The following is a 60,565-nucleotide window of genomic DNA, read 5'->3' on the forward strand; positions in this document are numbered from 1 at the left end:
GGGTCACCGAGATTGTGGAGTGGCATGGATGCACAGTGGACGAGGCGACTTGGATGCTCGAATCTGACTTCATAGACTGTTATCCAGATCTGACACCTTGAAGACAAGGTGAACGAAAGTATGGTGGGGTGATATGACTCAGTCAGATTAGATCCACTTGCGGCATTGGATTCATTGTTATTAGTTTAATTTTTGCTTGCGAAAATAAAGCTTTTTGTCAGGAGGCGTTCGAATGCCAATGACCGCATTTGAACGGGCCATGGAAACGTCTACATGTGTTCACAAAAATAAAGAACGTGATTTGCGCATTCAAACGACCACGGGTCTATTCAAATGCCTACATGTGTTCATAACGATAGAGAATGGTATTTGCTCGTTCGAATGTCATCGGGCGTGTTCAAACACACCGTGGTGAGAATTGTTAATTTGTTAGGGTTTTAATTTGGTTGTTTGGGTTACAAGGGTAAGCCTCTATAAATATGTGGAAGAAACCCTAATTGAAGTTTATTTGATAATTGGAATGTCATTGTTGTCTTTATCTCCCTCCTTTTTGCTCCCATTGGCGCCCTCTCCCACTTCCTCTCTTCCATTGCCCAAGTCCTTGGTTAGCTTCCTCTAACTCCTAATCCCTTTCTTCTATAGTAACTTCTTTCTCTTAACTCCAAAAAAGCTCTCCTAGCACTTATCTAGCCATTAAAGGGCTAACAAGCTAGGGTTTATCCGACCTTTAGTCACTATTCAGCCAATATCTCAAGATCTATCTATCCAAATCTTGCGATCTTAGATTCATCGGAAAGCTCTCTTCAAGGGCGACAACATATCTGAAATTTAGCAAAATCCAACGGCTAGATCCTATGGTATTCCCTTCAAGAGCCACATTCTTAAACCGGCCCAAATCCGTAACAGATTAGATCAAGCAGGTCTGTAACATATGATTAATCCGAAATAATTTATATGAAAGTAACATAATCTTTTCATAATTTTGATGACTTTTGGGTGTGATTAGTTAGATTTAAGGATGCACGCACAGTGACCTTCTAAGAGTCCAATGATTTAAATGACAATTATTATATTTTTAAAGAACTTAAGTAACATTTGTATAATATCAAATGATTTCTGACATCTAATTTTTATTGTAAATTTGGAGAGAAAGTCTAAAATGGTCAAATACCACTAAATAAAAATTTGTATATATAAGTAGCAAAAGGTTTTTTTTAGCAAAAATAAGAAACATATGCAAATAGATAAGTTCCAAATCTTGATGTATTAACCAGAGTGGCTATCCTAACATATAGCCATTTTAATACAATATAAGTCGCTAGCCATGCGAGAGATTCTTAATACTCACAGTTAGTGAGACGGCATAATTAGTAGCTTTTATCAAAACTTGGACAAAGATTCATGTGGAGGTGTTCAACTTAACATCTATTTGAGTACAATTTTCTTTTCTTTTTTTTAAAAAAAGAAATTGGTGTACATATCTAGTTTGATGAAGAACATGCATGAAAGTAGCAAGGCTGCTGGGTTGCAGCTTTCCCTCGTTGATCTCACAACAAAGCGTGCAGCTTGAACAGTGCATGAGATCGATCAATCAATTGTTCGATAAGGAGTCATGGCAATGTTGCCCATTGGCATCATTGGTTGCCAAAGCCGAAGGATTAGGTTTGGTGGGGAATGGAGCATGCAAAGCTTCATAAAGCACGAGAACTATTAAGTGGGCAGCTTTAACGACGCTTTAGCATGTGCATATGGCGTCACGTATCCCAGTGTGATCGTGATGGTTATCTGATGAACAAATCATCTAATCTGACAACACTGGAGATCTATCAGCATCAGTGTGCATGTCAGCTCTATTTGGCATCTATTCTTTTAGTTCTTGTTCTTTTTTTAATCAGAAAAGGTTAGTTAAATTATTTCAAAAGGGGCGCAAAGTGTGTTAGATATCAGAGACGATACACAGGAAGCTAAGTAAAGGACTAGAGGTGATTGAGTTAATTCGCTACTCAGATTAATGAGCACACGAATTTACAGTCTGGTTAGCTTTTCTAAAACAGTGTGTAATGGGGGCAAAAGAGAAATAGAAAATAAGGTGGAAAAGATCTCAAAAAAAATGTGTTTCAGATGCCGTGGAATAAACAGTCAGGCTGTAGTTGAGGATGTTTGTAAGGATTTCAGAGTCCACGTCAATTGTAATCTTCAAAATGTTAAACTCTCTAGTTTGAAAGCTTTTGCTTCGGCTTGTAGAGGTCCATTAGCTGAGATAGGAATGACCCCAAGGAAGAGAGAGATGGGCCCATCTCTAGCTCTGGTAAAGAATCAACCCTGGCTTTAGAATTGTGAGGTAGAAAAGGAACCATCCGAATTGATCTTTGGTGAAATAATCAGCGGGAGTCATCTATTGGTCCGGTAATAGGCTCGGGTTTTTTGGTATTCTTCCTGAAAAAAATTAAAACTTATGTAAGTACTTAGGTGTGCTCTTATACCAATTGAAAAACGTAACAAACGTCTTCGAAAATGAGATCTTTCACATGCTATCAATAATAATATGTAAAAAATAAATCGTGAAAAAGACGATTGCAAACATAAAAGTTTCTATGTGGAAAAATCCAAAATCGAATAAAAAACTACGGATCCAAACTCGAATCGCAGCTAATTACTAAAACCTGTAGTTAACAAGGAGCTTACAGATCACCCATTGAACCCCATGACTCAATTTGTACCAAACTTGTTTGTTAGACCCCGTGACACACTACTTCCCGTGATAGGTTTTCAAATCTCAATGACTCTCGAGGTTGATCGTTCCGTCTCAGCTATTCTCAAAACATAGTTCTTCTAGATATGATGTAGATGCGTAAAGTTGAGAACGATTTAGCACTTCTGTCTAAAATTGAGAATTGATCTTCAATGGCTTCCAAAAGATAATCTCAATATCATGAGCGATGGATTTCTTTAAAAGATTATCTCTAATTTAATATTTGACCATCCTACCTTCTAGGGTTAGATTAAACATTTTTATATTTTTAGAGATAGATAAATATCTCTTCAAAGATTCTCCATAGATTTTCTTAGAGAAGATAAATAGAGATATATCCAAATCTAAGTCAAAGCAGTTAAGGCCGTTCGAACGCCCGCAAGGCTCGTTTAAGTGAGCTCAAATGCCTATTATTTTCTTCCTTCTCGGAAAAATGCGTTTAAACACTTGATAGTCCGTTCGAGCAGCTGAGCAGACTGTTGAATGCAGAGTTGTTATTCTTGTGCCTTTGAGTATCTTTTTATACTAGTTTGATCATCATGACACTGTTTGAGTACTTCAACGACGATTCCAAAAAAGTTTCGAGTACTTGACTTTAAATTCAATTTTCCACTTCAAACATCTCATAACTTACCATAACTTATGTATATGATGATATATAAAATCTAAACACGTTACATAAATAAAAATTATATTTTAAAACACAATTTATCAATTACATTAGTACAAATAAAACCTAATACTTTCAATGATGCTGAAAAAACTCAAGACCAAGAGGCAAAGATCTACAAAGGATTTAGTTAGATTACTATTTTTTCTTTGCAAAAGAGAGTCATTTCTATCTTTCCAAGGTTGCACCGAGTAAAAGAGGGAGCTTCATGGTCCTTTCCAAGGTTGCACCGAGTAAAAGAGGGAGCTTCATGGTCCTCCGTAGATCCAATTGTTCTCATCCCATAGATGTCAGAATCTAAATTAAATATCTAAATATTAGTCCATTCCTTTTCACATCTCATAGTCCTTTAACAATTAATAATGAACAAACTCAGCATGCTGTAGGTGCAAGTGAGAAGTTGTGCAACCAGGCATTTGTAGGAAGCTGGTGCTAAACAACCTTTAAAAGAACATTTTGATTTTAGGAATAAGAGACAACCTTTAAAGTATCAACCACCCAACCCATGTATTACTACTACTTAATAGAGATTCACTAAGGCCTTATTTGTTTTGAGTTTAGAAACCCCCCCTCCCCCACCCCTCCTCCTGAACTAGTTCAGAGACTTCTAAATTGGTTCAGTAACTAAAAGTCTTTTTATCTTTTTCATATCTAATTAAGTTTACTCTTAAAAAAAATTAAAACTAAGAAATGAGACTAACCAGTTGAGTTTGGAGCTTAGCCTCAAACCAAACAACGCATAAGGAAATAGGTTAAAGACGTAGCAAAAGAGGCATCAATAGGACTCGATATTCAAGTCCAGGATTCCATATTAGGAAAGTAGGATAAAGTTAGTTGCATATAAAGCTACCTAAAGCAGTGTCAAATCAATCCTGGACCCCACTACAATTCCAAGATTGCTCAGAAATAAACTGCAAAACCTAATTATGCGTTAGAGTAAGACTAGTTTTGGCAAAGGTGGGCATATAGTGTTAAAATCTAGTGATCTATCAAAATTTTAGTAGATCCCCCATTCTCAATAGTCTTAATAAACCCAGCTCTAATAGTAAATGGAGTCAAACAAATGCCTAAAGATAATAGATTTCTTAAGTCTTGCTAGAGGTCGCATTGCATATGTTTATCTAGCATAAGCTTGACTCAACACTTGTCACATCTATTGAGTAAGTCCATGGTGTGAGACCCCATAAGCCCCACCTTAGAATCCCGTAGGTTGTGGATACTAAGACCTCATAACTTAGTAGGTAACTGATAAAGATACGAATTAGTCAGATGAAGGCTAGAGCCCCCTCCAAAGACCAAACATTAGCATAAATATTTGAAAATCAAGTAATCATATCTTTCCAATTATCCACAGCCTTACCAGACTCATCAATAAGGCAAATAATATAGTTGTGTCATCTTGTAGTTAAACTATTAGATTGAAAAACATAGTGTTACAAAAAGTATCTTCTTTGGTCAAACCCTTATAGCTCCAAATAATAACTAACATAGATCAACAAGTTTAGAAAGCAGTCCCTGCCAACATTTTTCTTTGCCCTAGCTCTAGCCCTTTTGTAAGGCTTAGGGCCTTTCTTTTTAGTTTTTTAATACATAACTCATTAAATAACAGACATTGTCGAGAAGGAACCCTAGCTAAAGAAGCCCCCAATTTAGCACCCATAGGCTCGGCCATACTTGTCCTTAGAGAGGTCGACTGGGCCATTGAGAGGAAAGGCAGAGTCAGGCATACCAGCCAAACTCAATGCCGTAAGTACATATTCATTAAGCAATGCATGAGAAAACACAATAGTCGTGTTAGAGATCACAACCTCCATGTCAACAATCACATCATTAGTAGGTATAGGGTGAGGAGGGGAAGGTCTTGTTCTATTATTGCCACCTCCTCAACTAGGGGATCTATAGGGTCAAAGGATCCATTCTGCTCAACCCTAGGAGCTAATGATTAGGAGAAAATAGTCTTTCTAAAAGGAGTGTAAGAGTGTATTTATACCTCGAGGCCATTGAGAGAGTAAACTCTACCATAATGATCTTAGTAGAGGAGAAGGGTTTCCCTTTTACTAGCCTAAGTTATTGAAATGGAGAATACCCGCCTAGACACATTGGAATGGAGCATGACAATCCCATGGAGAATATGGGCATTATGACATGCCATAAAGGCTTGATTAGTGTCATCAATGCACCCATACTTTGAGACAGAGTCAAGAGGCAATAAGTGCTTTACCTGTATCTCCATCATGTTTGCAGGGCTCCAGGGACAAGTAATAGTTTTGGGCTTAGCCACATAGCTAGGATCATGTGATTGCACTGAACTTGAAGAGCCCTCCTCACAAAAAAGGCCCTTAGAGGATGATGGGACTGACCCATCTAGGTCACTTGTTAAAGCAATCATTTCCACTTCTTTATCACATGCCTCTACATGGTTAGCACAATGTGTCTTACTAGGTTTGCTTAACCACTCTTACTAATTGATTCAGCAATTGAAATTGGCTAGCCATCTCTAGGCTCAAGCTCGGCTTGAGCTTGAGCTTGAGCTTGACCAACTTGGGCCTCTTTCTTGGTACTTGGAACCCTGGGACATAGTTTGTCTTAGGTCGTAAGCCAGGAACGAAGTTAGACTTGCAAGTAATAGGCCAACCACCATGGCCAACGCCATTGAAGTCATTACCACGGATCGGGCCACTCATTCTACCTTTGCCATAATGTTAGTTGTCTCACACCACACAAAGAGCCACAAGCCAAACAAGTGCTCAGCCTTGTTTGCGACCTCTACCAATGTTTGTCCTTGCAAGATAGTAAGAACAATACTGTCACTAATTTCAGGCCAATGTTGACTTCCCTTAACCATAGGAAAGATCAACTAGAGCTTTTCTCTTAGGAGGATCAGGGCCAATTCGACAACCTATGGCCAATTCACCCACAAGCAAAGCAGAACTTCAATAAATCCTCACAAATAAACTTAGCATTAACCTTGTTATGCCCAATCCCTACCAGTAAATCCTACTTCAGAGGTTTGGATAGAACAAGATCAATGCACATAAGAGTGTATCGACTCCGAGCTCTAGACACTATGTGTCATCTACCCGTAAGGATTCCCCCAACATTATACTAGTTAAGAAGTCCAACTTTCAATATACTAATGACAAGTTAAAAAGATACACCTCAAATAAGTGCATATTTGATCACTTTAGTGGAAGCCCGAAAGTTTGGCACTTCAGCTATAACCCATATCATGTTATCCTCTAAATCCAACCGAAACAAATAAAAACCTGCTTGCATGTTGAATGTCAAGAACAGCCTTGACAATGATCATATCTTGGCCAAAGTACCACATAACATATCAACAAAAAAGGGCTTACCTAGGAACTTGCCACATAGACCAAACTGCTATTTATCACGACTATTCATCAATAAGTCCTCATCAACTTCAACACTTTACAATGATCATGTCAATGATATGGCTTGGAATGGTCTCCCGTTTTCATGTTTACGCTTCAAGTTCGCAAGGATTACCGGACCACTTGGACCTAAATTCCTAGCATTTCATCAGCCAGATTCGTCCCTTTCAAGACATCCAATATCACACCACGAACATTATCCTAGAGGGAGAAGTGAATGAGTAGGTGTAGAGTTGGCAGTTAGCACTTAAGAAATCAAAACCCTAGTATAGCAAAAACAAAACACTCAATATTTTCTCTTCCCTCTCCGACTTCAAACAGCAAAATCTAACTAGTATCTATACGATAATTGTATTGTGAGTGTAGTGGTAACCAAGTAATGTGGAAATTCTGTAAGTAAATAGCTCTTAAAGGTATGTTATATTATTAATTTATTATCTAATAATTTAGGCTTTTTGGTCAACTAATTATCTAATACAGCATCAAACATAGTTTTGGGTTCTTAAAACCTTTCAAATAGTGTATTGCAATTTTACTTGACTCTTAATGGATACCTTATGTTGGATATTTCTTAATTTCATAATAATAAGTGTAAAACTAAATTACACTTACACCGCTGAAATATAATACAGTGCCACTTACACCTCTCAAAGAAAAGAAAGATGTTACTAAGACCCATGAATTATTTAAATTAATTTTTCAAAATAACCCTTCCCTTAGTTTATTGTTTGTTTTTTCCATGTAGAATAGTTAGTTGAATATTTCAAAACTATTTTGGCTCTTATTTATGCCGAGATTAGCCTTACCGGCCTTCTTTCCCATATATATACTACACTACTCTCTCATTCCTTCCTCCTAACCTCTATCAATCATGTCCCCCTTTTCTTAATTCCCATAATTTTCTCTACAATAGCAACCTCCATTGTGATATATTTATTAATCCTCTCCTTAATGCAGTCTGAAAGGAATCATAGAACAATTCTCTTTAGGATGAAAAAATAAAATAGATGGATGATATCTCACCAATCTAATAGTTTGGCATCTTATCAAAACTCTATTTAGAACCTCTCTAAGACAAGACATCTCTTCTCAAATCTCTTATAATAAATGAATTATTCTAGCTAGGGTTCATTTGGTTCCTTGTATATTAGAAATGTATATGTATTAGAAAATACATGCATCCATTTGTAGATATTATAGATGTTATATTTAGAGATCCAAAATCATTAATTAGCTGGTTGATGCATTTGTCAGTTTAGAGAGAGGTAAGAGATTTAACAACCGTTTTATGAGTTTAGCATACAATTATCATGGGTTAGGTATCTAAATTAGTGTGTTTGTAAGCATGTTTGAAACCATATTTATATGGTGTATTATGAGTGTATGTCAAAATACAATGATGTAGGTAGAGACGTTGTATCAATACAACAAACAAAACAATGCTTATTAAGCTAGATGTTGTATCTAGAGACGACCCGTTTTTAAATACTCCAACTAATAGGCCCTTAGTAGTTTCTAGTTAAGACTAAACATATGATTAAGGATGACGCATTTTGATCTAACACGAGCCCAAAGTTTTAAAAGGATTGGGTTGTTTTAACTAATTTATGAAGTACATTTTATGACCACAAAGAACTCATAAGAATCTATTTAAATGTAAAATTTATCAAATCGATTACTCGTGAAATCTATTTATTAACGAATCATATTTGTATTTATTTAAAATTAATTTGAATTGACTCAACTTGGCCTGAATCTTATTGTATTAATAATTTCCATATAAATGATGTTAGATAATCAATTGATCCAGCATAATAAGTTATTATGTAACTGACTAACAATATTATATATCATAACTTTTGCATATCCCCTTATATGCGACTCCTAAAACTATACGTAAATAGATGATAGATAATAAGATGTGCAGTCCTTACCTTAGGGTTAGGGATGCATCATGTTAATAAATAATTATAAGGAGAAAGAAGTAGGGGTGAACAAAAATTAATTGGATCTAATAACCTAATATGATAGCCTACCTCTTAACTAGGTTTATGTTTAGTTTAATTGCGTTCGTAAAACATCCACCTCCAAAAATTATTTGTTTTTCACGTGAAAAAACTCACATGACTCTTATATGACTTGTCAGTGTATATTCTCACAAAGTATCTAAAATAAATCTAAAATACTATAACAATCCAAGCAAATAATCCAAAATTATAAATATCACTGACCTTAACCAACCTTTAGAAATACATGTCCATATACAAACCTAAAATATAAAAACCCTCGTACGGGCTAAAATTCAACTAGTAAGAAAAATATAACAAGCAACTTTAATAAGAAAAATAATATGGTCCTCCTTAATATCCACACTCTCCATATCTAATTCTGAAATATTTTCACTAAAAAAATAGTGAGCACACGGCCTAGCAAGTGTAATCTAATAATAGTCTATGACCAATGTAATGCATGTCCATACTTATCAACATATCAAGGTAAGTTTGTATAATGAAGTTTACAATTTACTTTCATTTAGTCATAAATCATAGAATTGCATAATAACATCATAACTTAGAACAACTACTCATATCATCATGATAACTCACAATGTGTGATGTCATAACTCACATAGCAAATATAACAACGAAGAAGAATAGTTATCTAGCGGTAATATTGCTCGTACATGCTTGGCAACGCTGCATGTGATCAGTTGTTAATAGTCATCAAACTAAAGATCTCAATCGTAGGTTCATATCCCATCATCATCATCATCATCATCATCATCATCATCATCATCATCATCACTACTTTAGTAAATCATTGCACACAGTAGAATTATTACTTGTAGTCGAATTATTACACATAGCAAATGCATTGCATACTGTGAGAAAGAGCCCATAGCTCAAAGAATGCCCTGATCTACGTCATTGGATACTGCTAAATCTATAATCCTACCTCACACATATTTTTCTATTATCATCTTAGTTTGATCTCCAAACAAGACAGTGTAATTATCTTTCTACTATGATATACTCTCTTATGTTTTCTTTTTCTTTATACTTCATTGGGACGAGTTTTGTTAGGAGTGTACTATTCTCAAACTTTTCATTCCTAACAAATATCTTCTCAATGTACTCAAAAAATTTCTTAACGATAGCAATCGAATCTGAAATTGCGCTCCAAAATGCCTCGAGTATAGACTACTTCATTATCATGAGAAACATGCGATTTGATATCTCCCACTTTTTCTTTTTCTTTTTTTCTTCGGAAGTACTCGAGTTTGTAACAGTGGGAGAGACAATCTTTAATGCAAGGTCTACATCCATTATACCAAGAACTATCATTAAGTTATCTTTCTATGATATAGGTATATTATTTAGATCTGTAGCAATGCTAGTTGAATAGCAAACAAATAATAAACGCACAAAACAACACAATTTAATTGAAAAATCCATAATTTTATAAGTTAAATTTAAATAAAGGCTAAACTAAACCATTTTCATCAAGGTATCAATTTCCATTAATTGATCACCTTAGGATAATAAATTAATTTCTTATGATACTTTGGCACAATAATAGAGTATTGATTATTCAATAACATATCGATCAACATGCCTTCCTTTAAGCCGACATTATTGATATTGTTAAACATAATAATCATCACTACACTTTACTATCACTAAATTGCACATCCAACTTTAATAAGCATTAACCTTCCTTTGGGCCAATTGGTATTTGCACTTATTGAATGCACACCTAATACATTTTGTACAATGAACAAAAATTAACCTTGTCAAAAGAGGTCACTTTGGTGATATTATGACTCAATCAATTTAATTTAAGATACATATATAATCTAAATGTCTTTATAAGAATAATAACTTATAGCTTAATCTTAAAACATATATAAAATTGTATCATAATAACTACAGTTTACACAAATTACTACGTTCACAGTACGTTCGCACCATGTTTGAACACAATATGTAGGCATTTGAACCGCATTCGACTACAGCCTGTAGGCGTCTGCCTAAAGCACGTTCACATATATAGAAGGGTGTTTTTTTACGCTCGAACACAAGATAAATGATTGCGTTCGAACACACTCAGGCTGCATTTGAATGCACCCACGAAACATGCAATATGAGAATGAAATCAACTCTTTAATTTGTGTTTTCAAGACTTTAAATTCAAGACAATTCTATTAAGATTCATCAAGAAACTTTAACCAATAATTCGATAAAAAATTGACAAATAATCCTAATTCTTTTAAGATCAAGAAAGACCTACCCATTAGCATAGGAGGCTCTAATACCACTTCTTGGGGTTAAACACTTACACTCCGAAGAAGAAAAAACAATTCCCCACCTAAACCTAAGGACCAATCTATGTCAAAGTATATTCGAATCTTAAATTACTTGAGTGCGAAACTTTATGCTTGAATCCATGGAAGTTCCTATGGATTAATCCAATCTCTTGAAAAATCACTGACCGCCTTCATGAGCACATGACTTGTCTCTAATGGCAAGAAGCCCTTCTTTTCAAACTACTAGAATAGATCTTCTAATGCTTCGAGATTTTGTCCTTGAGAAATTATCTCTAATTTTCTTCATGAATATCTCCTCTCTCTCTCTCTCTCTTAGATAATATTAAAATAGAGAGGGCAACAAATCTATATATATTTTAATAACCTTTTAGATTCTATTTTTTCACTATCTTGTACCTTAGGAACCTATCCATTTAAATAATAGACTCGTGAGATTCTGAAAGTTGGCTCCCCTTATTTGCAAATCTCATAATCAGTCCATCAATAACTATAATTTTGCCTAAATAGGTCTACACATTTATGAACCACACCCTAATAAATATATAGATCATCAAATAACATTTAATCTAAATTAATCACTTTAGTAAGACAATCATATATGACAGTATATAATTTATAATTATATTATATATTTATACAATGTTGGATACTATGATCCAACTAGATCAATGAATTTGGCATTGCTCTTAACTATAATTCCTATTGGCTACACTAAGTGAATGTTTGTAATTATGCCTATGATTTCTATTTTATTCATGTTGTAATTCACGACATAATTTAGCCTTCGCAATAAATTGGTGAAAATTTTGGATATATCTAATATATAATTGACTTCATTGAGAATTCCTAGTGATGGGTAATGGAACAACAATTTTAGTTTTCTAATAGTGTTGTATTAATTGTATCATTGTGTACACAATCCGCCATTAAATAGATTATACAAATAGTATCATTGTGTACACAATCCGTCATTTTAATAATCAAGTTGTATTTATGCTAGCGTGACGTTGATCCGATCTAATTTGAATCCAACTTGACGAGAACCCCACAATCCGATTGGATTATTAACCCTAGAAATAAAACACTGTGGCATCCGACAAAAAGAATATATAAAATATGAGGTGTTATATAAAAATTTCTCTAGAAAAAAAAAAAGAAAAAGAAAAAGAAAAAAAAGAACACCCTTTGGATCCTACAGTAGGCTCCATGCGTCCATCTTCTTCCAAAGAGCAAAGACTCCATGGAAGGCGTCGACCCTCCCCATCTGCTGTTCCGGGAATGTCATATATATTCCGAGATCTTTGAACAGCACCCCCACTGTGCATCCCCTCCACCGCAAAGTCAAATGGCCCACTTGTTTATTTCAATTAGCGCCTCTCTCAACCTCTACCTCAAAGGGAAGGAAACTGCTGGTGGAATGGATGTATGTGAAAACTCAACCCCTCTCCATCTCTCTCTCTCTCTCTCTCTCTCTTTTATTTTTTAGTCCCACAGTGTGAAAAAGCCAAAGGGTCTTCTATTTGCCCTCTTGGCAAGTTGGGCACCCAGTAGCTATCTATATCTTTCATAATATATGGGTTTCTTTTTTTGCATGCATACTCCTCTAAAACTTATATTCACCTATATACCCTTTAAAATATGTTCTTTTACATAATTACCCTTTTGGTTATTTTTTCATAAATATAATTTTACGTCTTATTAATTTGTCAGAAAAAAAGAAGATAAAAATTTACCCTTTAATTAAGAGAAAGGTAGGAAATTAGAAAAAAAAAATCTGAAATTGTTTATAATATAGGGTCAATTATACTTTGACCTTGGAAACTTTCCCCTGATCTAATTATCTTTACAAACTTTCTCTACAGCTTGACCGTCTCAATTATTTAAAATCATGGCACCCTCCACAGTGTACAAAAGCTAGGAAATGATTATTATGCCCATAGAATATTTATGTGCAATTTGATTAGTAGTGGTGGCAGTATTTGCTATGCTTAGCATTAGGATTTGAGAAAAAGATGGAAGGTTGAAGAAGAAAGAAAGGATTAGGATATAAGGTCTATATCAAGTGCGAAAATGATCTTAATTACGAGTAGTGACGGTGATGGTGATGATAATGAGATTTATATTTAAGATCGCGGTTTGAGAGATGCAGAAAAAGAATTAGAAGAGTTGTTAAAAGGAGAAGATAAGGGAATTAGATAGATTAACGATGATGATTATAATAGCGAAATTTATATCTAGGATTGGGATGTGAGAAAAAGGAGAAGAAAAAGGAAAAACCCAAGAGGTTGAAGTGGATATTTTGGTTAATGATAGGTCATGTGTTAAACATGTGATTAATTTTTGTTGGAAACTTTAATGATAAATCCATAGAATGACCTATTTGAACATTTTGAAAAGTTGAGGGGCTCAATGTGGAGGAAAAGAGATAGGGGTAAAAATAGAAAATCATTTATAGTTGATGGGTCAAAGTGTAATTAAATTTAAATTTAATTATTAATTAACTCTAAAATAGTATACATGCAAAATAAAATAAATCGAAGGTATAAATACAAAAGTCCGGTACAATTAAGCTCCCATGAATGGTGTATAATTATATAGAATTGTGTTTTGAGAGGTATATATATTATTATCTATTTAAAGGATATATATATATATATATATATATATACGAGCAAGCTCTAGCTCTCAGTTTGGGCTTGCTCCTTTTCCTATCCTCTACTGAGAGTTTTTTTCTGTTGTCACCGACGGCTTTCCTCTCCTCCCCTCCCCTGGCTAGGTGGAGGGGAGAGTTTCCCTCGTCTCCCATGAGAGGCTTTTTCTCTCTATTTATTCTTCATTTTTTTTTCTCTTTCTTCTCTTTCTTAAATGTTGATAACTCTCTCTCCTTATCTTTTGCTTCTCTCTCGCTCGTTGTTCCCTTTTCTCTCATCCATATCGTTTCTATCTTAGTCATTGTTATTGCTGCCGATGCAGTTGCTGCTGGCTTTCTGACTCAGTCACTACCCTTTGCTGTCTCCCTTGGCCCCTCCACCACTAACTATATCATCTTCCTCCGTAATATTATTTTTATTTTGACTGTTGTTTTGTTGTTAGGTATGTAGGTTGTTGGCTGGGGCTTATTGTTGATTGCTATTGTTTGTTGTATGTTGTGGTGTTATTTGTTATGGTTGTTGCTATGGGTTTGCATATTTTAGTTTTTTGGCGGGTTATAGTGTTAGGTCCTTGAGAGTTTGACTTTGCAAGCTTCACGGAGCTATGAGACGCTAACTCACTTAGCCCTGCATTTCTTTCGACTTATCTCTTGTTGTCATTATCTGTGGTGTTGCCTATATTAGCCAAGTGGGAGGTTTAATTTTAGGATCGTCACCAATTATCCTTTGCTTTCTTTTTGTATGAGTGTATGTATTGCTATTTTCTTGATACTTTCCGTGAGGGGCATGTTCTATCTTTTTTTCCCATTTTATTTAAATATTATTTGAGACTAAATAAATATTTAGTCTATCAACTTTTTTGGAAAATAGAAACAAAAACTTACTGGATATATACATAAATAAAAGTTTTAGAAGGATACATATGTAAATTGGGACTTCTACAAATCACACCCTATATTTTATATATTTTATAATTCACACTTCGTCTTTAATGATTTTGTAATCTGACTCCTTTTTTTCTATAATTCTGATTTAATACTTTGGATTAACTTAGATGATATTAGAAAATAAATATTATATTATAATATATAAAATAATTTGTAAATACCTAAATTATCTTTATCTTCTTCATCCTATTTTTCTCTCCCAAAAAAGAAGAAGAAAATAAGGAGAAGGAGGTGGGGGAGAGGAGAAGATGAGGAAAGGTGGTGGCGACGACAACTACGATGACAACGACGGTGGCGAAGGCAGGTAGGAAAGACAGTGGAGGGATATCAAAGATATAAAAAAATAGTAGAGGTATTTTAGTAATTTATTTGATATTAGTTAACTAAAATAATGTTACGTGTTAAATGAGAATTATAAACGAAAACGAAGGATCAAATTATAAAATCTTTAAAATGGGATGTGAATCATAAAATAAATAAAATACAAGGTGTGATCGGTAAAAAGAATTTGGATTTTGGATAGAAGCTATCTAAGCATTATCTGTACATCTACTAAATGAGGTACCAACCAATCCACTTAGAAATTGATAATAAACGCGATTTCCGATATTTGCTAGCTTGCGAAGACAAACCTTAGCCACATAAAAATTCGTTCCTCTCCTCCCCACTTTTAATATAATCCAAAGAGGAGGTCAAGGCTCGAGGTCACCTCAAAATAAGTAAAATAAAAAAAAAAATTAAGGTTTTTTTTATTTATTTAATCCTATAAAAGCAACAAAAAAGAAGAGAAAGAAAAGCTCCCGTTGTGGGCCACCACAGACCACATGCTGCGCTAGTGGTCCCAGATCCCGAGGCATCTCTCTCCCCCCACGTGGGGCCGTACACGTGTCCCTCCGCTCCTCGTCTCCTCCCCCCCCCCCTTGGCTCAGAAAGAAATAAAGCAGGAGCAGTGCACGTGCCATGGAAAGTGCTCAGAGGACAGAGAGCAATTGAGTACTGATGTTGTAATAATCCCCACAGGAAACACAAACACGCACACGCTAATCTTTAATCAGATGGTCATGATTAGATCAGATCATGACGCCTTACCCTACACCTTTCAAATGGGTTTTTCTTTTAATAATTTAATTATATATGAATATTTTGTTATTATCAAGTAAAATACATAAATAATATATTTAAATATAACTAAATTACAGAAAAAAAAATCCATTTAAAATTATTTTTTATACGCTCCGACTATTTAATGTAATAAATAATTATCAATTATAAATTTATTTTTAAAACATCATACTCATTAATTTGTATTTAGGACGCTACAAATAACAAAAGACTCATGCAATACTTAGAGTCGGGGCCCACCTGTTAAATACAGGATTTCTTGACACGTGGCGAGCATCCTATCACACGTTTTCAATTGTTTTTTTTCTCGAGGGTGTTAAGATGTAACAGCTGTAACGCAATGTAAAACTAAATTAATTTCTCATAAAACTAGTTCTCCTGTGGGTTGTGAGCTCAAAAATTAATGAATTTAATGGTGGAGTAGGTTAGAGTTGTTGGAAATTAGTTAAAAAATTCTCTTTTGAAGAATAGATTTGACAATTAGAACTAGAAAGGTTAGCTTTGAACTTTCAAATGTTGGGCCTGATCCTTTTTATATTAATGGTCATCACCTTTATAGTAAAATTATAGAGATTTTGATTGATTACCAAGCAAAGTTTAACAATCACTTTGCACTTTTATGACATTGACATTATTTGATGGAGTCTCTTTAACTATTTCAGTATGGACTCCGTCGAAATATACTATTTGTCGATAATATGTATCTGATGATCATGATCACGGTAAATATGAAATGCATATGACCATAATCGTGAAAAGTGTGTCAGATAGGAGCCCCACTCATATTGAATCCCTAATTTCTTCTCACTGCTGCTTATGAACTAAGATGTAGATATACTAGCATTCGATACAAAGAATAATTATATATTAATCTATGTCATGTCAAATATCTTATGACCAAAGATCTTATAAGAGTAGTTGCTTTCATATAGCAATTTGGTGCTAGCCAACCCCGCACCTGTTCAATTCAAAGACCTAGTTGCAGTCACAAAATTGTCCTTTTTATAGACAGCTAACTTGTTTGGGGGAGTTTGAATTTATAAGATGTTCATTAATACGTCGATTGCATGTATCCGACGACCCTAGTCAAACTTAAGAAAAGAGAATATAAAAAAGCTAGAATTGTATAAAATTTGAATGAATTGGCTTCTACTTAGGGCTCAGGGGCACATGAAAGCATACACCAGTTTAGTTTAGGGCATTGAAGAGCTAAATCCCAAGTTCCCAAACTCAATTATTAACTTCTTTCTATTTGTATTTTTTTTAACTTCTAATCACCCCAAGCACTCAACTCACTTTTTCCTTTCCAAAGCTAAAGAAGAAAAAGAAAAGAAAAAGGACCAAAAAAAAAAGAAAAAAAAAATCTCCTAATAGAATATAAAGATGAGGGCATAATAGACCTTTACTTCTTTTCCTCCATCACTCTATCTCCTCTTTTCCTTCGGAAAATAAAAGTTCTGCATCAAAATTAAAGTACTCTACAGCAACAAGAGAGAGAGAGAGAAGAAGACGAAGAAGAAGCCACGAATCGATCCTCCATATCCATCTTCCCATTTCTGGTATCTGTCCGCCGTACTCTATCTCTCTCGCTCTCTCAAACAGTAAGAGAGTAGAGAGAGAAACTGGAGAGAGAGAGAGAGAGGGAGAGGAAGAGTTGAGGTGGGGAGGGAGGAGGAGGGGGGGAGATGGGAGGGGTGACGTCATCAATGGCGGCGAAGATGGCCTTCTTCCCGCCGAATCCCCCGTCGTACGAGCTCGTCACGGAGGAGGCGACGGGCCTCGTGACGCTCAGCCGCTTCCCGCACCGCGAGAACGTCGAGATTCTGCGGCTGCCGACGCGGCGGGGGACGGAGATCGTCGCCATGTACGTCCGAAACCCCATGGCGGCGTCGACCCTGCTTTACTCCCACGGCAACGCCGCCGATCTCGGCCAGATGTACGAGCTCTTCCTCGAGCTCAGCGTCCACCTCCGGGTCAACCTCTTGGGGTACTTGCTTCCTCTCCTTTCCCTCTCTTGTTCTTTTTGGCTGTTCTTTCGGCGTTTTGAGTAGGAATTTGAGAATATCAGAGTAGGAGAATCTTTTAGTTGGTAGAATTTGTTTGTTAAGTTGTCTGGTTCCTTCTATTTGGGCGAATTTGGAGTTTTTGATGAAGTTTGATGTAATTCTTTGTTTCGGCATTTGAATTTTGTTCAAAGTTGTTTCTCGCTGTACCTTGTCGTTTAATCTGTCGAGTTTCTCTGTTTTGGGCGAATTTGGAGCTCTGGGTGAAATTTGAGGTAATTCTTTGCTTTGACATTTGTGCTGAAAAGGGTTGGTTTGGGAGAAGCTTCTGATTGCTCTAGTTCGTTGTTTTAGTTGTTTAATTTTTATTTTTCCTGTCTTAGGGAATTTGGAGTTTTTGGGTGGAATCTCATGTTGGTCTTTATTTGAGCATTTAGGTGTTGTTAAAAAGCGTTTCTTGATCAGACAGTGGACTTACTTGCTGTGGATCTGCAGTCGGATTTCAGTTTTATGGAGTATATATGCACATTTTGCTTTCTTTTTCATATCTCTACGTAAATGTGGATTATAGTATTCTAAGTGGGTAGTTGATGTTCGAATAATATCTCTGTATGTTTTGGATCTATAGCTGAAATGTTCTTAGAGATTGCTTTTGCTGGAATTGGTTGGATAAAAGTGGAGCTTTGGAGCTCATCAATGTAGATTTGTTATCCGTTAAGTCGTAATCTATTTGCTTCCATCTTTATCCCCTGTGTGATTGCTTTCTTGTTCCTGTAAGGAGGAGTTGAATGCCTGCTGCATTTGGCTGTTCACAATTGGTGTCTGCGGCTGTTAAACTGATTTGCAAGTTGGTTCTCTTAATTTCATTTGGTTGATTTCTTCATTATCGCCAGCTCTTGATGGTAATTAGTTATTTCTGTGAAGGTACTCTTAACTGTCAAATTGTTAGCTGTTTGTCAGTTTTGGGTTTTTCTAGATCTTGGTGGATTTAGCAATGATCTTCCAATCATGAAAATACTGATTTAGAAGTACTCAAAAGTTGGCAATCATGAAGAAACTTACCGATGCTTAAGTTGCGTGTAAATTAAGTTGCTCGAGAGTATTTGCATTGTTATGCACATGATGAGCTTTGTGCCAGGGTCATCTTGATTTTTATGGCATCCTGCCTAGCAGGACCGATAAACCTGTAGAGTGACTATGTGGGTGCAAGGTGGGTTATGTCTGGTTAAGATAGGTGCGTACATTTCAAGGTAGATTGTACATATTACATGCATAACTTGCAGACAGTTCACCTTTTAATCTGGTATAGAGACAACCTTTGTTAACTTCCTGCAAAGGCTCTGAGAATCAAACTCTATCATGGAATATATATAAATGCATTTGGTAAGATTGATACTATTGATTTAGTATCTGCATACTTCTCCAGTTGCTTTGCTGCAATCAGGCTATGGATCATGCAATAAGCCAGAAATTTCATTCTATTGATTAAACTTTTTGAGATTTTATTAAACATTTAACTTTTGCACTTTGATTATCTGTTTTCTTTATGCCAACTGGAACTAATGAGCCATTCAGAAATAATGAAAAAAATATCCTTTACAGTTATTTGATTTCAATTTTGTCATCCTCTTCTTGCAGCATTTGGTGCAGTTAGGTTCTAAGAAGGATTTGGAGGATCCAAAACATGTAGACTGTTTCACACTAACTTGCTTTGCATTTTTGTCATTTGAATTCACCAAAAACAATAAGCAGCAATAGGCTAGCTAGAATGCCATGAGTACCTAAGCTCTGGCACGTATGTCTAAGTTTGGTCAATGAACAAATGGTCTCATAAAGCATTGTATTAATAATGAAAAGGCAGTAATAAACAAAATGGTAAGTCAGTAAATTATTTAAATCCAAAAAGTGGAGATTCATATTGAACCAGATATTAGAAAAGCTGATATAAACTATAAAACTGGAAGCATGTAATACATATTTATGATGACACAGAAGTAGATGTACTTTGGTGGTTTCCATGGACATCTTCTGAAGCATCAGCCACTATTTGGTCAGTTGTAATAAATAGAACTAATTAATCATTTCCCCTTTGAGGTTGGAATCAGCATAAAAGGCACCTTCACATGCAAGGTGCATTTAACAGCTGAAAACATAAATCAATTTATCAGAAAATCAATTTCCGCCAATACAGTTGCTTCTGACTGTTCCTCAATTTTGTTCACTATTGTTAGTTTAGAATCCATAATCAAAAAGAGTTAATTGCTCTAAGTTGAATATCCTATGTCATCATTGAGTTGGTTTTGATATGTAATATGAGCTGCCAAATCTTTGTACTGATAAGTAGTTCCCTGTAGATGTGAGGGAGTAGACAATTTACATTATTTGGTTAAGGACAGCATGCTCTTATCAGTTAGGATGTCTATGACTTGCCGTAAGTGTCGTTAATCTTTAGCATTTTCCTTATATAGGGTAAGAAGTGTATTAGTGTATTAGTTGACCTATATGTTGAGGCAAAGCATTCCTCTTTCTCCATAATTTAGCTCACTAAGGATCCATCTTTTCTTCTGATGACAAGCTTACCTCCAGCAGATTTTCATGACATTTAAACAATCTTTTGATTGAATGAAAACTCAAAAATTAATGACATCATGGAAAATCTATACTTAGTATATTACTGCTGCTAAGTGTTGTGACAATGTGAAAGAAATGTTAAATTGATGGAGTCAATATTATGCAAAACATGTCCTTTTGATTGTTACGAATCGGATCTGAATCGATTTGAACATAAGAAAATTATAAAAGTTTAGGTGGTAGTAATCTCATGAGTTAGAATTCTAATGGTTTTAGTTTCACCTAAATCGGAGGTCAGAATGAAAAGATATAAATAAAAGACTGGAGCAAGGTCAATATTCGACGTTGACGCGGTCGTCGGAGGGCGGCAGACGACCAAAGATGGTGGTGGTGGATGGCCGTAAAGTAGGGTGGCTGCTAGAAGAAGATAGTGGCTAGGGTTTAAAAGATCGAAATGCTTCTACATCTACAATTATGATATACTCTTAGAAAGATAATGGCAACCTAATGACTATATGAAAAATAAAGATAAAAAGAATAATTTTGCTAAATTCAAATTTATTCAATGATTTTAATCAACACATGTCTACTCCTATTTATAGGAGTAAAAATCTTAGCGGATTATCCGGTTTATTTAAATTTTAAAATAATAAGATAAAGTTAACTAACTAAATTGACTCAACTCAACTTAACTTGACTTAACCCATATGGTTGGACCGTAACATGTTTTGATTGAATAAAGACTCAGAAATTAATGACATCATGAAAAATCTATAATTAGTATGTTACTTATGCTTTGTGTTTTGACAATTGGAAAGAATGTTAAATTGATGGAGTCAATCTTATGCAAGACATGTCCTTTTGATAAGATGACAAATGATATAACTGACGAGGTTTTGTTCTTCAGGATGAGGATAGGAAATCATATTGTGAGGGTGCAAGAGATAATCTTATACTTTGTTATAAGTAACGAAGTGCAGTTGTTTAGGCATAAAATGTCATAGAAGGACTAAATTCCCTTGGACTCCTTGAGAAGGCCAATTAAGAGAACTACTTAAGCTTGGATGGAAGTTTTGATAAATGAAAACCTGTTTGACAAGATGCATACTTTTTAATTGAATCTAAACTTTGTGGGTAGTATACTTAAGTTTAATCAATGCAAATCAATACGTCTTTCATGAATTAATTTGGATCACAAAGGAGAGCTTGAACTGTGAATAGTCTAAATTGAAGTCACATTATCCATGGCTCCATGCAAACTGTAACTCTGTAAGTGATCTTGTCAGTTTACTAAAGATGATGATGCATGTAAGAATTAGAGTGCAATATGATTGTTTCATGGTGATGCTAATGGAGTGTTTGATCATATATGCATCTTTGTAAGTGCTTGATCGTATAATGCTAATGTAGATCTGGGCAGCTGGTTGATGTTCACAATGTCATATGTTTTATTCTTGAGTGGCAAAGATCTTTGCTTTCAATTTTATTATATTTTCCAAGTTTGATATTTGTTCATTTAACTGAAAAATCTCGCCTTGTTTCCTGTAAGGCACTGTGACATAGAGGATCTTATACAAAAAGCCATTTCTCTACAGTAGCATTTACTTGTGTAAACTTTATAGATGTTTTAACTGCAACATACCAGACTCTAAAGCATCCAAGTTTATATATTTATGAGGCATAATAAAAAATGAGTACTCTTCCTGCAAGAAATATGGTGTGGACTAGATAAATTCTGCAATATGTGTTGCTTACCCTATGTGGAGACACCATAATTTACATATTAAGGGTTAACTTTTGTTGTATGCTTGCAATTTGATGAACTCTTCATCCCCATGCAGGTATGACTATTCTGGATATGGCCAATCATCTGGAAAGGTTTGTTGAAGTTCTATCTGATCTATTTCTGGTGCCACTCTACAGTCATGTACTGGTTGAGTGTTACTTGTATTGTAATAAACTAAATCTTCTCTTTCTACTTTCAGCCAACTGAACAGAACACATATTCTGATATTGAGGCTGCTTACAAGTGCCTCATAGAGAACTATGGTGCTAAGGAAGAAGAGATTATCCTATATGGTCAATCTGTTGGAAGTGGGCCAACTGTGGATCTGGCCACACGCTTGCCTCGCTTACGAGCAGTTGTTTTGCATAGTCCTATATTGTCAGGCTTAAGAGTCATGTATCCTGTGAAACGCACATACTGGTTTGACATCTACAAGGTTAAGACTTCTCTTTAACTTTGAGTCATATGTCTTCTACTTGTTGCTTGTCCCATAGGGTTTTATTAAATTCTTGTTTCTATCCTTTTCCCAGAATATCGACAAAATCCCGCTAGTCAATTGTCCTGTTCTGATAATCCATGTAAGTATCTCCATCCTAGCATTCTATGTTCCTCTTGGTATAATACTAAGAAAAATAATAGAAGAGCAATATTACTTGAATATGTTATTACTATTAATGAGTGATAATTAAGCATTTTTTATAAGTTACTTATTGATGTTAGATTGTATTTGCTTGTTATGATCTCATGCTATAAAGCAAGCTTCTAGTTACTAAATAAAGTAGCATGATTTTGTGCCAATGCTCACATTTTTGGTAAAGCAAAGTTGTTTTATAAGATCAATTTGTTGATAAATATGTATTCTTAATGATTTTCCTCCTCGTTTGACAAAATCTAGTGGCTTTGAAGTCTCAAACCCAATTTCTGTTTATGTTCAATAGTCTCCTCTCAAAATGTATTTGATTAAATCGGAGCTTCTTTGTTAACCTTTGCTGCTTTTAGATTCATGAAATGACCTTCATTTTCATTCCAATGTTCCAGATTGTCTAACTAAAAGTGTTTACATAAGCTGCTGACTTTGCAACTTTATTTGTAGTCTCATTCATTTGCCTTATTGCCTAATATCTTTAAATTCCTAGTTTCCCTCATGAAACCTGAGTGACCTCTTTGTTATAGAATTCACGTTTTCATTTCCAATGACCCAAATGTTATTTTTCTCTCTGAAAAAAAAAGACTGTTATTTTCAGTATTATTACATAATCATTAGCTTGACTCTCTGTTGGAATAATAACACCCCTTGCCTTTCAACTTGAAACATATAGCTTCAATCAGATGAAGCTCATTAAATATTTTGATATTATTCTGTTGCAGTTTCCTAAGAGAAAGATGGGTCTCTATAAGTCACAATTTGGTTGCTATAATCTGAGACACTTGAAAACAATTACCAGTAACCATCTTGATGGTTTTTAGCAGGATCAAGTTGTTAGGAACAATTTGAGTTGTAAATCATGGGATGCATTGAATTTTACAAGATTGTGATTTGCATTTTCAATAGGACAATTTTTGCTAATTTCACTGAGATTAAAAGAATAGAATATTGTAGAACGCAGCGTACATAATTAGTGATCTAAGAAACTATTGCATTTGGGAATAATCTACTAGCATCATTGATTATGTAGCAAGATTTAATCAAATATAAGATCTTAGTTAATGATAATAGAATTTGCAGGATCGATCATATGATAAACTAAAAGAGAGGAGGGGAAATAAGTATGACTAAGAATTGGCAAACATAAAATATCTATGGAACTTTTAATTTATGTTTTATATGATTTTCTCCAATTGATGACCCATACCTTTCATTATCTTCTAAAGACACTTCCATACAAAAATCAAGTAACTTTGAAAATCTGCAAACTGAATTGCAAAACAAGTACTGTACTACTGTTGTGTTATTATCAATTTAGCACTTGACTGTTCAATGGATACATTTCTTGAGATTTGAGAGAATTTGTATACTTATGTAGTTGCAGAGTTGATACTTAGATCAGAGCGTATTATGTTCAGAATGCCTTTTTAATGTCCTACAATTAGTTTACCTATACAAACATGTCACTATTGCTTAGAGAACATTAAATTCATCTCCCATATATTTATAATGCATTTATTATGGTATCAACTTCAAAATTAAGGATTTCCAAATAGGTATATGATAAGACAATGCAATCTTAGATATATATTATATTGGATTTAATTAGTAAATGTTAATGGAAAGTTGGAAACTCAGTGTCTGCACTTAAGGTTGATGCATTATGGTTTCATATAGGCCATCTTCAGATTTCCTTGACACAAAAATGTTTTATGACTTGATACACCACTAATCATCCTTTTCTGTTTTTATCGACAGGGAACCTCAGATGAAGTTGTGAGTTGGTCGCATGGTAAGCAGCTTTGGGAACTTTGCAAGGAGAAATACGAACCACTGTGGCTTAAAGGAGGAAAGCATTGCGACTTGGAACTCTTTCCAGAATATATTAGACATCTTAAGAAGTTCATATCTACAGTCGAAAGATCACCATCCCACAGGAATGCTTGGAGGAAAAGCACAGACCGGTTTGAACCTTCTAGGAGGAGCACTGACTGTTTTGAACCATCGAGGAAGAGCACAGATAGGAGAGACAAATCAAGGCCTAGCATAGAGAAGTTCAGAAGTAATGATTACAGATACAGCAATGTGGAGAAGTTGGACAAACTAAAGTTCTCATTCGACCATATCGAGAAGTCTAGGAGGAGTGTAGATTGCATTGAGAAGTCCAGGAAGAACATGGATCAGCTAGACCGAGGTCGAAAGAGTGTTGACAGGTTGGAAAGACTATGGGCTGGGTAAAACTCTTGACCTTATAAGTAGCTTGGTCATGTTTGGGTAATTGGTTTGTGCATTAATTTATCTTTGCTAATCATGTACTTTGTTTGTGGATGTTACATAAAAGTCTGTTGGCATCGCAAAAGGGGGGAAAGCTAATCGGCAACCAAATGTATTTCTTTGTTACAGTTCAATGGCATCTTTCATGAAAAATCGTTTGCATACTGAATTTTCTTTTATTCTTGAAGTCCAATTCTGTTATCCTTAACAAATCTGCATTTTGTTTCTGGATGATATATTTTAGATTGGTATCTTTCGACTACAGTGATGTTATGTTGTAATAATTTCTAAGACCTAGGGACTTGAATTTTAGATAGCTAACTCAGAACTTCAGAAGTGTGAGATTTGTATTCAATGAGAAATAAGGTCAGTTCGCAATATTGTGATAAGCTTTTCTTATTATCTACCTTGTAGAAAATATTTTTCCTCTCTCTTTCCTTTTCAGCAGCAGCAGGAAGCTTTTTTCTTTTTTTGGTGCTCTATTCTTTTGCTTTATAAGTGGACATTCTTTTGTTGCAAATTAAGAGCTTGATGGATTTATAGGAAGTCTGAAATGATTGATCAGGTGCTATTCCTAATCTAAGTAACTGTAATCTCCATTTGCTGTAAAAGAGTGGCATCTCTGTAGTGCTTAAGAACTAGCTAGAATATCAAAATTGTTGATTATTTTGCCATTAGACATAGAGATATAAATGAAAACATGGCTGAGCTCCACATCCTACAGGTTACAAATTGGACAAAGGGGCTTAAAGATAATTTTCATTTTGTATGGGTCTATACATCGTGGTAGGAAATCTTTCCCATGGCCTAACTTTCATGAGCCCGGTGTGGGCTCTATATTTATTATTTTATTAATATATATATATATATATAATATTTTAAATTACTTAATAAGTCCTATTAATATTATTATTTTTTAATAAAAAATATATGATTTGAAAACTCTCATAGATATCTTTATAATAATTCTAATATTTAATAGTTTTAGAAATGATTTCAAATCATTATTTTTTAATTAAAAACATTAAAATTATATTACATAAAATAAAATTAAAATATTTAAAATAACTTAAATAATTTAATATAAGCTTATTTTAAAGATCACGACGAGAGCATTCTAATAATACTATTTTTATTAAAAATTGATTAGCAAAATTAATTATATATTCAGTTTAATTAATTATATTATTTAATAAAGGATAAAGATGAAATTTAAATTTTCAAATTAAATTTTGTAGGGCAAAATTAGTATTTTTAATAGTTAAATAGTATTGGAGCTGGGCTCCAAAGTTTTAAATGGAGCTCTCCAAATTTGGAGTCCTAATTTAGAGTTTCATCAAGCTCCAAATTTAGAGTTTTAGAGTTCGATCAGATCAGAGATGCTCTAAGAACTTTCTTGGACTTTAGAAGGACAAGCAACTTACCAAATCCTTCTCCACCCACTCAGCTTGCCTTCTTGGGCCTTTGAGAAAGGCATAGAGGCTTTTCTTGTTTAAGCCATCGCTGACACGGACACCAGGCAACCTGAAAAGAGTCTTAGAGATAGCCCCAACCCAATACAAGAGGCAGAGAAGATCTCAACTCCCATTGGAAATGAAGGTGATAACCTCATAGTTAATAGAGATGCAGTCAAAGAAAAGACCAAAGGTAAAAATGATTCAGGGGGGGATATAACTCATCCAAAGGATCGATAGAACCTCAATAAAGCGAAGCTCCAAATGAAGGTCATGGGCTGACATATTTACTACGCACCCCTCTACCATCATGATCATTTAAGAATTTGTACACATTTTTATCTATTCCACCCACCCCCCACCCCAATCCAGATTTATGGATCCCATCTAACAAGGTGAAGAGTCCTAAGATAGGATGAATGTTTCTAGCAGGCAGTATTCTTATTGGCAGAGAAATAAATCAAAATGTCATCAGCATAGAGAGATGATTAAGGGACTCCTCTCGACTGTTAGAAAGAGGATAACTCACAAATAACCTAGATCTAGACACAACATTAAGGAGGCAAGATAGAACTTGAGAACAAAGAAAGAACAATAAGGAGATAATATGTCTCCTTAGCGAATCCTACAACTTGGGGAATAATCCACTCAGATGGTTTGCCATAAATTAAGACGGAGTAACTGGGAGAAGAGATAGATGTAGGTAAAAATCCACTCACACCATTTGCTACGAAAATTCATATAGTTAAGAGTCTAAATGATAGCCTCCTAACTAAGTCAGTCATAGACTTTTTTTTCATATTTAGTTTTAGTATTAGCATAAGGAGCTAACTGAGTGGGCCAACTCTTGGTGACTAGAATATTATCACCAATACTCTTACCAGCCACAAAAGGAGCTTGCTCTGACCTAATTAACCCACTCGAAAAGGTTTCAATATATTAACCAAGATTTTAATTGGGCAAAATCACTAAATTTTTTTAAGATTATCCTTCTTAGAGATCAGAATGACATACATTTGGACTCATTTTAAAGTTAACAAGAATTCTTTTTTTTATCATTCATGAGTCCGAAGGATATAGGCTAAACAAATGGTCAACCCTCTTTAAATACAAAGACACTCGGACTTAATCAAATTTTAGCTAATATAGTAAGCTGTCGTCTAATCTAGGCTTTACAATATGTGTATCACCGAATAATTACTCTTAACTAAATACCATTGAGACCTGTTCCAAATCGTCGCGCTGTTGAGTTGCTCATCTAAGCCAACCGCACCGCGGAGCCATCAATCAAGTAGAACCGTTGAGTCAAACCACCAAACTACTAAACAATTTTCTCTATAATAATTATTTAAAATTGGAGTTTGATTCTTTGATCACAAAGATAACTCAAAAAAGCCAACCAATCCTTAAAAAGAAACCGCAGTCCAATGAGCCCTCTATACTTACAACCTATAAACCGTCAGGCCTAATAGTTTTACCAAAGGGCATACTCCAGATAGCACTCTTAATCTTAATAAAATTCACAAGCTGCACAAGGCACTCTCAGCTCCATTCAAGGTAGGGGGGAGCATAGGCCAATTCATAGCGGACACGCCAGATTCAAGTTTAGCACCCCACAAATCATTATAAAAGCCTAAAAATTCTCCAGCAACCAGAGCAGGATCATCCACAACATTGCCATGCATAGAATGAATAGTAGTAATAGCATTATGCCTTCTCCTTCAAGTAGACACAGATAAAATAAAGAAGAGTTTAAATCACCATTAACGAATCATCTATGCCTAGATTTCTACACCATTTAATATAGATTAAACGACTAACGAAAGCATACTGATCATAAGATGCATTTAGTAAATTAAAGTAAGAATCAAAAGCCATACCCATAGCCTCTGCATTTTCCAAGTGAGTGAAGATGGCTTCTTGCTGCCTTATCCTCTCCATTGATAATATTTTTATCCTTCTCTCTCATAAACCCACCTATTTCCACCCTCTTCTCTCTATTAATTTCTAAATATGTCAACCACCTAAAAATTAAGTGATTACTTTAGAAACAATTCCTAGTTTAATCACTTGGACGATGGCCCAAATTATGTGGGTTTTAGATACTTCAGATGTTAATTACAAAGCATCCGCGAGCTTGTCTTGTAATTCTAGGCTTGCATGATAAAAACGCTGAAACAAGTAATCCTTCTTTGACTAATTGTGATGGATTTTCTGCCTCAATGAACATATCCTTGATGTAAAGAATTCTAAATTTTAGAACTGTTGCATTTGGCTCGGGGTAGAAAATAAATTGAGCAGTAAACTTCATCCATAAATGTCATAGAAGGACAGTGAGCAATTTCCAAACGACTGATTTAAAGGTAGTGAAATTAAGATAAGCAGCATTCTTCAATATTAGGAGGAGAAATTAGTGAAATATTAAATTTTTACATAAATTGCTGAACTGAAAAAACGACTTATCTTTTGAAGTAATTGTCTGGTACAACAATTTTTAACTCACCTAGTTTTATGTTTGTTTTAAAGTGTTACATACATGAAAATGATTGATGGCAGACTTAAAATAGTAAAAAGAAACTCTCCACTGTTCTGCCTAACTAACAAGAAATGCATAAAGAAAAGAAAGGTTAATAGTAACCATATTGTTAAATGTCTCATGAACAAGATGAGATCTTCAAAAAATTGCAATAATAACTCTATTTCTGCACAATTAGCAGATAAGTTGAGCGGGCATTTTCCTAGGCATGATTTATGCTACAACTTATATCATAATATAGAATTGGGAACAGCAACAGAAAAAAAAAAAAAAAAAAAAAGGAAAGCACGGAAGATCAATCTTTGTGAAAAGTTAGCAACAAATAACCAATGGAACATATTATTTTGGTCTTCATAATGCAGCATGCATACCAATTGGTTGGCATTAGGACCTTTTAATATCTCTTCATGCATCAAATCCATCAAGCTAATTGACAATTTCGAGCATAGATCGTTGAACTTCATTGTCACTGCCAACCCTTATCAAAAAAATGCACCACCAGTGGCATCATATTCATCAAAGAAGATCGATGCATGCTTTCTTTGAGTAGGCCATGTACAATGGTAGAACCGGGCATTTAGAATAAATTCTCAGAATATACCAAGGCTAATTTCTGGGATATAATACCCTCCACAAATCTCAGCAAACTTAACAACCTGGAAAAGTTCACGAACCATCCGAGCACCCTCTCCAACGTACTTCTGAATCAGCTCACTTCCGATGATGTGAATAAAGCAAACATCAATTCTACAGCTCTAGCAAGGAGTGCTTTACCTGTTCCAGGAGGACCATAAGAAAGGAGCCATTTAGGAGGATCATTCCCAAGCTTAATATAATTCTCTGGATGAAGCATAGGAAGCTCCAAAACCAAGAGTAAAATGACAATCAGAAACTCAAATATTGGTGCAATTGAAAATCAAATACCCAAGGATGTTTGCCTAAAATAGGTGATTCATTCATCACGACTACCAACCCTGATAACCCAAATGAGAAAAACTAGTAGTGAATTATCATACCTGTCGCATCTTCTCAATTTGCCCATTGTATCACCAACATCATTATATGTTACATCAGGCTTCTCCTCTACCGTCAGCATTGTAACATTCAGGATCAATTTTTGGTAGCACTCTTCCATCCAAGAAAAAAGTTACTTCTAATCTTCCTGCACTCTTGCCAAGAACTGACTGCAGGCATCAAAACTCCCTAATGCAGATGTCTTACAAGATTTAACATCTTATTAAATTTGTACGCATGAAAGTTTAAGCTGGTTTGCTCTGTTCAAGATTTTACTCCAGTTTAGTAAAGTGCAACAGTGCATATGTCCTTACACTTTATGGGTCAATCTTTGGAAAATTAACATTCACAAAGTCAAGAAAATCTGATGTTTTTTTTTTAACATAAACAGCTCAATGCTTAGTCCGAGACAGCCTAAGCTTATAAGCACAAAATGCTTTATCCGGGCAGCATATCCAGATTCAACTAACTGGATAAACTATATGATAAAATACAAATTCTTTCCTAATTGATAGCATGTTACACAGAATACAAGGTACAATTAAGCTTTCTCCAACAAAAATAAACGCATAATTAAGACTTGGATCGACACCATAGAATCCACAACAAAAAGAGGGTCATAGAATAAGAAGATTAACTTTCTGTAGCATAAAATTGAGGTGCTAGTTCAGGCAACCACAGAGGATCTACTCTTGTCAAATTCCTAACATAATTTTGACTTGTTCGAACTAACTCATTGAAGATGATGCAATCCGGCTTCGTCCGGAAAAGCACCGAAGAAGGGTGAATCTGCACGCTCTGACCAGTTGCCATAGCCCTGTCGAACATTTTAGAATGAGAAAAGATGTATCAGCAACCAAGAGAATTTATCAAGCAACAAGTATAAAAATCATGTATCAGCAATTAGGCTAGATATCTGTTGTTAATGCGAAGGCTTTCAAAATGCGACTAGATAAATAGATTAGTACATTAAGGTAAATCATATACTTTAGTCTTTATCCTTTGCAGGCATTAGACATGAACTCAATAGGCTCTTTCAAGAGATTCAGATTGACTTATGCAGTCATCAGATATTACAAATTAGCTCACAGATTTATGATTTATCAGTTGATTAGGCAGAGTTGGGCCAAACAAAGTTCTCAGGTTAAGCAGGTCCAGACATTTGGATTGGGACAAATTTGATAACTTTGAAACCAAAACCTCATTTCTTTGATTAGCATCCTCCTATTTCCTTGAAAATATTTTCGATTACTAGAATGTATATTATAAATGAAAACCTATATGATCCATCTGGTTGCTTCAGTGCTGCATTAAGGAAGAATGAGGCAGTAAGGCATCTGCGGAATTGGAGCATGTCATCCCCACATGATGACAGAATTAAGCCCATCTGCTCTACATGCCCTTGAATTTGGCTGCAATAGTAAATAATGGCAAGTTAGGGGAAGGCATGATACAATATAAAAAAGAATTCTTAATTTTGAATTTAGTTTCATGAACTCCCTATGATGATAATAGAAGAATGATTGTAAACTTTATCTAAACATTTTGGGAGAATAGAAATGAAATAAAAAGTGAAACATGAGTGATAATAAAGTTACTGTATTTTTGAATTAATTGTACTATTTTTGTATTTTTTGAAAGCTATAAAAAAGAAAAAATCAAAGTGCACGAGGTTCCCAGTCTCCCAGCAATGGAGGGTATAGAGAGGGCAAGATATATGTAAGCTTTACCCCATTATTTAGAAACTATTTCTATAGCAAGGAACCATGCCCAGTTGGTTCATGAGGGAAGCCTCACCATCCCACCAAGTGATAACCTCTTTCTGAAATTTATCTACAAATTCTGATAAAAAAGACAAATATATCTATCTTCAGTCATTCCTTGCTCTCCAAGACAAGGAAACAAATCGATAGTGCCTTGAAGAAAAATAGAAACATGATACAACTGTGTAGATTAACTTGAGTATAGACAGGACAAATCGCCTTTTCCGTATATGCTTCTCAAAACATGCAATGGAAGCAAATCCATGTTTGGTAAAACTGATACAGATGCAGGTAGCTTCATAAAGGACAATTTTCATGATTAACTGGTCAACAAGAAGAGTAGGCACTAACCTGTGAACATCTCTTGCATGTCTTAAAGACCGGTAGTTGATGAAATTATCTCTGCACCATTTATTTAGAGCCTTTTCCATTGTCCTTTCTTTAGCGTTTGCATTTTTGCTCTTCTCCAAGCATTCTCCAGAAGCTCGATATACATTCACTAAAGTTATATGGTCCCCTTCCGAGCTTGAAAAACTCTTCATTGCAGCTCTTGCCTAAGCATAAACAATAAATACAGGTACAATAAATAAGAAATTTATCTTACTGATGTTTAATTGAACATTATCTTTTTTGTAAATATGACACATGCTTGATGTAAATAAAAGTAGTAAGAGCTTCTAGGTCTGTGGATTATTTGAAAGTTGCAAACTTGTGTCTATAAAGAAAAACTATTAGGAACCATAACCAAGAAATTTAGTTTACTGAAGTTCAGTTGGATGGTATATCTTTCATTCCTAACAGAAAATTAGGCATGTTCTTAAGGTAAAAGAAAGTGGTGAGAGATTTTATCAGTCATTTTTAAGGCCATAGTAATTTGCAACTTCTTGCAAATAAGTCACAATAAAGCATAAAGTTTGAGAAGATTATACATCAATTAGAACTACCTATTAGAAACTTTGAGCCCAATATGTTGTTGTATTGCTGCAAATCTTCATCTTCCTAACCACACAATTACTAGTACTCCTGTTATGATTCCCAAAACTCAATTTATGAACCAATGGGCACGATCCATATTAGATAGGCTTCTTTTAAAATTTCCATTGCAGAAAAGGAATTGATAGTTTGTATTTCTGTGAAATATTTGAGGCGTATATGATTTACTACCAATTTTTGATATGTATACATATATATAAACTAAGGAATGGCAAGGAAGTACCGCATTGAATAACACATTCTTATTTACTTTTCAACAAATTATTGCAATGAGACAAGGATGTTGAGGCAGATGACTAATTATATGAGAATATATAAGGTATTGATTTCATTCATGGCAAGTTTGAAGAGATTCTAAGAGGTAACTCGTGGTTTGCAACTTCCCATGTCTCATGGAGGCCAACTAAGGACTAGTGGCTGATAGAAAGTATTGCTTCATGGCCCAAAGAAGACTAAAAGTTGCTGCAAAATAAAGCTGGAAAACATGACTTAATTACTCCCAGATTTACAAAAGAGTTGACCTAAAATACAGCTGCATGATGGATAAGGATTTAAGAGATAATGAGCCAGCCTAAGAAAGGTACTTAAGCCAATGCGTTTTGCCTGTATTATGAGATAAAAGAATAGATATAAATACAGAAGTTTACTCAAACCTCCTGTTATCTATCTATCTATGCAGCAATTTCCAATTTATATATCTTCATATTCAAAATTTGTAGTGTGTAAACTGAAAAAAAAAGTGCAAAAATGAATATCAGCAGGTTTCCAATATATACAGTAGGTAACAACATGCACAATATCATCCACTGCAGATCTCTTTTTTAAGAAACAGTGCAAAAACCTAGGAATTAAAATTTTCGGTGCATACCTCTTCCAACTTTTCACGAGGAAAGAAAAAGATAGATTCAACTGAAAGCATCGAAACCACTATCAACATTTCCTTCAAGCACTTGAACTCACTGGCCAAAATTAGTGCCTTGGAATACATTGGGTCCAAGGGCAGCCTGGCCATTTGATGCCCAACTGGATTGGACAGCTTGTAGTCATCAGTTAGAGCTCCTAGCAAGAATAACTGCTCCAGAGATTTAACTATAGACATCCTGTCAATAGGCTTCAAAATCATATATAGAGAAACAAATAAGTTCAAATAATAAAAACAAAGAATAGGATTTCTGACACAAAATTACGTTCACTGGAACATGTCAATGAAAAAAAATTACTCTCGGTTCTTCCTGTAGAATAGATATTTAAAAACAGATCTATCATTATAAGGCCATCTCTCTGATTGCATATTAGTGTTTCAGACTTGTTAGGTTACTGCTCAATAAATATGAAAAAGAAGTATACCTTTGGACTTGGTCCCTTATCAAGTACCAACAGAAAACTGTAAAAGGACATGAAGATACAGTTTTATTTATTGCAGATACCAATCATTTGATTTAGAAAGAAAACCATCTAAAAGATTGCAATTGTTATATGACTAAGGCTCAGAAGCTGAAGCTCGTTGATCTTCAGTGTGCAGGTGTCATTAGGTGTACAGTAAGCCTATTATCATTCAATCTTTTGCTTTTCAATAAACCCATGCTGCCGACAATATATACCTTCAAACAAAAAAAATACCAAAATTCACCTTGAAGGCTTTTCCATGAAATCAAACCCAATGATATCATCAATTCCGAGGGCTTTGAGTTGTAGCACAACGTTTGAAAGGTTGCATCTTTTGATTTCTGGAACAGTCGAATCCATAAGTTTGCCAAACTCAGTTTCTGGATATAGCCGAAAACATTTTCCAGGCCCTTCCCTTCCAGCACGGCCACTGTAGGTAACATGAATAAACTGTCATAAGAGAAACTATATCTTATGTTTAGACATAAATATTGATGTTTAGTTCAAGATTTCGCAAACACATAAAAAGTGATAAAACACAACCATGCAATACATGAAAATGATAGGGATACTAGTAAATAGTTAATTAATGAACATGACACATCAGTTGTTTCACACTACAAGTACTCTAAGCCTGTGTTTGGATTGGATTTAAGTTTTTTCACAAATTAGTTTAAGTGAATAATAAACTATTATAGTAACCAAATATTGTATTAAAGTAAAATGGGTCTAGGAGAAACCTACTTAAAATCATTCTCCTCTCTCCTCATGCATTAACTATTTTACATTTATCAGTAAAATCCAATTACCATTTTGCCCTTAAAAGGCATCACTTCAATCAACTATCATTTCAATCATTCTCTCCCTCTCCTTTGTTCTCTCTCCTCCCCTCATTCATTCATCTACTATAAAGGGTATTTTGGTTATTTAATATAAAATATCTTCTAAATCCACTATTTTTTATGTCACTATATTTTGTGTTAATATCCTAGTTTACAATTAAACACCCAATTTTCTAAAACCCGTTTAAAGGTACCTTATTCAAGGTTAAGAAATAAGAATACCTAACCAAGTTTTGGAGTTAAACCACATCCAAACGCCACCTAAATGTTCTTAAAAAGATAAAAGGTTTACTAATGCAGCAGGATAAGAATTGTTACATTCACTTGCCTCATAAGCATCCACTGTTGGGGCAAACAATTAAGTAGAGATATTGTAATACCTTGTATCCATATTAGAAATGCTGAATTATTTACTGAATCAGGAATCAAGTCGGAGAAAAGGTTTTGTTAGTTAACCCCAAAAAGAAAAAGAAAAAAAGATTATCATGGAAAGAATATTACATACAGCTATTACAAACAAATTTTCCCAAAAAGAAAGAAATATAATTTCAATATACCTTCAAGCACAAGTTAGAGTTGGTATCTAATTGATGATCTCTTTCATACACAATGGTACAAAATATTTTGGATACTAGTAATTACAAGTTATAATCAACAGGTTGATAAAGAACTTGCTCTAGCTTATTGACATAGTTACTTCATGAGATACAATAATAAACAAATATCTATCCTCCGAAACAGACCCTCAGTACAAACTATTAATAACAGTAGTAAAAGAAGTTATAGTTTCACCTATAGGTTATGCCCAGAGAACAAAAGGAGATACTTAGGTATCTCTTCATGAACCTGAAGAGTGAACAAAAACATGCCTGATGTCCTTACCTCCTTTGAATAGCCTGTGCTTTTGAGGTTGGGATGATGATCAATGACTCCATCCCAGTCACTGGGTTGTAAGAACGTGCTTTCACCAGTCCAGGATCTATGACATACTTTATACCAGGTATTGTTACAGAAGTCTCCGCAATATTTGTGGCTAGAATAACCTATTCAATGAACAAATCATGTAATATCATCGCCATAAATTGTAAAACATAAATGAGTGAGAATAACTGATAAGAGATAACTAACAAATAAAAGAAGCACAAGAGTTAAGATAACGCTAGAAAAGATGGTGTGCATTCAGTAAAAGCCTAGCATATGGAAAAATGTCAACATAGACTCGGGACATAACAGTTGGAGATCCAAAAAGAATAAATGTTTATAATTTTCTAAAATTAAGTGCAGTATCCCAGTTTTATTAGACTCATATACCGCCTTAAGTCTAGACAATACAATGCTTTACATTCAAATATTTTTTGTTTTTCATTTTGCACTCTACATTATGAAAATATTGTAGTTTACACCCCTACCTTTTCAATACTTGTAATTCAACCCAGCAAAAACGTGCTGGGTGTCTAAATGGTGGAGACACCAGATCAAAAACGACCTTCCTCCTTAGAGGATGTTCCACCAACAAATACCTAGGTTAATGTACATGATAGAGAACTTTTCAAACATATAGAAAGAAATGTTGAGGATAACAATCCATCTGAAGGTCTGATAGCTTAGCAAAACCTTCTTCCTTGGATGAAGAAGTCAGAAGGCAAAGATATTTGGATTAATTATAAATTGGCCTAGACATACCAAGTAATCAATGTTCTTGCAAATGATGGTCGATCAATATATGCAAGAAAAGTAGAGAAATAAGTCATTATAATTCTATAATTACACAACAGAATAAACAAATGAGACCAGCTCAGTATGCCAGTTTGACTACAACATCTACAAGTTAGAGAAACAAACAAATGTTACAATGTTATTAAAAAAATAATCCAAATCTTTTTGGAAATGATGGTTAGACTTACTTTGCGGAAACCGGAAGGAGCTGGCTTAAAAACGTTCATTTGCTGCTCCGAGGGAAGAGATGAATAAATAGGAACGATTGTTAGTTTGTTACTGCCTTGTGGGAGTTGACGTAGTCGCTCATGAATAAGTCTCTCCATTGATTCAATCTCCTCTTGGCCAGTTAAAAATGCAAGAATATCGCCAGGTCCCTCTTCCATGTGGACCTAAAAAATAAAAGAAAAATTTTGAGACAGAAATTGCGAAGTCAAAGCCAATACTTGTACATATAGCACATCCACTTTGGAGATGACATATCAAAGGTCACTCTATCATTTCTATTCTTAAATGTGATATCGAGTGAACTATAGATTAGTGTAAGCACATTTCCTACTCTTCTTCACTGTTGTGTTTTTAAGTTTTTATTAAGGTGGAGTGGAGGTGTCTCAAGATGGGTGCTTGCTTTCTTATGGACCGACATGGAGAAATCTATCAAAAGTTCACCTGAATCCAGTCATAAGGAGAACCTAATCTTGCAAAAGCTAAACAGTAAACTTCACAAAATAAGTTGGCAACTTAAAGACTTAATCAGATGTAAGCTAAAGATGACAAACAAACAAAAAAGAAACGATGGTTGTATTGTAAAAATCAAATTACCTGAAAGATAGAGATAAGTGTTGCGTCCAGATAATCTGGTTCTGGTTGATATGTATATAGTATCTCCACAGGGTATTGCCGCCCTTGGATGTGTACAGCTTTAGCACCACCAAAATACTCTGAAAATCCTCTAGCATCCAAACTAGCAGACATTATAATCAACTTTAGAGGATTACATTTAGCAACCTGACATGAATTCATAACGGAGCTTTGCAGGTGATCTTGTCTATAAGACACAGTTTTATCATTATTGTCTTTTCCAAGATTACGTTGCTTAATTGTAGAACTTGACCTAGTAATTTGTACATTTCTCAACAAGCCTAATAAGACATCCGTGTGCACTGTTCTTTCATGAGCTTCATCAACAATAATGATGCTGTATCTAGATAGGAGTGGGTCCAACAGTGCTTCCCTGTAGTTTATAAAAAATAATAAAAAATTAAAAATTAAAAAATTAAAAAAAAAAATTCTATTAGTTAACATAGACATCTCAAGTTCTCAAACAAATGAGGAAAAAAAATGACCACCAAATCTTAAGTTAATGAAACAACAAATCGAACTACTTACACACTAATCATAAAGAAAGAGTATGCAAGTCACAATATAATTGATCATTAAAAAGGAATTACCTTAGCAGCAAACCATCTGTCATGTACTTAATCCTTGTCGAGCTGGATGTTACATCTTCAAATCTAATTGAATAACCAACCTTCTGGCCCAATTCAACATTACATTCTTCAGCCACACGCTTTGCAACAGTAACAGCTGCAACTCGCCTAGGCTGAGTGACGCCAATAACTTTTCCATCTTGAGAAAATCCAGCATTGCATAAATATTGTGGCAACTCTGAAAGAAAACTAAGTGAGCATGTACAATTACAGTATAACATCTTAAGTATAAACTACAGGTAACAAATTAGGATACAGAAGTAGATCTCTAGAAAAACTTTATACCTAAACAAGAAAAAGTACAAAGAAAAGATAGTATAAAATAAATCTGAAAACATGAGTTAAGTTAAATATTATCATGAAATAGTACATTTCCTGGTACCATTGCAAAAGAAAAGCGATCTGCAATTTGCCTCTTCTCCAGGATAACTGTTGACAAGTCCATTCAGAGAATAACAAGTATATGGCAATAGTAGCACAATAAACATTGTATCATATATTAGAACAGGAGAGCAGCTAAATTAAAATGACCATATTCACCTTCATACCAACTGAGAAAATAACATTATTAAACAAAGCTATGATGCAGTATATGCCATATATAGTCCCACGTCCCAACTAAAACTTTTAATATCTGATAAGGAAACTGTAAAAACGGTTGATGTTCCATTGATGGAAGCAAATAAAACTGTAAAAGAGCATGGCCAATTATATGTTTACGTCAACATCAAACAGGGAGATTGGTGTGCTTTCATAAGGTGACAACAATAAGGTTCACAAGATTAGAAACAATGAGCAGATTGTGGATCTAATTTTTGCCAAGTAAGAGTAAAACAAACAGATATATGATCAATAAAAAGTTACCGCTTTTGTATGAATAATTACAATATAAATGGATTCTTCAAGGATTTGATAATCAAATGAAATCAACAAGAAAAGTTCATCACAAACTCACGCGTTGTCTTCCCACTTCCTGTTTCTCCGACAATAATCAAGATATCATTTTTCCTCACTTCCTCCACAATCCTCTTCTCAACTGAAAAAAGTACACCAATTACATTGTATGGCACCAAAGAAGCCTCTTTTTCTCAAAAAATATGTCAGCAAAATACAATATTTGAAATTTCATTAAGGTGGGTAAACCTGATGCGATCGGTAACGATTTCCTCTGTTGTATAATGCACTGCCTCCTAAAGATGAAATCCAAACATGAAACCAAATCCATACAAATAACATTGAGATTAAGAGTTAGGTGAAGTTGGTACCGGGCGATAAATTGTGGGATTCGATGATCAGCCAGAGATTGCTTGCCAGCACTGCCCTTCTCCTGGCTTTGAGTGAAAGCCCGATTTGGAATATATGGCATTTCTATCACAAGAATCTAAGAGATTAAGATCTATTCATAGGATCAAAATATAAGCCTAATAGAAGAGAGTAAAGGGCTTAATTGAAGTTAAGAGATGGATTGAGACTAGTGTTTTAGCCTTTTAGGGTATAGACTGAAGTCCTAATATGGCACAGAGTCACTCCGAGGACGAAGAGGTCAAGAGTATGTCTTTTAATTCCATTGTCAACTTTGAAGCATGAATATGGGTACAATAACAATACAAGGATATGCCAATTCCTAAAAAAAAAAGGATACAATGGATACGGGAATTAATGAAATGTATAAAAACATATATTAATATTCTAATACAATCATACATGTATATTTGCAGAAAATGAAAGATACATATATATGTAGAATATAAAAAAAAATAATAACATTGCATATATACATTCAACATGAGCGATTCATAGCACTAAAGTTTATAAAGTAAATCCACTAAGCATCAAAGTTTATATCAACATTTTAACATCAAACTTTCTACTAAGTAACATAGCATTCTCTAGTCTCTACACATTTATTTATAACAGCAATTCAACATACTAACATAACAAACTAATGGGAAAAGGGAAAGCATAAATTATGCCTCAAGGAGGCTAGAAATGCTTCAAATCCACAGAAAAGAATAAAAATGACAATTGTGGAGAATACTGCATTGTTAAGTGCATATTCATAGATATAAGCATCTAGCTAGAAGTAGAAGAAAGCAAGACAGAGGAAAACATAGCAGAAGATAAAATTGGTGCAACATCTCCTACTTATTATGTTGCAGAATTTTAGCCCGTCCTGCCTCCAATCAGAATAATCCTAAATCCAAAACTGATGAACAAAATAAAAGAAAAATGCAACCTCTCATCACTATAATTACCTTCGAAAACCAAACATATACAGAGTCAAATTTAAAGAGGGAGAGGGATGAGAAACTAGGGTTTAGGGTTTAGACAGAGATGAGATAGAAAGGGAAAAGAGAGAAAGAGATGAAGAGGATGAGGGAAAGAACAGAGGGAGGGAGGGAGGAGAAACTAACCTGCACGACAGATGAAGCCCGTCCTACACTAATCCCGTCGGCGTCAAGAGAGCAAAAAGAAGCTGGGACACGCGCAGGAAAGAGGTCTATTATTTGGTTGAAATTTTTCTTGGTTATCTATCGGACCTTTCTCTCAATGCAGTGTATGAAATCGAAAAGCAAAGATTTTATATTCTGGCATAGTACCATTTTTTCTCCAATTTTCGGCAAACAATACCTAGTTTATCCGAAATCATTGGATTAAAAGGATTTCAAATGCAATGTCATTAAAATTTGATTGCTGAGATCTTAATCTAGTAAGTGGAAAAGAGGAGAGATCGAAGAAGAGGGAAGGAGGAGACACCGGAGAAGTAGGCGATGGAAGCCTGAGGCCGGCGAGATGGGCGACAGCAATGGCTTAGAGGCCGGACTGCTGGGGTTTACAACAATGACGACGGCTTTGCATGTCATCAAACCCAAGATCAATGAATGATACCAGAATAGCTAACGAAATGTTTGAGAGCCCTTACCGTGGCACCGAGAGTGAATTGTCTCTGACTTTTTCTCCTCGGCGCATAGATAAGTTTAAGTATTGAGTCCCCTGAGATCATTCAAAGGAGGCGACGACTGCTTTGGTCAATCTTTCTTTAAAATTAGGGATGTTTACAAATGTCACCTTATATTTTACTTATTTTATAATTTACACCCAGTCTTATGAGTATTTTATAACTTAACCCCTCTTTTTCTCCAATAACTTTTATTTAATGGCCCCTGTTAACTTAGACGGTACTAAAAAAATATTCTATTATAATATATAAAATAATTTATAAATATCTAAAGCATCCATATATTTTTCATCCTATTTTTTTTTCTAAAGAAAGAAAAGGAAAAAAAGAGGAGGAGAGGGAGAAGATGAGAAAAAGTGACGCGGACGAAAATGTTCATTGGAAAGATAGTGAAAGCATATAGAAAATAAGAATAAATTGTAAGATAATTTTAGTAATTTGGTCGATATTAGTTAGTTAAAATAATGAGTATTAAATAAGAATTATAAGAACAAACAAAAGGTTTTATAATAAAATCTACAAATATGGCGTAAGAATCACAAAATAGATAAAATATAAGGTGTGATGTGTAAACATCCCTTAAAATTAGTACTAAAATATTATTGAATCCAATAACCAAATCGCTTAAATGGTTCGGACCCAACAAGATCCGATCCGATTACTGCCGTAATAGAGGTTGCTTCCCGTATGCATACGAAGTCTTTGTCCTCTCCTCGTCTTCTTGATCCATCGATCGACCAAGAACACGAAATCGTAGAAGACGAGGAAAACCTAATTGAGATTTCGGGTAATGGTGGCTTGCAATTCCTCCAAGCATGTAAGAATCCCTCCCTTTGGAGCCAACCAACTTGTTCCTTAATCTCTTCGTAGGAGTAAATTTCTTCTTACCTCTTCGGAATCCCAGGACATTAGACGAGATTGAGATTGGAAAGGCGGCGATAAAGCGCGCAATTAGAGATCTCAGGAAGCGGCATTTGCTCGAGGAAGGAGCCCACGCCCCAGCAATTGATGCGCTCACAAGACCTTTCGCTGCCCAGGTAACGATTTGGGAGAGCAAGGTTGCTCCTTGTTTTATTTTTCTAGAGCAAACTAATAGAACTGGTGTTATTTTATGATTGTCATTTTGTGGCTTTGTTTCATGGCCAAGGATAAATTTGTTCTTCAGGAAAGTGAAAGAAAGGAATGTTGAGAAATATGAATAGAATAGAAAGAAGAGAAAAGAAAACTAGGTTTTGAGATAGAGTCTTTGATAAAATTTCCTTTTTGAGTTTAATGATGTGATGAGGAACGATGCTACGTCCCTATTTTCGAATTAAAGCTGCCTTTGTGATTTAGTAAACAATTCTGGGATTTATTCTCCATAGATAATTGATGGGACTGTTAAACACTAAATTAAAGAGGTGCTTTGGCAACTGTAGCTGAATTTTCTTTTGCTCTGGAAGATGCACTTCCCAAGTATGCCAGTATGCTTATTGAGGCACGAACACTATCAGAAACCTGCCCATAATGCTCCTACCCTAATCAACTACTTGGCATTGCTTTTCACTCATCACATGCTGCTTCTTTGAGGTTCAGAAAAGTATTGTCTTTTTTAATTCGTGCAGCTTATAATGACTGAACTTAATTTACTCAATTACATTAGGTCCTGAGTCTTTAACTGTAAGTGAAGGCAGTTGATGTGCGTCTTTAGATGGCATTGATAGACAAGATCCTTGTAGTTAGTTGATTTATACCACCACTCTGTACAAGGAAGCAGGCAAATCCCATTTTATCTTGTTTTCAACTTACCGGCAGGAGTTATGTTGTTTATAAAGGGAATACACAATATTTATTAATTCAGGCAGGCATTGTTTAGGACTTTGCTCTCTCTTTTGTTTGGGAAGTTTTCTCATTTGCTTAAGATTAGGTTATTCCACAACCTACCACAGTTCGATGGACCCATTATATATATGCCTAGCAGCTAGACTCATCCAGTATAGTATTTTTAGTTTTAAAATATGGAATAATCGTAACAGTAACATCATTGCAGGTTGGGGTTTTTCCTTCTCTTTCACTGATTAAGTTCTATGGCTAGTTTGAGAACCTTAATTTTTATGATGATCTATGATAAGTGTTCATATGTTTAAAACTTTTAATATTCTGATCCATCTTTACTATGTTCTTTTCAAGGGGTTAGAGTGGAAAGAAAAGGCTGAAAAGCTCGAATTTGAACTGCAGCAATGTTACAAGGCTCAGTCACGCCTGTCTGAGCAGCTAGTGGTAGAAGTGTCGGAGGGCAGAACCTCAAAAACTCTTCTTCAAGAGAAGGAATTGTCAGTTACAACTTTGCAGAATGAAATCCTGCAAGCAAGGTTTAGTTTAATAACTGGTTTCATATATTTATGGTAGAGAACTTTTTACTGTCATGGGGAATAAATGTTTCGTTAGACTTGACATACAAACCTTTTCAGGGAAGAAATCTCACAACTTGAGGAGAGTTTAGATGAAAAAACAAAAGCTTTAGATCTTCTAATAAATGAACACCACCTACTTAAAACACAACTAGAAGATGTGCTACTGCAACTAAAAGAAGCTAAGGCTGAAAACAAAAGTTTGATTGATCGCTGGATGTTGGAGAAGATGAAGGATGCAGAAAAGCTTAATGAGGTGCTTTGTCCTTCCAAATTCTTTTTTTTTGTATTTGCTGGAAATTAATACTTATGCTGCTAGGATGTCTGGTAAAATTTTCAGACTGCTCAACATATTGAGCACCAAAACTTTATTTGCTTTTGTGGTATAGAAAGAGTGAAGTGTGCATAAAAAGCTAACTTTTAGTTGTTGATATTATTTTTAAATACTTAATTCTTCATGATAATTGTGTTTAGCTGATCATCTTGAACTGAATGGGGATATATACCTGTTAGATATTGTTTTGAGAATAAATTCGGAAATTCATAGCGATCAAATTATGAATATCTAGAAGGTGGGGTGTGAATCATAAATTCATGATCACGTAGAATGTGAAATGTAATTCTCCTAAGTAAGTATTGCACCTTACCTTTTATGTCATTCACCTCTTTTAGCTTATATTTCTTTGAAAAGTTGAGCTAAATATGATGCTTAATCATCTATAACTCAGCAGAAGTAGTTTGAAATTTTGAATAGATAAATATGGTGCTTTATTTCTGTCTGTAGCAGCAGCATATAGTTTTTTTAATCTTTCTCTGATACATATCTTCATTTTTCAGCTCACAATTTGCCTGTATTCCAGTTTGTCTGTTTATTTTCACAAAATATAGACATACTTTGGTGTACTATTTGGCCTGAGGAATTGTTTGCTCTTATGTTATTGCACAGGCTAATGCAATGTACGAAGAAATGGTCCAAAAGCTAAAAGCTAGTGGTATAGGTGGTATACAACATCATGCACAACAAGAAGCTGATGGTGTCATCCGCCGAATTGAAGCAGGATATGTAGAGGTTACGGAAGCAGCAATTCCATCCACATGCAAGCTTACTATCCATGCTCATGAAGGTGGGTGCGGATCAATAGTATTTCAGCACAACTCAGATAAGCTGATCAGTGGTGGACAGGATCGAACAGTCAAGATATGGGACACACAAACAGGGGCGCTGAACTCCACTCTCCATGGTTGCCTTGGGTCTGTACTTGATCTTTCTGTTACCAGTGATAACAAATATATAATTGCTGCCTGCAGCTCTAATAACTTGTATGTGTGGGAAACAAGTGGTGGTCGAATTCGTCACACTCTAACTGGTCACGTCAACAAGGTATGTTCTGTCGACACGAGCAGGACATCCAGTTGCCTTGTGGCAAGTGCATCCCTTGATCATACAATAAAAATCTGGGATCTCCACACCGGCTACTGCACCAACACCATCATGTCATCAAGCAATTGCAGTGCCCTTTCTTTCATGGATAAAGATACCATTTGCTCAGGTCATGTTGATGGCAACCTGCGGTTATGGGATATCCGAAATGGGAAATGTAGTAGTCAGGTAGCTGCTCATCCACAGGTTACATCGGTATGCATATCTCGGACCGGTAATTTTGTTCTAACCAGCGGTAAGGATAATGTGCATAATCTGTTCGACGTAAGAACACTCGAAGTGTGTGGAACCTTCAGAGCTGGTGGAAACAAGGTGGTATCCACCTGGGGAAGATCGTGTATCAGCGCTGATGAGAGTTGCATTGCAGCTGGGTCAGCTGATGGGCTTGTCTATGTGTGGTCAAGGCGAAAGAATGATATTCCGAGCATTTTGGAGGGACACTCTGCCAGTGTGCTTTCATGCACCTGGAGTGATCTTGGGGAACCTCTCGCATCATCCGATAGAAATGGAAATGTTTATATATGGACCTGAAGGATGTTCTTATTAAAATCAGATATAGATGTTTGGTTCTGTAAATGCGTTTGTGCTCTTTGCATATGCTTATATTTTCTCTAAGGTATGTAACGTATTATTCTTCTTAGGGCTGTTTTGGAATTCCTTGTAAAGTGGTTTCACTATCGCAGAAAACAAACCGTTTTATCTTTTGGGGTATTAGAGTGGAGTATTCTTTGATCCGCTACTTTGCTACTCTTGGAATTTCAATATAGCAGGAATCATATGCTCCTCATATCAGTCGTAACTTCCTATCTTTTAACATTGGTTTAAATGTTAGAAATATGATTCTTCCCACCTCTTAAGTTGTGAACTGAGGCAGTTGGATATTTTTTAGGGAAAATTATATTTTACAGTTATGTGGTTAGACTTAAATTAGTTTCACCTTAATATAGTTTTATTCATGTCAATTTATTCTTTGTAGTTTAAACTAAAGTGTAGTCGTTATTTTCTTTCATTATGTTTGGCTAACTCACAAGTCAAACTTAAAAATACTTATTAGATACAAAATTGCAGAATTGAATAAGTTTTCTAATATCACATTTTTATCGTTTGGAACTTAGACAGTATTATTTTAAATTTATTGAAAAGTTTATTCAATATTTTGATACCTTCTTTCTAATGATTATATTTAAATTTAACACATGGTTTAATCATAAGAAAAAGTAATGGTTTTAGTTTAGATATAGTTATAAATGAATTGAGTAACATAAATAAACTATATTTGATGAGCTATATGGAGGCGAAATAAATTTAGGTTTAACAACACGTGGTTATTATTTTCCTTTTTTCTATGTTTTCTATAAAACTGGATTCTTGGGCAATCCACAACCATGTCCCAAATATAAATTACATATTGAGAGAGGAGTATATATATATATATATATATATATGTATGTATATATATAAGTATGGAGTATTTGACCAAACTAGACCAAATTTTTTTTATCGAAATAGACTATCTTTTTAAACTCATTATCAAATAAAATCTAATTCACTATAGTCCTAATAAAAACGCTAAAGTAATCAATATTTTTAAAAATACTAATCAATTCAGTGTTTTTAAAAATACCAATCAATTCAATATTTTTATCGCTAGGCAATATTTTTCCTTAACTACTGAAAGATTAAGTTAAAAGAATATTATATACATAAAACGCTTTGATCAGTATTTTAGGACTAGACAAAAACACTGAATTAATTAGTGTTTTTGCTTAAAGATAAAATACTGATTAGTTCAACGTTTCTATTAGGACTATAATAAATTAGACCTTATTTGATAATAAATTTAAAAGTAGTCTACTTCCGTAAAAATAAATTAGAACATGGCTAATTTGGTCAAAATCTATGTACATAGATACTATCACTAGCGTATTACATGTTAAAGCAGATATGGGTGAGCTTTCTATAATAATATTGTAGAACTCCAATGTTAGAAAGCAATATCAATTTACTAAACATAACATAAGAGAACTTGTTTCATGGCCAAGATCATACTTTTCTTACCCACAGAATACTAATTTTCAGACTGGATATGCTTGAGCTTTGTTGATTGGAAAAATCTATAAACCCATTTATCTATAAGCATCTTTTCAGGAATTTTGCATATATGGAACAATGTCCTTTTCTTTGTTATTCTGCAGTTTACTCATCCAGATCTATTCATTGAGGAATTAAAGCTCCAGGAGAAATGATAAAAAAGAAAAGAGAGGTGTTTATTACATATTAGCATTCCACAAATTCGATTGACAAAAAAATAGTTTAACATTGCAAGCTAGTTACTTTACAAGCTTGTAAGTAAGCTAGTCAAAGAATAAATAAAAAAGTGACTCGCAAGCATATGATGAACTCGTTAATGGTCTATAAGTGATAAATAATCATGATCATAAGCAAATCAAGCTGTAAAGAAGTTTCATCTAGTTAATTTGATTAAAGGAGCAAAGCAAGCTAGTTCCAACACAAATAAGCTACACACTCAACCTGAATCAAGCTCTTCAGAGCTCGAGCTCAAGTATATCGCAGCCTATTGACAACCAACTCGGTGAAAGAGTCAACACTTAATTGATAACTAGATAGATATGCCTCTCTATTACAGAGGTCATCCAGCAATACTTGTATATGTGCAAATTACCCAACATGGAAAAGATATATATATGTATGTATGAATTGGACCTTTAATATTAAGCTTTACGAAAGAAAAGTTATAAGGTGTATAAGTTAAATATATATTACGAAAGAAATAATTTGGAAACAGTGCAAACCATGACTACATAGCCCAATGGTGGTCCAAAACCATAAGCACCTAGATATATGATATATCAGCTATCTTTTGTACACATTTAAAGTTGAAGTTCCCCAGAGTCCAAGTAAATAATTGGATTACTAGAATGGAAGAATAAAACCAACTGTATGAATATATAGAGAAATATGAAGAACGAAAAACATCTCCACTAACTTTACACATCAAGAGCTAGTCATGTGAACCAAGCAGTTGATTTCTTGATCAGTTCCCTTCATTCCATTGATCAAGCAGGTAGTGGTTCCTCCAGTACTGCCATTTCAATAAAACAATTTAGTAACAGTTTGATACCAGCATCTGATTGCTTTATGAACAAGAGAGACCTTTTGTTTCTCTGGGGGCATCAGCTTGCACAGGTACAAGTGGCACAGTCTTGGGTACATCAGGAAGCTCAAGAACCTCATCCTCTTCACCTTCAGCTTCTAATTTAGCTTCTCCTGCAGTTGGCACTGATGGAGCAGGGACTGTTGGCAAAGATTGAAGAGTCATCTGCAAAGATAAAGGCAAAAATCTTATTATTGTATATTCATATAACCAAGTGTTCCTCCTTGTGTACTAAATGTGGACAAAGAAAACAAAATTGCCTTTTAGCCTTTGACATCATAATAAGAATTAATTCATTTTGTGTCTAAGTGTGTGCACGTGCACTCGTATTTCTTTGACTTGGTGTGCATTCATGTGTTTCAGTGGTAGAAACTGAGAGGTTGATTGTAAAAACTTAAGTCAAAGTTTGATGCACTCTATGCACAGTATCAACAAGTTGCTTTCCTATAGATGCTACTCTTATCTTGTCTCAGGCTCTCACTAATGGAGCATCTGGGCCAAATCTATGACCATTTGAATTGAAGAGGTAAATCTTAATTGTCACACTACAGACACCCTGTACTTCTATATTACAGTGTGATAAGTAAGCTAGAAAAAACTTATATATTATCTACTATGCCCAGCTAAAAGTCCGATGGGCATCAAGTCTGAGATTTTGGTACATAAAAAATTTGCATGCAAAGTATCAATGGCTTTGAAACAAACAGTCAACAAACCTCAGTTTCCAAGTTCTCAAATTCTGCCAGAACAGCTTCCTCGTCTTCAGCAGAGAGTTGCTCGCCTAAAATAGCATTTATTTCCTTCAAAGAGCAAAGAGTAGGTTGTAACATTCATATAGTTGAATATAAAATCAGGAAACACAATGATAAAACAGATGATGGAATCATATACTAGATTAAACAAGCCAAGTTAGTTCTACTGATAAAACAATCATAATCTCACTCCATGTTCCAACTTAATGGACCCTGCATATGGAATTCATTAGGTAAAGGCAAATGGATGAGAAATCTTTCTCAGGAGGGAACTAAAATAAAAAAGAAAATAAAAACATTTTCCTGAGATTTATAGTGGAAGCATGGTTCTTGCAGTGCATCATATGATTTCATTTTAAAAAGTATAACAGATAGATGATGCAGCTTATATATTATAGAAATCTAAATAAGCATAAGCACCACCCAAAATTGCTTCTATCCAAAGGAGGGTAATCTTTTCTTTAGAATCTTCTACCAAGTCTGACTTATCTAGTGATTTTTTTGTTTGTTCCCTGATATAAGAATATGCTGAATGCTGTACTGGGACAAGGTCTTAGACAGCATAGATAGCACAACAGAAAGAACAAAGAGCTGGAAACAGGATGGTTAGGTTTGGTAAGTAGTTGCGTCAAAGATGTTTTAAGATATTCTGCTTCCTAGCTTTAGGGAAAAAAGATACGATTGGATAGGGACAAAGTCCAACTTTCATGAAAGCATGCACAGATGTTGTGGTTTCCCTGGATACATGAAGGAGGTGATGGAACACAATCAAACCCTCAGCAAAGTTTTCTGAGGAAGAGATCAGTATTGCTGACAATGTGATCTGATGCTTCAATGAAGAAAGAGAAGATTTGAAATCCATCCGTCCTTCGTTGAAATGAACGAGTAGATGCTTTTAACTAAAGGACCTACATCACAACTTAGAAGAGACCAAGAGATTAAAACAATCGACCTTGTGAGCATGGATGGCCGTGCCGACCGGCACGGGGCGTGCCGGTCAGCACTTGCCATGCCGGCGGCGTACCGGCACATGGCAGGAGGGGTGCTGCACGGCACCCCTCCTAATAGTTCCACCGCTTGCCGTCGAGCTACCCGTTGCCGATCGCCATCGCCTGAGCGCGTCGGTGCCCTAGCCCGAGGAAGAGATGAGATCGAGAGAGAGAGAGAGAGAGAGAGAGATATATATATATATATATATATATATATAAGGTTATCGGTTAAAACTTAAGTTCCGGATCCGCAACTTAAGTTTTAACCGATAACCTTATCTCTCTCTCTCTCTCTCTCTCTCTCTCTCTCTCTCTCTCTCTCTCGATCTCATCTCTCCCTCGAGCTAGAGCACTGACGTGCTCGGGCGACGGCGAGGGCAGGTGAGCGGCGAGCGGTAGGGCTATCAGGCTTGATGAGCAACTTGGGCTCGGCTCGAGTGAAGCTCGGGTGAAGCTCGGGTGAAGCTCGAGTCCGGCTCGGCTCGATCAGAGCTGAGCTGAGCCCGAGCCATCATAATAGGCTCGAAATTAATATCGAGTCGAGCCTGAGCTGGAGCCGGCTCGCTCAGGCTCGGCTCGATAGGCTCGATAGCCTGACTCCCTATAACTAAGGACACGTGGCATAAAGAAATATTGCCACGTGTCCCTCACTAACCCATCCTCACCCGTAACACATTCAACATTCATCACCCTCACCTACCCTCATTAATCAGCCCATCACATCACCTTCCCCATCCTCAATTCCCCCACCCACCCCACCCTCACCTTCACCCTCACTCTCACCCTCACCCTCACCCTCACCCTCATCCACCCGATCACCACTCCTAACCTCACCCCACGCGCCGCCACCTCCTCCCTCCCCGTTGGCATCCATCGGCAACGACGACAAGCCACCACCACGGCGCCACGGCTTCCTCTCCGTCGGCCTCCTCCTCCTCCTCCGCCGTTGGCCTCCTCCTCCTCCTCCGCCGTTGGCCTCCTCCTCCATCGTTGGTCTCCTCCTCGTTCACTCCGTCGGCTTCTTCCTCCTTCATTCACCATCTCCTCGTCGTCGCCTCCTCCTCCATCCGTCTCCGACTCCTTCGGCAAGCCGCTGTCCATGTTGCCACCGCCCACGCCGCCACCGCCTCATCCTCTAATCGAGAGCCGGCTTGCTCAGGCTCGGCTCGTTTACACCCCTAGCGAGCAGAGGTCGGCGACGACGAAGGTGAGTTTCTCGTTTTTTTTTCTTCTTCTCCTCTTACGGCACGGCCGGCAAGTGCCGCGGCACGTGCCGTGCCGGCCGGCACGACCATTGTTGCTTGTGAGTACAGATATTATACATATTCAATAGAAAAAAAAGGATTAGTGTAAAACAAAGAAAATTAGTCTCTCCTATAATTAGCAGTTTAGCACACCTACATGCCCACATGAAACTACAGCTAATGGTTAACACTCTTGGCTGATCTTCAAACCAGTTGGTCTACGCCATGCTATAGATGGATAGAATATCCATGTCCAGAAAAAAAAAAGGATTCATTTTCCATAAGAAGCATTACACGAGCAGTAAAGCACTCCATCTTTTCCTCTGAACGTACAATTGTGTCTGGAAACAATTAAGGTCCTTAAACTGTTTCTTTTTCGGGTTTATTATCTATCAACATCAAGCCCATGTTTAGTTTGAGTTCAAGGGGGTTTCGTCTATGACCTCCTAGCCACGTTTAGTAACCAAACAATGTTTTATTTTTAACCAAGTTCACTTCCCAATAAATAGAGAAAATGATAAAAAAAGTCAACTCAAATTCAAATAGATTCCAAATTTACCCTTGAAATATATATCTACAATTTTCACATCTTGTCAATGTTTTCTCTCATCTCTTTCCCTCCCCTCTCTCACCTCTCTTCTCCAAAAAATGCATGTTTTTTTATTATAAAAGAGCTCACCCTTCATCACGGTAGAGGGAAAAATTATCCGTAGTTAAAAAATTTTAAAATGTATTATTTAATATAATTTACTATAGGTTTAGCATGGGTTAAAATGGTAGCTTGCATTTATATTTTATTTAATAATAATATTTTGGTACTATTTGGAGGACACATACCCAAATTTTCTAAATAAATATTTTTCACTTTTTCATATCACATCAAAATAAAAAAGTGCACTCTTATTTGAAATCATCTCTCCTATATCTTCAATTTTCCTAAATTTTTTTTCTCCAAAAAAAATTTAAAACTTACCAAGCCCGTAATAAATTATAGAGTGGTTGCCAACTTGTGAGTTTTTAAGCCTACAAGAGCTTCTAAGTTCGCAATAACTTATTTTCTTTTTTTAATAAAGTTTGTAACACTAAGAACTTCTTAAAAAAATAATATAGCATTACATGCGAGCTTAGAACAAAAAAAAATTAAATTAAGAAACAATAAACTCACATTATTATTAAAAAAACAAAAGTAACCTTACTTTATTATTATTTTAAATAATATATATATATGCAAGCCTGCTTGTAGGCTTACGTTCTTATAAGCCCACAAGCCCGCAATTAAAAGATTTTTATTGATAAAAAGATTATATTTGTAAAACTTTCTCATCAAAGTCAAAGGGCATTTTAGTAAATTAATTTTATATATCATTTATTTTTCTCCAAACTAACACATGTTATACTTTTTCACATCACATTAAAGTTAATAATTATACTTTAGCTTAATTCACAACTAAATACCATATTTTCTTAGCTTAGTTCAAAATATCTAAATTATGACTAAGAAATTAGGTCAGCTAACCATGTTTAGGACTCCATCTTTTTCCTTGAACATACAATTGTGTCTGGGAACAAATTAAGGTCGTTAAACTTCTTTTTTCGGTTTATTATCTGTAAACATCAACCGATTCCTCTTAGATAAAAATAGAAATGATATTGATCTTTGTCAAGCCATAAAGAAGCATCAAGTGTAAACGAGCAAGCATCAAAGCTTTGTCATGCAAACATCCAGAAGTGACTAGTAAGGATGAAATTTAATCAACATTTCTAGAGGAAGATGTAATATATAACTATGTAACGAAAACTTTGTGCATCAGCTTCCTTTGCAATTCATGAAACAAAAAGCACAGATTTTACTTCTGTATGGACAGATATATTAATTTACGCAGATTATCTAAATATATCTCAAGGTGAGTGCAAAACTCAACAAGATCCAACTTAATATGATAGTACAACGAAAGGATATAGAAGAAAATATGTGTGCACTGTGCAATGACAAACTTACATCTTGATAGGCCTTTGCCTCAGCCGTATCATCCATCAACTTTTGAACATCTTCCAAATTGATCTCACTTTGTATAGCTTTAATGGCATTATTTCCTGCCTTCATACTTTCAAATACAGCCTTCTGTTTGCTTGCCAGTTCAATATCTCCCAACTGAAACAAGCAAAGAGAAGAAAGATAACACATACTATAGTACAATTCATATCGAACAGTGAGCACCATACAGGATTTTTCTCTTAGCCATGATCCTTTAAACATAAGAATAAGCTGCATACTTGTTGCTCAACATTAATTAGCCAAGTATCAACTTGTTTAAGTAGCTCTTCCTGGGCTTTCTTCTTCTTTAATGCAAGCAAAGCCCTGTCTTTCCTCTTTTCTCGAATCAGGTCCTTTGCAGCTTGTTTTTCAGCTTCAATCACAGATTCAAGCTAGAAATACAGGGAAAAAAGGGAAGATGATATTAATAAATCGAAAAGGATGCTTCGCTTTTACATATAAGTGATACAATAAAATAACACATTTAATCACAAAACAACTGCAACACCTATGGACTCTATGAAGTATGAACAGCAAGTATCTCAGTGGATGGATCATCTAATCATCTATCAAACTGGTGGGACAGAATATGCAGAAAAGTAACAAACTTAAAGAAACAGTTTTCAGTATTAGATGTCCTTAAGCATAATAACAATAATAGCAGATCAGAAATGACTGAAATTGCATGAAGTCTGCCAAGAGTTCCTTTGTCCCACATTAGTTTGAAGCTTGAAGCCAAAAACCTGGTTCCATATGATCAGTAGGAAAAAAATGGGACAATTTCCCAATTCCCATAAAAAAGTATATAAATATTAATAACGGAGAGTTATTCTTATCACTGACAAGGAATGAGCTCTGAGTCAAACTAATCCAACTATCAGTAGGTTTATAAGGACAAAGGCACAAAATGTGTCGTTAGCCTTAAGTACTTGCTGAGGAAGATCAAAATTTTACTGGCAATTATATTAGGCCAGACAGCATGCTTGACAACTCTTATTCTATATGCCCAGAAGCAACAGTAAAAATAAAGGTCAACATCACTTAGCACATAAATGAACTAACCGGATAGCAGTAAATGATTAATCAGATGGAAATCACATTGTCCAAATGGTTTACTAAATGCAGATGAAAGGTAGAACCAAGAATTCAAGAAGCAACACAGATAATTCCATGGAGATGATGAATCACCCAGTTTCCACGGATGGTAAGACATGGGTTATACTACCCCTGGACTAACATTTGAGAGCGAATCATACCACAATGCAAAGGATTTCAGAGATAGGTTTGCTAGGGATAGCTGACAACATTTCATGATAGCGCTAAGAACTCTAATATTTTGCATTCTTTTGAAAAGTTTAGGCCGAAGCTCCATTGATGTCCGTGCTGTCTGTTGAGTGTTGTATGTTGTGTGTTGTGTGCCCGTGCCCGTGCGTGTCTGACATGCGTGAGTAAGACTGCTAACTTTATATTAAAATTTTGGAAAGAATTTTAATAGTTCTCTCCAACCATTACTCAGGCTTCCGGATTGTAAACGCTCATCAATGAGCGTTCTCTGTAACTCTCTTAAGGCATTTTTTGTCTCTTAAAATTATTCACATAATTCCTAACATCAACATACAATTCCACAACTGATCATCTACTCATCGTTCCACGAGCCCGTTAAAAATACGAAATACCCCGAATGATCTCAACCTACATCAGATACTGGAACCCTAATACCATATAAGCAAAGACACCGAAAAGTTCGAATTTTAATCGTCTCAAGAAAGAAAAGGAGGCAATCCAAGATTTACAACATGCAAGGAATTGTGGGGATTTGAGAAGCAGAAACCGGACCTGCTGCTGGTACTGCGCGAGTTTGCGGCGCTGCGTCTTGAGAGAGAGGATGGCCCGATCGACGTCGGTGATCTTGGGTTTCTTCGCGAATATATTCCCCATCTCCTCCTCCTATTCCTCTTCCTCCCAGGAGAAGATTTCGAACCGCTACTAACCAAGGGTTAGATCATGGTGGGGATGGAGAGATCGAGAAGTGGACGAAGAGAAGGGATTTGGGGAAACTGGGGTGGTGTCGAGGGAGAAAAAGAGATCGAGGGGAACCCCGCAGGTCTGTCCAAGAAAGCTCTACGACGGTGTACAAGGAGTATTTGACCAAACTAGCCTCCTCACAAACTTTTATCTCTCTCTCTCTCTCTCTCTCTCTCTCTCTCTATATATATATATATATAGATAAGGCAATTAATATTTACTGCAAAAGTATACAGAAATACAACAAGCATCAAAGCTGATACCTTGTGTATCCCTCCCTATGTATGATATATAGCAACACCACAAAATGGAGCTTTTCTACGGGTGAAAACGGGTCAGAGTTAGGGTCGGAGTTAACTCCGACCCGACCCGCTATCCGACCCGACTCGGATCGGATTCGGATAAAAAATTTCTATCCGACTCGGATTCGGATTCGGATTCGGATACGGATAGAATTTTTGAAAAAAATTGGATACGGATTCGGATACGGGTCGGATAAATTTTTCGGATTCAGATACGGATATCCGTTTACCCGCATATTTTTTTAAATGATTTACAGTTTTTATAGTTTGCTTATTTAAATAGTAAGTATTAATATTATTATTAATAATACATTATATATTATTTATAGAGATTAATTTCTCTAATTTTATATATTTGACATAAAAAAATTTATTTATTGTAAAACTCTTAATAATTTTAAGTTAATTATATTTAAATAAAATATTATAATTATTTTAAATTTAATCAATATCCGTTTAAGATCCAATCCTTTATCCGAAAATTATCCGTATCCGTTTAGTTAGGATATAGATTTAAATTTTGCTATCCGTCCAATATCCGTATCCGAATCCGTATCCGAACTAAAAATACGGATCCGGATATGGGTTGAGCACTATCCGATCCGTATTCGATCCGTTTTCACCCCTAAGCTTTTCACTGAACAACACCTGGTTTCAAATTTTTTTTACCAAAATAGCTTACACCTCAAACTTGATATAAAAAAAGGGGTATATTTCACTGTAGTTCTAAATAAAATGCTAAAATATTAAATATTTTTTGTCAGAAGTAAAACGCTGATCTAATTAGCGTTTTTATTGAAAGAAAAAATGATGAATATTTTAACTTTATTTACTTAGAAAAAAGGATATATATAAAACATTGAAAAGTTAAGTGTATAATTAAAAAAACTACGCCAGAAATATATCGATAAAACAAAGGTTTATAACATCATAACTTTGTGCTCTATTATCTACTTTAGTCATAAAAAAAAAAGTTGCGAAGATATGAAAGACTTCTATAAGTTGGAATGAAATGGTTATTCTTCATAGCCTACTTCGCTTAGAATCGCAAAAAAGAAAAAAAAAAAAGAGACTATAGCTCTCCTTCAAATTTACTATGAATCTTTTTTTCGATTCTTTCAAATAAAATGCTTATCTTTTCAGTATTGTCTAAACATCTAAACATAAAATTGAGTATTGTATAAAATAAAGTTTTTGACAATTTTATTTAAAGGTAAAATGTTGAACTTATAAGTATTTTACCTAGGGCTATAACATCTAAGACTCATTCTGGTATTAAATTTGAGGGGTGGTCTATTTAGGTAAATAAAATATGAAAGAGGGCTGGTCTGGTCAAAAACACCCACAAAAAGAATGTTAAATGCCAAATAAAGTACTAACTACTCTCAAAATTGACTAACTAGCCCGGGTTCTAATTAGCCTCCCTAAAATAGTGAGAAAGGGTGGTCACAATTAAAGAAGAAAGGAGAAAGAAAATGCTAGCAAAAATTGGCTTGCACTTCTACGGGATAGCAAGAGAATGGTTGAGAGTTTTATTTAAAGCAATTAAATCATATTAGAAAAGGTACTCACAATCATATTAGAAAAGCAATTAAAGCATATAGAATTGCCTAACAAACAACCTTAGCTTCAACTTAGAAAAGGTACTCACAATGGGTGGGAAAAATTTCTATCAAGATAGACCTACCAAGATAATCATAAGCAATGAAGCCTAGCCCAATGTAGGTGTTGGGGTTAGAGAATAATCTATCACAATTAGTTTTGGTTAGCTCATCAGTGGGCCTAGCTCAAGTTGCTACAGGATAAGGATAGTGTGGGCCCAACCCAAGCCTCTGAATATTTGTCATATTTTCCAAGGACTGAGCAAGGATGCAATAGAGAAATTTGGTTGGTAGAGATTTGTTTGTAAGAAAAAACTCATTTGTTACAAGTCTTCCACAGCTACCATAAGCCGCTAGCAATAGAACTACAAAAGTTGGGGGCATTCTCTTTATCTAGATTGGCTACCAAAGGCTTTTAATGTTATGGTCTAGGCCGAATCTAAGTTAACCCAAGCTTATAAGCCGCTTGAGTCGATTTTTTAATTTATTATATTCAATTTAGTTATTTGCTTATTGTATTGGCTTGAGCCCATATATGATTCAGTCTGAACTAGTTTACTATTTACTTTGAATGGGTCCTAGCTAAGTCAACTAGACGATCAATTCAAGCTAGCCTCCTATAAATATTGTAGAGTACAACCTAGTCGAGTCATGTTTGGAAATGAATCTAGTCTAGTCTCTCCTCTTTCTCTCTCTATCTCTCTCTCAACCAAACCTTAACCTTAGTTGCCAATCTTCATTGCCACAGCCACTACCTAGCCAAGCACCACCACCACCCATCACACGCACTCCTTCCCTCAACCTTCACACTCAGCCTATCCAACTCATCACTACAACCCACCACCCTCTCCACAACCCTAGCCATTAGCCCAAGATGTCACACCCTTGCATTTACATGTGACCACCTTTCTAGCGCATGCGCCAAAACCTAGTAAAGAGTGTACAAACTCTAGGACTCTTGGTCTCCCTTTCCATATTTAGACCCTCTAGCTCCTAAATGTCTCCCTCTATATACCTTATATGTTAGGGCTTTCCCTAAAGGAGTCTATCCACTCCCTAAAGTTGTGCATACCTTGAACCCCATGCACGACTAGACTCTACACACCTTTTGGCTGTCATGAGCATCTATTTTGTCTAAACCTTAGTTTTCTCCACCCTTGAGTCATGTGCTACCCTAGCACTACCTAAGGTCGATCTGCTTTTAATTTGCCATCTACCATCCTTAGATGCAATTCCACAGGCCCGAGATGTGCCATTTACCAGATTGGGTCCAGCCCTTCTAGTGCACCTAAGCAAGCCAAGAATATAAACCCAAACTTGTCTAGCAAGTGTGTAGATACTTCCTTAACTTATGACATAAAATTTTAGCCTGAGATTAATTAAGTAGGATATAAGTGATAGATTAACACAAATCTAAGCAAATTGAGCATCTATGACTCTAGGCTAGAAAGAAATTGTGGAGATAGGTATTAGAAAGGAGCCCCATTGATACCTCTAGACCCCATTAAATCTTCCACATTAATATTTTAATTTTAAGAGCTAAGAAACAAATCCTATAGAAACCCACCAGCCATCCTTGGTAGCCATATTAATTTCTCTAGACTCAACCAAGAATTAAGTAATCGAAGTAGTAGCAAGCCAACCTATGGAACTAGAGACCCAAACCACTCATCTTTCATAGAGAATTGAGAATGCGAAACAAATACAATAAACAAGGGCAGCACCAAAATTCATGCACACATGGGGCTCCTATGAGCCACATTGTTTTTTACTTTAATAAATGTGGATTTAAATGCAATTGGATGTCAAAATTTTAGGGTTCGTCAACTAGGTTGGTATTAACACCATCACTAATAGGCTTGGATAAGCTTAATCTAACAGATTTAAAAAGAATCATAAAGTGTTTAAACAAAAAGACTTATTAGCCTTACCCCTTAGTTTGTGCCAAGGCCTACATGACCCATACGGTTGAGCATAAACCTGACCCGTAATTTAATAGAACAATGAAGCAAATCTTGAAACTTGCTAACCCACCAACCCAATCCAATAGTCTTAGTCATTGGAGATGCCAAGCTCACTAGAGATTGGCAGCCTATTATAATTGGCTCAATTAACTAGGTGAAACTAACATGAGAAATCATATTTACCCCCAAAAAAATTTTAGCATGAGAAGATAGAAACAAGAAAAAAAAAGAATACAAAACTTAGGTTGGCAAAGCTGAGAGAATGAACTTAATCAAGGTAACATGTCAACTTAGGTTGGAGACTTTTTCCAACCTTTCAACTTGCTTTTGATTTGTGAAAGAATGTGGTTGTGATGCATAATTTTGGGTTCGGAAGATCGATAGCGGCTGACCTCTTGGATGGGCAAGGATGGAGCTTGGAAAGGCTAATAAAAAATGAAAGAAAGGTGCTTGCCTTCAATATTTATGTTTCTCTTATTGGGTGATGCCATCATCGCCAACTCTTAAATCTAATGACTACATCGGATGGGAGAACCACAAGCTAAGGCCATTGTGCACCCACTAGCGTGTCGGGTTCACATATTATTCCCAAGCCCTATCTCTTTCTATCTTTGAGCCACCCCATGCTCTAACTCTATCTAAGGGTGTCCCACCTCCCATCAATCACCTACAACCCACGGATGCCACCCTATGACCCAAGATGCACCCACTAGCTGATCATCCCAAATCATGTGCCACTACCACCTACCTGAGTGGCCACCTCTGTGTCTCAATCTCTTCCACCATCCAACTCGAGCCAAGACCCTTTCACACCTACACACATCCATCTACACCAAATCGGCCTCCCAAGGTCGAGCAAGCCACCTAGCTAGCTACGGCCGTAGATCCTAATTTATCGATTCAAATCTAGTTCCACTTTACAGCAGGACATAACTAAAGGGGCTAAGCAGGTGGAGCAAGGGGGAAAGCAGAGGGAAATAAAAGATGATAAGGGGAGGGATATAGGTGAAACACTTAAAGAGGAAGATGACTCTAAGGAGAGAAGGAAGACTTGTAGAAGAGAAATAATCTAGTGGATATTCCAGAGTAGTACGTGAAGAACTGATTTAGTCCCATGGGAAATTTATGTCGTGGCTCACATAGGTTAGCTATGATGTAACTCAAACTCTATTTGTGCCAATTAGATAGCCTAATCAATTGTGAGGTCAAGTTAACCAAGCTAGTTCATAGACCTAGACTCATTCATTCTAATTGGCTTGGGGTTGAACCAAATAAAATTCAAATCTATTAAAATGAATTTGATTGGAAGAGAAAGAAGAGAAGGAGAAGAAAAGAAAGAGAAAAAGAGAT

General features: G+C 35.4%; 4 protein-coding genes across 7 annotated transcripts; 2 read left to right on the top strand and 2 right to left on the bottom strand.

The window, feature by feature from the left end:
• The first annotated feature begins 17,322 nt into the window (after positions 1-17,322).
• On the top strand, positions 17,323-25,323 carry LOC140758293 (uncharacterized). Its single transcript, XM_073094392.1, has 5 exons — positions 17,323-17,851; positions 22,280-22,316; positions 22,424-22,660; positions 22,755-22,802; positions 24,629-25,323. Exons 1-5 carry the CDS (start codon positions 17,550-17,552, stop codon positions 25,106-25,108), a joined length of 1,104 nt encoding a protein of 367 aa, XP_072950493.1. The 5' UTR covers positions 17,323-17,549; the 3' UTR covers positions 25,109-25,323.
• Positions 25,324-30,614: 5,291 nt separating this feature from the next.
• Positions 30,615-41,372, bottom strand: LOC140780100 (pre-mRNA-splicing factor ATP-dependent RNA helicase DEAH10). Of its 4 annotated transcripts, none has more exons than XM_073125439.1 (14): positions 41,262-41,278; positions 40,753-40,814; positions 39,604-39,706; positions 39,482-39,528; positions 39,294-39,374; positions 38,300-38,516; positions 37,671-38,082; positions 37,037-37,240; positions 36,015-36,175; positions 34,535-34,720; positions 33,773-34,004; positions 32,263-32,465; positions 31,426-31,560; positions 30,615-30,965 (listed from the first exon to the last, which is right to left on the bottom strand). In XM_073125439.1, the coding sequence occupies exons 3-14, from the start codon at positions 39,702-39,704 to the stop codon at positions 30,782-30,784; spliced, it is 2,163 nt and encodes a 720-aa protein (XP_072981540.1). In that variant the 5' UTR covers positions 39,705-39,706; positions 40,753-40,814; positions 41,262-41,278; the 3' UTR covers positions 30,615-30,781. The 4 variants fall into 4 exon arrangements, with proteins under 4 accessions (XP_072981540.1, XP_072981538.1, XP_072981536.1 ...); XM_073125437.1 differs by lacking the exon at positions 41,262-41,278 and adding an exon at positions 41,096-41,255; XM_073125435.1 differs by lacking the exon at positions 40,753-40,814 and having other exon boundaries at positions 41,262-41,372.
• A 606-nt stretch (positions 41,373-41,978) lies between these two features.
• Positions 41,979-45,923, top strand: LOC140758462 (autophagy-related protein 16). Its single transcript, XM_073094642.1, has 5 exons — positions 41,979-42,114; positions 42,202-42,334; positions 43,467-43,648; positions 43,748-43,943; positions 44,634-45,923. Coding segments are annotated over exons 1-5 (1,539 nt in total). The 5' UTR covers positions 41,979-42,112; the 3' UTR covers positions 45,660-45,923.
• A 1,966-nt stretch (positions 45,924-47,889) lies between these two features.
• LOC140758501 (vacuolar protein sorting-associated protein 20 homolog 1-like) lies at positions 47,890-55,470 on the bottom strand. The gene is made up of 6 exons (XM_073094695.1): positions 55,160-55,470; positions 53,563-53,715; positions 53,288-53,440; positions 49,020-49,103; positions 48,303-48,468; positions 47,890-48,231 (listed from the first exon to the last, which is right to left on the bottom strand). Exons 1-6 carry the CDS (start codon positions 55,259-55,261, stop codon positions 48,206-48,208), a joined length of 684 nt encoding a protein of 227 aa, XP_072950796.1. The 5' UTR covers positions 55,262-55,470; the 3' UTR covers positions 47,890-48,205.
• Positions 55,471-60,565: the final 5,095 nt, after the last annotated feature.

Source organism: Typha angustifolia, chromosome 3 (genome assembly GCF_048772165.1).
Source record: "Typha angustifolia cultivar Huaian chromosome 3, ASM4877216v1, whole genome shotgun sequence".
Lineage (NCBI taxonomy): Eukaryota > Viridiplantae > Streptophyta > Magnoliopsida > Poales > Typhaceae > Typha > Typha angustifolia.

Bases quoted from the DNA above. Each gene is read 5' to 3' on its own strand.
- LOC140758293 (XM_073094392.1), top strand. From the start codon at position 17,550: ATGGGAGGGGTGACGTCATCAATGGCGGCGAAGATGGCCTTCTTCCCG. The intron at 22,317-22,423 runs GTTTGTTGAAGT...TTCTACTTTCAG, and splicing joins ATGGCCAATCATCTGGAAAG to CCAACTGAACAGAACACATA. The intron at 22,661-22,754 runs GTTAAGACTTCT...TCCTTTTCCCAG, and splicing joins ACTGGTTTGACATCTACAAG to AATATCGACAAAATCCCGCT.
- LOC140780100 (XM_073125435.1), bottom strand. From the start codon at position 39,704: ATGCCATATATTCCAAATCGGGCTTTCACTCAAAGCCAGGAGAAGGGC. The intron at 38,083-38,299 runs GTAATTCCTTTT...TATAAACTACAG, and splicing joins ACAGATGGTTTGCTGCTAAG to GGAAGCACTGTTGGACCCAC. The intron at 31,561-32,262 runs GTTAGTGCCTAC...TTACTATTGCAG, and splicing joins CATGCAAGAGATGTTCACAG to CCAAATTCAAGGGCATGTAG.
- LOC140758462 (XM_073094642.1), top strand. The intron at 42,335-43,466 runs GTAACGATTTGG...GTTCTTTTCAAG, and splicing joins CAAGACCTTTCGCTGCCCAG to GGGTTAGAGTGGAAAGAAAA. The intron at 43,944-44,633 runs GTGCTTTGTCCT...GTTATTGCACAG, and splicing joins ATGCAGAAAAGCTTAATGAG to GCTAATGCAATGTACGAAGA.
- LOC140758501 (XM_073094695.1), bottom strand. From the start codon at position 55,261: ATGGGGAATATATTCGCGAAGAAACCCAAGATCACCGACGTCGATCGG. The intron at 53,441-53,562 runs GTATGCAGCTTA...TGCTTGTTTCAG, and splicing joins TAATTAATGTTGAGCAACAA to TTGGGAGATATTGAACTGGC. The intron at 48,469-49,019 runs GTTTGTTGACTG...TTATCTTTGCAG, and splicing joins TTGAGAACTTGGAAACTGAG to ATGACTCTTCAATCTTTGCC.